This window comes from Cinclus cinclus, chromosome 33, assembly GCF_963662255.1.
Source record: "Cinclus cinclus chromosome 33, bCinCin1.1, whole genome shotgun sequence".
Classification (NCBI taxonomy): domain Eukaryota; kingdom Metazoa; phylum Chordata; class Aves; order Passeriformes; family Cinclidae; genus Cinclus; species Cinclus cinclus.
This window is the reverse complement of record NC_085078.1, coordinates 1772534-1842746: the sequence shown is the minus strand read 5'-3', so window position 1 is coordinate 1842746 and position 70213 is coordinate 1772534. Positions and strand designations below refer to the sequence as shown.

The 70213-nt window shown below is 50.5% G+C and overlaps 3 protein-coding genes across 3 annotated transcripts in view; 1 reads left to right on the top strand and 2 right to left on the bottom strand.

Annotated features, from left to right (window-relative positions):
• The window catches only part of LOC134055587 (serine/threonine-protein kinase pim-2-like), a 12520-nt gene extending 9828 nt beyond the window's left edge, over positions 1–2692 (bottom strand). The window contains exon 1 of the mRNA XM_062511992.1: positions 2579–2692. Within this exon, the coding sequence (XP_062367976.1) occupies positions 2579–2692 (114 nt within the window). The remainder of the gene's footprint in view (positions 1–2578) is intronic.
• A 15185-nt stretch (positions 2693–17877) lies between these two features.
• LOC134055586 (tyrosine-protein phosphatase non-receptor type 23-like) lies at positions 17878–36662 on the top strand. The gene is made up of 10 exons (XM_062511991.1): positions 17878–18394; positions 21316–21397; positions 32413–32724; positions 32887–33229; positions 33346–33396; positions 33570–33936; positions 34580–34759; positions 35020–35117; positions 36139–36272; positions 36608–36662. Exons 1-10 carry the CDS (start codon positions 17878–17880, stop codon positions 36660–36662), a joined length of 2139 nt encoding a protein of 712 aa, XP_062367975.1.
• A 9508-nt stretch (positions 36663–46170) lies between these two features.
• LOC134055585 (serine/threonine-protein kinase pim-1-like) lies at positions 46171–52468 on the bottom strand. The gene is made up of 9 exons (XM_062511990.1): positions 52401–52468; positions 50119–50364; positions 49602–49944; positions 49433–49483; positions 48893–49259; positions 48070–48249; positions 47712–47809; positions 46561–46694; positions 46171–46225 (listed from the first exon to the last, which is right to left on the bottom strand). The coding sequence occupies exons 1-9, from the start codon at positions 52466–52468 to the stop codon at positions 46171–46173; spliced, it is 1542 nt and encodes a 513-aa protein (XP_062367974.1).
• Between the last annotated feature and the right edge of the window lie 17745 nt (positions 52469–70213).

Sequence of the window (70213 nt, the reverse complement as noted above, 5' to 3'; positions counted from 1 at the left end):
CTGTATCCAGGCTCAGCTGTGGGTGCGGTTTGTTGCTGCCTCAATTATCAGAGAAGGCGAGGAAGGCACTTTTCCTACTGAAATTCGGCAAAGAATTTGGGATAGTGCCACTGACTTTGAAGGAGAATTCCAATCCTGGTGGAACTTGGTACATTTTAGCTATGACCCCAGCACAAACACAGCCAGAGCCTTTGTGCTGATGATACATAATGCTTCAGTGCATTCCATATTCGCCATCATTGCATTCGGGCTGAATCGTGATGGAGCTATTCTCTATCCTTTTAAGCATAGAGAATGGGCCCGTCAAATTGGTGAGAAGTGGGAAACTGTGAATTTGGAAACTTGTACTGTCCGGGAACAACAAGGGTTTATCTGTGAAAGTAACGCAATTAGAGCTCAAGATATTTGTTTGGACACAGAGCCAAATGTTTGTAACTTTGAAATACTTCCAAGCGAGATTCCTGAAACGGTGCTGATTTATATAGGCAATGGTTGTGTATGCTTAAGAACTGCTGGCAACCTGTTATCATAGAAAATTTGGTAGTGCATACTAAAAATCATTCGAATGTTTGCATTTGTAACTTTACTAGAATTGTAGGATGTGATTTCCTTATGTAGTCCCAGTTACGTCTTGCCACCTTTTGCAGTCCAATTACACATGAATCCACCATTTATTGCCTACTCCCGTTGGAATGAACCTCGCTCTGGTAAAGCAATTGCTGCTTCCCCAGGATTTAATTGAAATTTTGGAAAGGATTAAGAAAAACAGACCAAAACTCTGATAACTCTTCATCACCATGTAAAGGAACTACATCATGTTTTGGAAAGAGTAAAGAAAGATGCTGAACTCAAGTGGTGGGATACCCTCTTTGGGTGGTCACCTACTGTCACAGGTGTCCTGAACAAATTGTGTCATCCCATCACTGTCCTTTTGATTTTGGTTTTGATTGGTTTTGCTTATATCAGCAATCCTGTACAACATGAATTGGAGAATGATGAAGCAGTTAACACACTTGACATCCATAATGAATATACACAAGTCAGTCACTGATGACGTCCCCAAGGTTATTGATGCAAGATGAAAAACACATGAGTATTTAAAATGTTATATTGACGACTTGTGTTTTCAAACTCCAATTACCTAGAAATTATTTTATTTTATTAATTATCTACTTAAAATACTTCTTAATTATTTTAAATTGTGTTGAAATGATGTACTGGTATTGACTTGTTTTTTAATTATCTTACTTGTGTTTTGTACTGAAATTGCTTATTCATTATTTTAAATTGTGTTCAATTTACTTATTAATTATTTTACTTGTGTTTTAAATTGAAATTACTTAAATTAGTGTTTCAAATTGAAATTACTGATTAATAATTTTACTTGTGTTTTAAATTGAAAATACTTACTTAAATTGAAATTACTTTGAAAGATTGAACTTGTTCTTTCCCTTTCCCTTTCCCTTTCCCTTTCCCTTTCCCTTTCCTACTTTTTTCTTTGGCTGACTTTCTGTCCCCGTTTTTCGGAATATGCTACCAACCTGGATGAGTCCTGAAGACTTCGCTGTCGGAGTTGGCGGGAGAAATGCAGCACTCAGTGTGAATGATCAGCAAGTCACAATTTATTGCATGCTCTTAGTTACATTTACATCATCAATAATTAAGCTCATACATAGTGCAAAAGCAAGCTCATCACTGGCTACCGCAGCAAAGGTCAGTCCCACCCAGTTCCTCATTCTTGTGATCCTTTAGCTGCGGAGGTTCTGCATACTATCTTAACGGAAGTATCCTGTTATTGCAAACGTGGTTCCATATCTATTGCTCAAGGAAAAGCTGTCCTTCAAAATACCCACTGTGTCAGTATTTTCCCAAAGCCCTGTCAGCTAGTTCTCGCATGGGAATATGGCCTTTCTCTCTAAGCCATTCTTCTACACTTCGCAACTGAAGACACCGCAGCAACAACACTACAAAGGAGCTCTCTCGACAAAGATTGTGAGTCACGGGGTGGCGTAAGAGACGGTCCAAAGGTTCCCTCATTTTCCTCATGACCGTCGCAAGAAGATGCCCGTGTACCCCACGTGCTCCTGACCTGGTCGGCTTTGAGCAGGAGCTCTGACCCGGCCGAGGTAGACGCGTGGCAGGTGGCTGTCACAGGTGCACTGTGCCGTGCTGTGCTGTGCCGTCATAAGTGCCGGCCCAGACATGTGGGTGCCTGCTTCTCTGGAGACACAGTGGTCCGTAAAAATCCCTACCTCATGGCCAGAAGCCATTCGCTTTGAGGAAAGACTTTAAGAAGGTGACTCCTTGAAGAAGCCCCTTGAGATCTCCCCACAGAGGGAAGACCCGTCCATTGGCAGAAGGCCCCGAGCACACCCGTCTATGACCACAAGGATGGTGTCTCATCCCTAGGTAGCTATTTCCCTTCCCCTCTTTTCCCCTCTTTCTCTCTATCTCTTGACTTTGTTTCCTTAAAAACTCTGCCATCTATAGCACATAACTGTGTGCTTAGCACCAAATAAAAGTGCTCTGCTGTGAGTATTCTGAAGCATACTGTTGTCCCCTGCTGTGTCTTTTGTACCTCGAGATCAAAACGAACCATCATGATCCCCGCCTGTACTGGCAGATCGTGACAAGCTCCCAGCTTGTCATCGTCTGTACCAGAGATACTCTGAGTTGTACTTAGAGAATGCATCGTCCGTGAAATGTTCCAGCTTTAGGAGATGACTCCAGGAGCTGCAGCTGCATTGTCCTGCAGCCAGAGGCTTCCTGTGTCAAAGGCTGGGAGTGATTCCGCCCCAGTCACCTCTGAGCATCTTCCCAGCCCTGACAGATTGAAGCTCTCTGTGCCCCTGTGCTGTAGCCGGGGTGGCCGCAGGCAGTGCCCCAGCCCTGCTGGGCTGCACACAGGAGCTGCTCCTCAGTAGAAATGTCATTTTGTAGATCTTCTTGATTGGCAGGATCACCCTCTGAGCCAGGAGCCCAGCCCAGCCCAGCTCAGCAGCACAGACACAGCTGAATGACTTTAATGACCCTCTCAGGGCTTTGATGTTGTTTATATCAGACTCAGTCCCTGAGAGTGTGCTCAAAAATCTTGTCAAGAACTCAAAGTGATATTTAAAGTCCAAAGATTCTAGAAGCTGTAATGGGTGCCACTGAGGGACACATCGGAGAAAGTGTCCCCAGGTTCCAGTTAGAGCAGAACACTGGTGGAAGCGATGACAGGTGCAGACAAACAAGGGAAAGGTGTCTCTGATGCTGAGCAAACCTCAGCACAGCAAGGCTCACTTGTCCCCTGCTGGCCAAGGGCCCAGGGCCAGCAGCCATGGCCAAAGTGCTTCAGGAGGTGGCTCTGGCAGGGCCTTTCAGCTGCTGCCCATCCCTGTGCCCTCTGCAGCCCAGGCTGTCCTACGGTGTCCATGCCCTGTGCCTCTGTCCCTGCAGGCTGTCGTCAACCCCCGGCTGCCCCACCTCGCTGGCCCCTTCCTTTGCTGCCAGCTTTGCGTCCTGCCTGCCTCTGCCTGGGCTCACAAAGCCTGGGGCTCGATACCTAGAAGGCCCTACTGGATTGCTCTGTAAGAATCCTAAGTGTCAAGTGCCCAGGGAGCAGGGTTTACATGCCATGGCGGGCACCACAGAGCCCTTTTCTCCCCCATGTGCTGAGGGTGTGGCACTTGCCATTTCCAAGATCCCTGCGGTTGCCAAAGGGGCCTTTTTGGCTCCGCTGAGAAGAGTCCTAACTGTGAGCCTGTCTTTCACCTGCTTTTCCTGCAAATGTACTCAAGGAATCCACTTTTTTTTGAACTCTCGGGTCCTGTGTGTGTGCAGGTGTACCAACTGAAGGATGGAACAGGTCTGTTGGGGAGGTGATCTCCTTCTCCAGTGGCTTTTGGTTTTGTTTTGGTTGTTGGATTTGTTTGTTTGTATGGATTGGTTTGGTTTGGGGGGATTCTTTTGTTGGACTTTTTTGTGTTCTTGTTTTAATCAACTCCTCCTGGCAGCTCTGGGCAGGGCTCTGGAACCGTGTCTGACACTTGTCTGTGGCACAGTGAAGGCGGCCAAGGGGACCTTCGCTGAGCTGCGTGCAGAGGAATCCACATCAGCCCAGGCTGGGGGTGCTCAGTGGCCAGTCGGTTCTGTTGACTGGAACCTTTCCATGGAGCATGTCCAGGGATGGAATGTTGGGGCTGCCATGGCTGTGCTGTCACAGACAGGGGAACGCTGGGGCTGCCCCAGCTGCGATGTGCCAGAGAGGGGAAAGCTGGGGCTGCCCTGCTCCTGGCCAGCAGGATCCAGCACGGTGATTCTTGCCCTGTACTCAGCACTGTTTGGGCAGCACCTCGAGTGCTGTCTCCAGTTCTGGGCGCCCCGATTTAGGAAGGACGAGGAGGAGCTGAAGTATTTCCCGAGAAGGGCAACAAGGCTGGTGAGGGGTCTGGAACACAAGTCCTGTGAGGAGCGGCTGAGGGATCAGGGGTTATTTATCCTGGAGAAGAGGAGGCTCAGGTGAGACAAGGTGGTGTCAGGGCACAGGTGGGATTTGAGGATCGCTTAGGTCTTTTCCATCCTTGCTGCTTTTGTGATTCTCTGAAACCAGCCCTGGAGCAGTTGCAGGATGAGCGCTGGGCCCCCTCTTCAGAAGCTCCAGCAGCCCAGGTCCCTCAGCTTCTCCACACAGTCCCCAGAGCCCATCCTGTCAGTCCTGCAGAGCCTCTCCAGCCCCTCCTCAGTGCCCAGAACAGGGAGCCCCACAGCCAGACACACCAGCCCAGATGTGCCCCCCTGGCCTGTGGTGCCCCTGGCAAGGGAGCAGCACGAGGCACTGCAGGACCCTGCAGACAATTCCTGTGGCACCACTGCAGTTTGGGCGTGGCTGCCAGGCAGCTCTCCCTGTGAGCAATGATGTCTGCAGTGGGACAGGAAACTCACAACTCCCGTGAACAAACTTTCAGAGGCCACGACAAACCTGAGTGGTTTCCCTCCCGTCCCCCAGACCTTGCTGGCCCCAGGGGCTGATGGCGTTTGTGCTCACTGAGGTCCATCTCCCCACACCAGCACCATGCTCTGCCAGCACTGATCTTCCCTCAGCTCTGCACACAGACATTGCTGCGGCAGCTCCAGAGAAGGGAACAAAAGGGGCATCTCTAGAGAAAACTTTCCGGGCAGATCCTGTTATAAATGAGAAACAAAAAGTCTTGATATTTAGCAGAATTTAGGTTGCTTTATTTGATATAGACGGAGTCAGCAGCGCTGGGGAACGTGAGGGGTCAGCGCCCACTCCACGCTCCGTTGAACCTTGGTTTGCAGCTCCTTTCTAGAGTATGGTTTTCCTTGTAGTAATCAATAATTCTTAATTTCTTTTGTTGTCATAATTCTGCCAGGTAAGCAGTGGTGGTTAAAAAAACATCCGTGGGACCGCTGTGTGAAATCTCCGGACAATTTGTCAAGTAACCACCTGGTTTTGGTAGATAAAGAACAGCAGAAGTGGGAAGTCTGGTCTTAGCAGATAGGTTGCAGTTGATTACGCAAAGGCGGGAGATCTGATTTTGCAAAATCTTTCAGGCTCTGGGAAAACCTCATTTTGCAAACTGGTATCAAATACAATTTACTTAGGAAGCAAAATATTCATAACAGGGGGATTTAAACAGAATGGTTTTAAAAATGTATTTCCCTTTATCGAGTTCCATGTCTTGTCTAAGTATTCTGGTTTATACAAACTCCAAAACTTTTGCGATTAACACGAATCATTTATCAATTATCACAATTTCCCCACTTCTCTTTTTTTATCCCATTAATTCCTGTTTGGGCTTTAAATTTTGTCAGTACTTCTTGTACTAGATTTAATTCATTTACTGCCATTAATTTCGTTGCCATCTCAGGGTCTCTTGGTATTGTAGCAATTTGCATTCCTTGAACCACTGATTGCATGTGTCAAATGAAACATGGAACAAGACAAGGCATGAACAGTAGTTCTAATAATGCACATGTTAACATAAAACCTAATTTCTTCCACCAAGTTCCCCCAACAGGTTACTTCACCAATTATCATTAAGCATAGAGTTCCAGGTTTGTACAGGTACAGGGGCTATTTGTTTTAATTTTTTTTTTCTGCAATTATAGTAATTATTTCACCGTTATAAATACCATTTTTAAGCAGCATTCATAATTATTAAACTTGCCACACACTCCTTCTTCAGCTAATAGATAGTCCAGGGCTAGTCGACTTTGATATACTGCTGCTCTAGTTTGAGTAAGTTGCTTAGCTATTCCTTTCGTTGCTTGGGCTTAATCCCTCCCCCCTCTGTGGCCATTGTTCAGTTTTTTGCATTTCTCCACAGATCCAGCAGGGGGGTTCAGTTCAGTTCAGCAGTAATTTCTTTCGTTAATTCTGCTAAGAAATTCTTTTCCGAGGTGGGTAAGTCCCGTTTGCTGCTTTGTTGTTTCAATTTCTCGTGCAAGTTAAAACTTTTCTTATGGTTTGTTCTTGTTTCCTTGAGCGTTTTAATTGTGTTCTTTATTCATTCCTCCTTGCAGTGATTTTGCACTCCTCCCTGATCTGAATATCCCCACAGACCTTCTTTTGTGAAGCAGGGGTACGCTTCTCCTACTGGGCAACTTTGGTATGCCAATAGAGCCCACCATTTTTTCCAAATTGGTGGCTACCCAGTAACTTTTTCCTATAACAGTGCACGTTTCTAAGTTGTGCTTATTATAGCAGGCTGAACTGATATGAGTGTGGAGGGCAAGGGTGGATTCTGTGCGTCCGCCGTACCCGATTGTCTGGTAACACTTGGAACAAGCATCAGCACTATTTCCTTTCATCATAAGGAGCAATAGGATGACTCCCAGGACTGTTCTCATCCCTCTGCCTCCCTCAAGGCCTACGGGGTTGCTGCCAGTAGCGGAGGTTTGTTTAATCTTCTTGGCAGCACGGACTATGTCCTGGGGTCTCGCCCTTTGTCTTTCTCTTTTGGTATAATTTCTTAATTTTGTCCCAGCTTTTGGTTTTAACATTCCGGTACGAGGTACAGCAGTAACAGCACGGTATACTCAACCCTTTCCAGCACTTTCTTGCCAGTACCTCCGCTTTGGCTTTCTTTTTTTTTTTCCTTTTCCCCTTGTTCTATTCTCAAATAACTCCCACCATTTATGATCATCAGTTTTGATTTCTCCTCTTGCTGATAGAGTATTAAGTACCTTAACAGTTTCCTTATATTAATTTCTTCTACACTGGATACATAATGCGAGTGGGAGACACCCACCACAGGAATGACCCCGCCACAACTCAGTACAATATGGACACCGTTTTTTGATGAACGGGCTGCAGTCACACCCAGGTTTAGGACAGGTGACTTTCAGTCCTGACTGGGAGACCTTCGAGACGAGTTGATCCGGTATCAACATCCAGTCCTGTGAATTGGCACTTCGAGGTCTCTGAGCTCGGGTGTCGCTGTCCAGCCTACAGTAGGAGGGGTTATGGGACCTTTGACTCTACTCACATGTGTTCACTCCTTTTTGGCTGTCTGTACAGCTGTTTCAGTGGTTAACAGAACTAAATATGGTCCTTCCCATTTTGGATCCAGACTTTCTTCTTTCCACACTTTAATTAACACATGTTGTCCTGGCTTAATCTTACGTATGGCAAATCCTAGACGGATGGTTTGAGCTAAAATTTCCTTCCACTTAATTCTTGCAAGTTTTTGTTGATGGTTATTATGTAACTTTGAAGAGAAGTGTCCTGAACTAAGATCAGATCAAGGTGTACTCCTTTAGGGTAAGACATACCATACAGCATTTCCTGTGGTGAAATTGAAGTTGTTTTCCAAGTTGGCATTCTTTGTATATTAGACAGGGCTAGTGGGAGGCACTTTGTCCATGGCATTTCAGTCTTAATTCTTAATTTTAACAGCTGTTGTTGTAATGTTTGACTGATCCTTTCAACTGTCCCAGAACTCTGAGGGTGCCAGGGTGTATAGTACTCCCAGCTGATGCCTAGGGCCGAGGTCAGGAACTTAAGCACCTTTGATGTAAAGTGCATGCCTGGTCGGAGTCTATTGCTGGGACCAGGACATGCTTTGGTATTATGTGTTCTATGAATATTTTGGCTACCACTTGTAATGTGGCTCTAGCTGCAGGGTGTGCCTCTAGCCAGTGGGTTAATTGGTTTACTATTACTAGTAAATATTTCCACCTTCCTACCACCTTTCCTGTGTTCAAGGGAACATTAACAAATCCAATTAATTCAGTCTCTTGTCCTGCTAATGGCACTTGCCCCAGGGGGTAAAGGGGAGCCTTTGTGTCATTATCTCTGTCCTCTCTGCTGATACCATCTCTCCTGGTATTTCTTTGACTCCAGGGAGTCCTTTGAGCTATAGGAGGAGAGGGAGCAGAGACCCTGGTTGGAGGGGGGGGGGAGGCATGGGGAAGGGGGGTCTCCTGTATTTTCTGTATTATACAGAGGTGGGAGATTATCAAGTGTTCCCAGGTAACTTTTTTTTATCCTCATCCGTTTTTTCCTTTAAAGTATATACTGAGAATGGTTTATGCTGCTCTGTCCACAGAGCAGCACAGTCACACTCCTCTCTGTAAAATGGTTCTTTACAAGCAACATATGTGTTTAATGCTCTACAAATCCAACCCTTAAACGATCCCAACATGGGCCAGTACAGATTATCTCTGCGGATCATTTCTTTGGTCCACTTTACCATACTATATTGAATCAATTTTTCTTTGCTTTTTACTTTGTATAATTCCCTTGTGTCTCAAGGTCTTACTATTACTCCCAAAGGGCTGGCTGGTGGTATTTCAGGCAACCTGCTGGGCTTATTTTATTTCTTTGTTTTTCTTTTTACTTTTATGTTTTTGATTATAAGAACTTTGACCCCTTTGTGGCTCGTCTGGACTTGAACCCTTACTCTTTCTGAGGCTGCCGCAGGGCAGGAGCACCTTTAGCCTGTCAGGACTCCTCCCTGCTCCCTCCCCAGCAGCTCCCAGGCCAAAGCCTGGCTTGGCCCAGCCCCTAGCCCTGGCCACAAGCCTAGCCCTGGACAGATTCCATCCAACCTGTGGCACACATCCAACCCCCTTGCCCATCATCTCTCCAGCTTCCTGCATGGGCCACCTGCCCCTGCAAGGGCCCAGGCACCTCTGGGGTCCAAGAGGGGTGGTCAGGGAGCCGAAGGAAGCTGGATCACCTGTGGAGAACACCCCCACTCCAACCCAATCCATCCTCCAACAGCCTCCAGAGTCACATTCCCCCATCTTTGGTTTCCCTTCTCTCCAAGGGCTTTTTCTTCAAGATATCCCAGAGCTGACCCCAGCTACTCACCCAGCCTGTCAGTGCAGAATCATCACTCTTCCCCCTCCTGTCCCATGGAGAAACAGGAGATGGACTGACCCCTCTTCTGGTGACAACAAGACTCCAGAATCTCAGAAAACTGGGGCATGCTAGGACAACGGTGTCATAAACCTAGGAAATAGCCAGGTGATTTGGGTCTCTAGGCACTAGAGACACTGGGCAGAACTGGGAAATGATGATCACCCGCAGACAAGGCTGAAGGCTGGGGAATGGCTCAGGTGTGGCACTTCACACATCCACACCACCCCATTATTTCCCTTTCCCTGCATGCCCCAAACTGGTCCCATCTTCAGCCCCAGGGTGGAGTCCAGGTGGGAATATCCCCTGCCCTGGGGCAGACCCTCATCCTGTCACACCTGCAGCCATTGTGCCCTCCCAGAGCACTGGGTCCTGCTATGCACAGGTGCCACACACAGGAGGTTCCAGGGACCCCATGTCCAACCAGGCTCCCATTGCAGCACTGTCCCTCACTGGGACTTGCCCACAGCTCCCCAGGGCCCTTGTCCCCACTCAGTGTCTCTGCAATACCCTGGCCCTGGGCCCAGGCCAGCAATGGCCCAGAGCAGGATGTGCCCATCCTGAGGGATATGGGGCAGTTGGTGTTTGTCCCCAGGCAGCCACTGGGATCAAACTGGGAAAACTGAGGTGCCCATTCAGGGGGAGGGATGTTGGTCCCCTGCCAGCATCTCTGATAAGCCCTGTTCATCCAGGGCCTGAGGAACCAGGAAGACATTCAAATATCTTGGGCTTTCACAAAGCAAAAATCCATCAAGAAATGGTTCCTGAGAGCTGCCCATGCCACTGATTCTTGTTTGACATTCTGTGGCATTAACACAGGTTTGTTGTTTCCTGTGAGGTGCCTTGATGATCTGAAAGGGTCATGGGGTGTCCCCGCAGCCTTTTCTTTTCCAGGCTGAACACTGCCAGCTCTCTCTGCCTGTCTCTGTCACAGAGGTGCTCCAGCTCTCCAAGTGTCTTGGTGTCCTCCCCTGGAACAGTTTCATGAGGTCTGAGTCTTTCCTGTGCTGAGAACCCTCTTGCAAATTGCTTATACTGAAGTCACTGTCGGTAGGAGAGGGGAAACTCATTTGTCCTGAAAGGCTGGCCCAAGTGTAGGAAAATACAACTGTAGGGACAGTTTCTGGAGGGCTGAGACCCAGCCCCCAGGGATGAAGGGACATTCCCACGGGGTTCCCTGGAAATGGGGGTCACTGCACCCACACTGGAAACCTCTGTGTGTGTCCAGGTCACTGTCCCCAGACTGTTGGCACATGGTCAGTGGCCATCCAATGCCATCCCCCTGACTGGCACTGATCTCCAAGGAAGCCTGGACCTCTCCCTAGCCAAAGTTCCCGGTTAGCACCCTGCAGACACTTCCCGAGTTCCTCTCCAAGGTGATGTCTGCACAGCAATGACACCACAGCACTTGTCCATCTGGCCAAGAATCCCCAACAGGGACACTCTGCTCTCTCCTCCATGGGCACAGAGCAGCAACATTCCAGAGGAAAATCTTCCCCCGTGGCTACTGTGGCTCCTTGGACAAGTTCCAGAGCAAACAGTCAAGGCAGTGGCCTGAAATGTTTTCCCATCTGGGCACACGTCTTCCCACCACACATATCTGATGGATCCACAGGGTCCCTGTGGAAAGAGAGAAGCAGAAGCCTTCGCTAATGCTCTGAAATGTCAAAGAGGAATCACAGACAGGGACAGCTTTCAGGAACAACTTCACTGTGGATTTTCCTTCCAGGAAGCCCGAGATTGCCACTTTCTTCCTGGTGCTTCAGGCCCTGAGTAAACAGGGCTTATCAGAGATGCTGGCATGGGAGCAACATCCCTCCTCGTCACAGGGCATCTCTGTTTGCGCAATTAGCTTCCAGTGGCTGCTCGAGGAGAAATGCCCACTTCCCCTTGTCTGTTAGGATGGGCACATCCTACTCAGAGCCAGTGCTGGCCTGGGCCAAGGGCCAGGGCATTGAAGTCACACTGTGGGGTCAAGAGCCTTGTGGAGCTGTGGCCAAGTCCCAGGCAGGGACAGCGCTGGAGTGGGAGGAACCCAAGATGGTCTCTGGGAGGTGAGTGGGGTGCTGGGATTAGAGGGCATCCCCTCAGGGAACTGGGGAGCAGTTTGGTCCCCCCATCCCATGCTGGCACCAGGGACATCACAGCATTCACTGATGTCTCCTGGTCCTTCTGGAGATTGATTTCGAAAACTTTGAGATCCTGAAGACACCTCTGGTGGGTACCATGAAATCTGCCAGTGTCAGACCGTCCCCTTACATGGCCACTACACCCCAGATTATCCCAGTCTGTCCCAGCACAGCCCAGTGCACCCCTACTGGCGTCCTAGACAACACCCCAGGCCCATGGATCTTTCTCAGGGAACCCCTTGCCCAGAGGGCCCCACTGCATTTCCATCCCTGCCACTCCAGTACCTCCCAGGATGACCCAGCATGCAGCCCCTGCCCCAGCTGTGCCTCTTGGCCAGGACCCCAGTGCTTCTGGGCAGGAGCACAGCAGCTCCTGCACCCCATTGCTCCCATAGGCCCCTTCTCCAAGGATCTCCCTGCTTTCCTCTTTCCTCCCAGTCCAGCCCAGTGCCCCCAGTGTGTCTCTAATGCTGCCTTTTTCTCCAGCCCTGTGTGCCTGAAATGCTGGCAGGCCTTCTGCAGCAGAAGCACCAGGCTTCCTCTCTGGATGCCTAGGTGAGCAGAGCCTGCAGGGAGAGGGGTGGGAACAAGGCCCCTCTCATACCCCGGAGGGCACCAGAGCGTTCTGGGGTTTGTCTTTGAGGATTACGAGTAATGGGGACACTGGTGTCCTGATCCCCTCTAGTGGCATGAGGAGATGATCATCCCTTGAAGAACACCCTGACCCCTTTAAGCCCTGGGCCATTTCCCCTGAATAATCAATGCACCCTTTCAGCAAAATTCCACTCTGTGGAGCACAAAACACTTCAAGACAGTCCATTGAGGTAAAAATAGGACAAAGAAAGAGTAAAAGGGTTCAAGTCCAGACGACCCACAAAGGGGTCAAAGTTCTTATAATCACAAACATAAAAGTAAAAAGAAAAACAAAGAAATAAAATAAGCCCAGCAGGTTGCCAGAAATACCACCAGCCAGCCCTTTGGGAGTAATAGTAAGACCTTGAGACACAAGGGAATTATACAAAGTAAAAAGCAAAGAAAAATTGATTCAATATAGTATGGTAAAGTGGACCAAAGAAATGATCCGCAGAGATAATCTGTACTGGCCCATGTTGGGATCGTTTAAGGGTTGGATTTGTAGAGCATTAAACACATATGTTGCTTGTAAAGAACCATTTTACAGAGAGGAGTGTGACTGTGCTGCTCTGTGGACAGAACAGCATAAACCATTCTCGGTATATACTTTAAAGGAAAAAAGGGATGAGGATAAAAAAAAGTTACCTGGGAACACTTGATAATCTCCCACCTCTGTATAATACAGAAAATACAGGAGACCCCCCTTCCCCATGCCTCCCCCCCCCCTCCAACCAGGGTCTCTGCTCCCTCTCCTCCTATAGCTCAAAGGACTCCCTGGAGTCAAAGAAATACCAGGAGAGATGGTATCAGCAGAGAGGACAGAGATAATGACACAAAGGCTCCCCTTTACCCCCTGGGGCAAGTGCCATTAGCAGGACAAGAGACTGAATTAATTGGATTTGTTAATGTTCCCTTGAACACAGGAAAGGTGGTAGGAAGGTGGAAATATTTACTAGTAATAGTAAACCAATTAACCCACTGGCTAGAGGCACACCCTGCAGCTAGAGCCACATTACAAGTGGTAGCCAAAATATTCATAGAACACATAATACCAAAGCATGTCCTGGTCCCAGCAATAGACTCCGACCAGGCATGCACTTTACATCAAAGGTGCTTAAGTTCCTGACCTCGGCCCTAGGCATCAGCTGGGAGTACTATACACCCTGGCACCCTCAGAGTTCTGGGACAGTTGAAAGGATCAGTCAAACATTTCAACAACAGCTGTTAAAATTAAGAATTAAGACTGAAATGCCATGGACAAAGTGCCTCCCACTAGCCCTGTCTAATATACAAAGAATGCCAACTTGGAAAACAACTTCAATTTCACCACAGGAAATGCTGTATGGTATGTCTTACCCTAAAGGAGTACACCTTGATCTGATCTTAGTTCAGGACACTTCTCTTCAAAGTTACATAATAACCATCAACAAAAACTTGCAAGAATTAAGTGGAAGGAAATTTTAGCTCAAACCATCCGTCTAGGATTTGCCATACGTAAGATTAAGCCAGGACAACATGTGTTAATTAAAGTGTGGAAAGAAGAAAGTCTGGATCCAAAATGGGAAGGACCATATTTAGTTCTGTTAACCACTGAAACAGCTGTACAGACAGCCAAAAAGGAGTGAACACATGTGAGTAGAGTCAAAGGTCCCATAACCCCTCCTACTGTAGGCTGGACAGCGACACCCGAGCTCAGAGACCTCGAAGTGCCAATTCACAGGACTGGATGTTGATACCGGATCAACTCGTCTCGAAGGTCTCCCAGTCAGGACTGAAAGTCACCTGTCCTAAACCTGGGTGTGACTGCAGCCCGTTCATCAAAAAACGGTGTCCATATTGTACTGAGTTGTGGCGGGGTCATTCCTGTGGTGGGTGTCTCCCACTCGCATTATGTATCCAGTGTAGAAGAAATTAATATAAGGAAACTGTTAAGGTACTTAATACTCTATCAGCAAGAGGAGAAATCAAAACTGATGATCATAAATGGTGGGAGTTATTTGAGAATAGAACAAGGGGAAAAGGAAAAAAAAAAAGAAAGCCAAAGCGGAGGTACTGGCAAGAAAGTGCTGGAAAGGGTTGAGTATACCGTGCTGTTACTGCTGTACCTCGTACCGGAATGTTAAAACCAAAAGCTGGGACAAAATTAAGAAATTATACCAAAAGAGAAAGACAAAGGGCGAGACCCCAGGACATAGTCCGTGCTGCCAAGAAGATTAAACAAACCTCCGCTACTGGCAGCAACCCCGTAGGCCTTGAGGGAGGCAGAGGGATGAGAACAGTCCTGGGAGTCATCCTATTGCTCCTTATGATGAAAGGAAATAGTGCTGATGCTTGTTCCAAGTGTTACCAGACAATCGGGTACGGCGGACGCACAGAATCCACCCTTGCCCTCCACACTCATATCAGTTCAGCCTGCTATAATAAGCACAACTTAGAAACGTGCACTGTTATAGGAAAAAGTTACTGGGTAGCCACCAATTTGGAAAAAATGGTGGGCTCTATTGGCATACCAAAGTTGCCCAGTAGGAGAAGCGTACCCCTGCTTCACAAAAGAAGGTCTGTGGGGATATTCAGATCAGGGAGGAGTGCAAAATCACTGCAAGGAGGAATGAATAAAGAACACAATTAAAACGCTCAAGGAAACAAGAACAAACCATAAGAAAAGTTTTAACTTGCACGAGAAATTGAAACAACAAAGCAGCAAATGGGACTTACCCACCTCGGAAAAGAATTTCTTAGCAGAATTAACGAAAGAAATTACTGCTGAACTGAACTGAACCCCCCTGCTGGATCTGTGGAGAAATGCAAAAAACTGAACAATGGCCACAGAGGGGGGAGGGATTAAGCCCAAGCAACGAAAGGAATAGCTAAGCAACTTACTCAAACTAGAGCAGCAGTATATCAAAATTGACTAGCCCTGGACTATCTATTAGCTGAAGAAGGAGTGTGTGGCAAGTTTAATAATTATGAATGCTGCTTAAAAATGGTATTTATAACGGTGAAATAATTACTATAATTGCAGAAAAAAAAAATTAAAACAAATAGCCCCTGTACCTGTAGAAACCTGGAACTCTATGCTTAATGATAATTGGTGAAGTAACCTGTTGGGGGAACTTGGTGGAAGAAATTAGGTTTTATGTTAACATGTGCATTATTAGAACTACTGTTCATGCCTTGTCTTGTTCCATGTTTCATTTGACACATGCAATCAGTGGTTCAAGGAATGCAAATTGCTACAATACCAAGAGACCCTGAGATGGCAACGAAATTAATGGCAGTAAATGAATTAAATCTAGTACAAGAAGTACTGACAAAATTTAAAGCCCAAACAGGAATTAATGGGATAAAAAAAGAGAAGTGGGGAAATTGTGATAATTGATAAATGATTCGTGTTAATCGCAAAAGTTTTGGAGTTTGTATAAACCAGAATACTTAGACAAGACATGGAACTCGATAAAGGGAAATACATTTTTAAAACCATTCTGTTTAAATCCCCCTGTTATGAATATTGTGCTTCCTAAGTAAATTGTATTTGATACCAGTTTGCAAAATGAGGTTTTCCCAGAGCCTGAAAGATTTTGCAAAATCAGATCTCCTGCCTTTGCGTAATCAACTGCAACCTATCTGCTAAGACCAGACTTCCCACTTCTGCTGTTCTTTATCTACCAAAACCAGGTGGTTACTTGACAAATTGTCCGGAGATTTCACACAGCGGTCCCACGGATGTTTTTTTAACCACCACTGCTTACCTGGCAGAATTATGACAACAAAAGAAATTAAGAATTATTGATTACTACAAGGAAAACCATACTCTAGAAAGGAGCTGCAAACCAAGGTTCAACGGAGCGTGGAGTGGGCGCTGACCCCTCACGTTCCCCAGCGCTGCTTGCTCCGTCTATATCAAATAAAGCAACCTAAATTCTGCTAAATATCAAGACTTTTTGTTTCTCATTTATAACAGGATCTGCCCGGAAAGTTTTCTCTAGAGATGCCCCTTTTGTTCCCTTCTCTGGAGCTGCAGCAGCAATGTCTGTGTGCAGAGCTGAGGGAAGATCAGTGCTGGCAGAGCATGGTGCTGGTGTGGGGAGATGGACCTCAGTGAGCACAAACGCCATCAGCCCCTGGGGCCAGCAAGGTCTGGGGGACGGGAGGGAAACCACTCAGGTTTGTCGTGGCCTCTGAAAGTTTGTTCACGGGAGTTGTGAGTTTCCTGTCCCACTGCAGACATCATTGCTCACAGGGAGAGCTGCCTGGCAGCCACGCCCAAACTGCAGTGGTGCCACAGGAATTGTCTGCAGGGTCCTGCAGTGCCTCGTGCTGCTCCCTTGCCAGGGGCACCACAGGCCAGGGGGGCACATCTGGGCTGGTGTGTCTGGCTGTGGGGCTCCCTGTTCTGGGCACTGAGGAGGGGCTGGAGAGGCTCTGCAGGACTGACAGGATGGGCTCTGGGGACTGTGTGGAGAAGCTGAGGGACCTGGGCTGCTGGAGCTTCTGAAGAGGGGGCCCAGCGCTCATCCTGCAACTGCTCCAGGGCTGGTTTCAGAGAATCACAAAAGCAGCAAGGATGGAAAAGACCTAAGCGATCCTCAAATCCCACCTGTGCCCTGACACCACCTTGTCTCACCTGAGCCTCCTCTTCTCCAGGATAAATAACCCCTGATCCCTCAGCCGCTCCTCACAGGACTTGTGTTCCACACCCCTCACCAGCCTTGTTGCCCTTCTCGCGAAATACTTCAGCTCCTCCTCGTCCTTCCTAAATCGGGGTGCCCAGAACTGGAGACAGCACTCGAGGTGCTGCCCAAACAGTGCTGAGTGTAATGAGAAATTAACCTTTATGTTCACTGTTAATCAAAGGAATAAAATGTAAATAAATATGTAACTGCAGATCTGCGTGTACAGATCTACGTGTATAGTCCATTCACGTCACTAACAAAGAACCACAGGGAACAAATACTGCCATAACAATTAACCATAACTTATCTTAAGAACATTGTAGCCCAGGGTCAAGGGAAGAACATAGAAAAGACCGAAGAAGATTTTCATAGGTCTTCCTCACCGACCATCAGGAGGAAGGGCTGTGTGCATGCGCAGAAGACACCGGAAGAATGACTCGACAAAGACTGTGAGCATGCGCAGAAGAAACCGGAAGAGCGACTCGACGGAAACTACGGATGCTTAAAAGGGGGGGTCATAACCACACGCGGCGCGGCAGTTGGTGGAGCGGTGATTCCCCTGTCGCCCAGCGCTGCAGCTTTGCTTCCTTAGCTTTAATAATAAACTAGATAACTAATTGGCCTATATAGCCTGTTGTGCTCATTTATGACAATTTGGTGCCGTGACTCGGATCGGTGATAAGTGGTGATTCTCCGTTCGCGGGGGGGGCGCCCCACCAGTCTGGTGGCCCCCGGGGCTGGGGAAGTTGCCCTAATCCCGACCGACGAACTCAGAGGAAGAGAAGGAAGCAAAGAGGATTTGAGGGCCCAGGTACCCCTTAAAAGTCTTGTGCACGAGGTCCGGACGAAGACGCAGGACGCGTAAGTATTTCGGAAACCGTCTGGGCGGGGTTGGGATCCCGGAGTGTGGCAAATTGTGTGTATGAGTGAGAGGGGAACTGGCAGCCAGATTCCCCAAGTGAGTGCGGACCCTTAGTGGTGCGGTTCCCATAGACCCGCGAGGGCTTGGGCCACGAACCTGGGGAAGCGAGTGTTTTACATAAAGTGTGATTGAAGGCACTCCGGAAGTATGGGGCAGGGGAAGAGTAAGATTCCTGCAGAAGTAAAGCTTCCTCCCGTGCCTAGAGATAGTCCTTTAGGATTTTTACTGGACAATTGGGAACATTTTCCTGATACGGGAGGGAAGGACAAAGCTAAGATGATACATTACTGTGTAGAAGTTTGGGGTGGAAAAGAAATCTCTAAAAATGTGTTTTGGCCTGTATTTGGGTCATCAGAAGATTGGATTAAGCAAAAATTGAATATTTGGGTAAATACTAAAAAGCCAACCTCCGATGAGGAGCGGGAGTATGCGAAGGTCTGGGTGGGTCGCCCCGAGATATTTATTTTTAAACTCACAGAGAAGTCGCAAGATAATAAGAAGAAAAAGAAAGAGAACAAGCTGGAGGAAACCCTCATTGCCCCTCCTCCGTATATACCACCTCCATTGCCTCCCGAGGTCCCGGGGGCAGCGATAGGTCCTAACGCACCCCTAGAGGAAGATTCAGACTCAGATCATTCAGGTTATGCAGGACCAATCACTCGAAGTAAGACCCGGACACAGGGAGAAAACAACAGCTTAGATGGACAGTATTGCCCCAAGGGTTTACGGAATCCCCAAATCTGTTTGGACAGGCACTAGAGCAAATTTTAGCAGACTATCAGACAAATCCCGAAGTAACTCTAGTACAATATGTTGATGACTTGTTGCTAGCAGGAAAAGCAGAAGAAAAAGTGCGAAGAGAAAGCATAAAGCTCCTAAATTTCTTGGGACTCAAGGGTCTGAAAGTCTCAAGAGCTAAGCTACAATTTGTAGAGGAAGAAGTAAAATATTTAGGACATTATCTAAAGAGAGGTGAAAAGAAAATAGACCCAGAGAGGATTCAGGCTATATTATCACTGCCTATACCTAAAAACAAAAGGCAGATTCGACAAATTTTAGGTCTTACTGGGTATTGTAGACAATGGATCGAAAATTATAGTAATAAAGCTAGATTTCTATATCAAAAACTAACCCAAGAGGGGTTGATGAAGTGGACTCAAGAAGACACTGATAAGTTCAAAGAATTAAAAGAGAGTTTAGTACATGCTCCAGTCTTAAGTCTTCCAGACTTAAAAAGACCATTCTTTTTGTTTGTGAATATAGAAGAAGGAGTTGCGTTTGGAGTACTTGCCCAGGACTGGGCAGGAAAGAAGAAACCTGTAGCTTATCTATCAAAAATTTTAGACCCTGTAAGTAGAGGCTGGCCCACATGCTTACAGATATTAGCCGGATGTGCCTTATTGGTAGAAGAAGCTAGAAAAATCACTTTTAATAGCAATCTAAAGGTATTATCTCCTCACAATATTCGAAGCGTAATGCAACAAAAAGCAGATAAATGGATATCGGATACTAGGCTCCTAAAGTATGAAGGAATCTTATTAGAAGCACCAAGTTTTACCCTGGAGACCACCACTTTACAAAACCCAGCTGCCTTCCTGTATGGGGAAGTAGAACAGGGACCCCTGATTCATGACTGCTTAGCCACCATAGAGGAACAAACAAAAATTAGGCCCGATTTAGAGGAAGAAGAATTAGACACAGGAGAAAAATTGTTCGTAGATGGATCCTCCCGGGTGGTGAGAGGAGAAAGAAAATCTGGATACGCTATTATAGGGGGAACAGATCTACGAGTAATAGAATCAGGAGCCTTAGACAAGTCATGGTCAGCCCAAGCGTGTGAATTATACGCTATACTCCGAGCCTTGACTCTCTTAAAGGGAAAAGAAGGAACCATATATACAGACTCCAAATATGGGTTCGGAGTAATACATACCTTTGGGAAATTATGGGAAGAAAGGGGACTAATAAATTCACAGGGAAAAGGCCTAGTTCACCAAAAACTTATAACAGAAGTGTTGCAGGCCTTAAGGGGACCAAAAAGAATAGCAGTGGTACACCTAAAAGGACACCAAGCAGGAATAAACTTTAAAAGCAGGGGAAACAATGCTGCTGACCAAGAAGCAAAACGGGCCGCAGTGAGAGAGATGGTTTTACAAGAGAAACCACAATCTAGGGGGGCACCGGAAGAAGATATAGAACTGATATTTACTAGTGAAGAAAAAGAAAGGTTAAGGAAAATGGGGATAAAAGAAAATAATGGAAAGTGGGTAACTGAAGATGGACGAGAAGTATTGCCCAAAGCAGTAGCCCAGAGAGTGCTTTATAAATTACACCAGAGCACACATTGGGGGGCTCAGGGGCTAGCTGATCATTTTGCCACAAAATATATAAGTATTGGACTACACGATATGGCCAAATACATTACTAAAAACTGCCCCACCTGCTTACGAGTCAATCGTAGTAATTTAAGAAAATTACCTCAAGGAGGGCGACCATTGGCTAAAAGACCATTCGCAAATTTGCAAATAGACTTTACAGAACTCCCCAAAGTGGGGCGAACTAGGTATCTTTTGGTGATAGTAGATCACCTTACCCACTACGTGGAGGCATTCCCAACTAGCAGGGAAACAGCCCGGACAGTAGTGAAAATCCTGCTCGAGGAAATAGTGCCCAGGTACGGAGTACCTGAAACTATTGACTCAGATAAAGGTCCGCACTTTACATCAAAAATAACACAAGAACTAGCGGAAGCACTTGGAATAAAATGGGAGAAGCATACTCCTTACCACCCACAAAGCTCAGGAAGGGTAGAAAGGATGAATGGAGAAATAAAAAAACAATTGACCAAATTGGTATTAGAAACCAAATTATCATGGGTAAAGTGCGTTCCACTAGCCTTGCTCAATATTCGGACCCAGCCAAGGGCAGATGTGGGAATATCCCCGTTTGAAATGCTATACGGAATGCCATACAACCTAGAAAAAGTACAAACCAACCCCAATATTAGTGATTTACATCTTAATAAATACCTGGCCGTATTAATGAAGTTCAAAAAGCAATTATGGGAAAAGGGAATGTGGGCTCAGAGACCACCTTTAGATCTTGTATTACATCAGGTACAACCCGGAGATTGGGTTCTAATCCGAAGCTGGAAAGAAAACCCGCTGACTCCAAAGTGGGAAGGACCGTATCTCGTACTGCTTACTACGGATACTGCCGTACGAACAACAGAAAAAGGATGGACCCACGCCAGTCGAATAAAAGGACCAGTAGATCCCTCTAAATTCTCTGAAGAACATAACACTCACTGGAAAGCAGAACCGACTAGTGATTTAAAGCTTGTCTTAAAAAGAAGTACAACTTGATAAATGGACACAAGAGACATTTAGGTGGGGAATAACTGAACATTGCAAAAAGAGTTAATTGAAACCTCAAAACTTGCTCAGCAGCCATATTATAAACCTATTAGATTAGAATGTAATAGACAATTGTATAATGGAAATAGTTATGCAAAGCATAATACCATTAGAGTAAGGGGTAGTCGGTTAGACTGCCAGTGTTATCCATTTGCATGCTTTGTTGCAGGATCTGCAAAGAACTGTGGTGAGTCCACTGCCAGTGGGGGAGGGCTCCTAGAAGTGTATGTCAACCCTGCTGGGAAAACAGCGTGAGTCGACTGCTTTAACCCTACACCAAAAATTAATCCTAATCTACATTGCTATCACCCTAACAAACCTCCAGGACCGTTTAACACAGATATTGTGTTGGTAAAGTGTCGTAAGCAAGTAAAGCAAGTTAGGTGTAACATTCCACCGCTGAAGAAAACAAAAACCCAAAATTAGCATTCCAAAAGGAAGTGGAAGAGAAAAGTAAACCCTGCCCCTGAAAAATATCCTTGCTGCCGTGAAGATGGTACTCCTCGCAGCTAGTGGCAACCTGGTTGGCGAGCGAGGCAGAGGGATAGAATGTGGGGAAAAGGGACCTCGCATAAAAATAACAGCAAAAAGGCTTACGACTCTCAAATACCAGAGGCACGAGGGTAATAGCAATGGCCCATCGGGAGTTAAAAAGGTTAATTGTACTCGCCAACCTGGCATTAGACTCCACCCAGTTCTATTCCTAATCACAATATTAAAATTTGTAAAAAGTGAACAAGAAAGCCACGAACCCTTCAAGTGGTCATTGATAAGGTGGGAAGACCAACGGACTATTAGAGAAAATATTACCATCGGCCCGCCCATATTTCGAACGCCCCTAGGATTCTTAGGGCCAAATTGGTACCCAAATCGAAGTGCCCCCTTTTATATGTGCCCAGCCTCGAATCCTGGAAAGGGGTATTGTAATCGCCCTGGAGAATATTATTGTGCCTATTGGGGTTGTGAAACTATTACAGGGGGAGCCTGGAATCCACCAAACCCAGACAGGTACTTGAAAATTAAGTGGGGTCCCTCAGGGTGTACTAAGCCAACACGATATAACTTCATTGATACAGCTGGAGGAAATCCTACCAGAACAGTTTGTAAATTTCTAGAATTGCATATACAGGATCCGCAAGATCCTGGATGGTTAGTAGGAAAAACCTGGGGAGTTAGATTGAATGTAGCTGGAAAAGACCCCGGAACCCTAGTCTTAATAAAAAAAGAACCCGTACCACATGACCCAGAACCAGTGGGACCTAACCCAGTAATAAGAAATAGAAAAAAGAAAAATAATACCGACCTGTTGATTCCTAAGGAAAATAAAATACAAATTAGCGATGACAACAAAAGTGTGCTCATTTATGACACTGAGTACAGGGCAAGAATCACCGTGCTGGATCCTGCTGGCCAGGAGCAGGGCAGCCCCAGCTTTCCCCTCTCTGGCACATCGCAGCTGGGGCAGCCCCAGCGTTCCCCTGTCTGTGACAGCACAGCCATGGCAGCCCCAACATTCCATCCCTGGACATGCTCCATGGAAAGGTTCCAGTCAACAGAACCGACTGGCCACTGAGCACCCCCAGCCTGGGCTGATGTGGATTCCTCTGCACGCAGCTCAGCGAAGGTCCCCTTGGCCGCCTTCACTGTGCCACAGACAAGTGTCAGACACGGTTCCAGAGCCCTGCCAAGAGCTGCCAGGAGGAGTTGATTAAAACAAGAACACAAAAAAGTCCAACAAAAGAATCCCCCCAAACCAAACCAATCCATACAAACAAACAAATCCAACAACCAAAACAAAACCAAAAGCCACTAGAGAAGGAGATCACCTCCCCAACAGACCTGTTCCATCCTTCAGTTGGTACACCTGCACACACACAGGACTCGAGAGTTCAAAAAAAAGTGGATACCTTGAGTACATTTGCAGGAAAAGCAGGTGAAAGACGGGCTCACAGTTAGGACTCTTCTCAGCGGAGCCAAAAAGGCCCCTTTGGCAACCGCAGGGATCTTGGAAATGGCAAGTGCCACACCCTCAGCACATGGGGGAGAAAAGGGCTCTGTGGTGCCCGCCATGGCATGTAAACCCTGCTCCCTGGGCACTTGACACTTAGGATTCTTACAGAGCAATCCAGTAGGGCCTTCTAGGTATCGAGCCCCAGGCTTTGTGAGCCCAGGCAGAGGCAGGCAGGACGCAAAGCTGGCAGCAAAGGAAGGGGCCAGCGAGGTGGGGCAGCCGGGGGTTGACGACAGCCTGCAGGGACAGAGGCACAGGGCATGGACACCGTAGGACAGCCTGGGCTGCAGAGGGCACAGGGATGGGCAGCAGCTGAAAGGCCCTGCCAGAGCCACCTCCTGAAGCACTTTGGCCATGGCTGCTGGCCCTGGGCCCTTGGCCAGCAGGGGACAAGTGAGCCTTGCTGTGCTGAGGTTTGCTCAGCATCAGAGACACCTTTCCCTTGTTTGTCTGCACCTGTCATCGCTTCCACCAGTGTTCTGCTCTAACTGGAACCTGGGGACACTTTCTCCGATGTGTCCCTCAGTGGCACCCATTACAGCTTCTAGAATCTTTGGACTTTAAATATCACTTTGAGTTCTTGACAAGATTTTTGAGCACGCTCTCAGGGACTGAGTCTGATATAAACAACATCAAAGCCCTGAGAGGGTCATTAAAGTCATTCAGCTGTGTCTGTGCTGCTGAGCTGGGCTGGGCTGGGCTCCTGGCTCAGAGGGTGATCCTGCCAATCAAGAAGATCTACAAAATGACATTTCTACTGAGGAGCAGCTCCTGTGTGCAGCCCAGCAGGGCTGGGGCACTGCCTGCGGCCACCCTGGCTACAGCACAGGGGCACAGAGAGCTTCAATCTGTCAGGGCTGGGAAGATGCTCAGAGGTGACTGGGGCGGAATCACTCCCAGCCTTTGACACAGGAAGCCTCTGGCTGCAGGACAATGCAGCTGCAGCTCCTGGAGTCATCTCCTAAAGCTGGAACATTTCACGGACAATGCATTCTCTAAGTACAACTCAGAGTATCTCTGGTACAGAGGATGACAAGCTGGGAGCTTGTCACGATCTGCCAGTACAGGCGGGGATCATGATGGTTCGTTTTGATCTCGAGGTACAAAAGACACAGCAGGGGACAACAGTATGCTTCAGAATACTCACAGCAGAGCACTTTTATTTGGTGCTAAGCACACAGTTATGTGCTATAGATGGCAGAGTTTTTAAGGAAACAAAGTCAAGAGATAGAGAGAAAGAGGGGAAAAGAGGGGAAGGGAAATAGCTACCTAGGGATGAGACACCATCCTTGTGGTCATAGACGGGTGTGCTCGGGGCCTTCTGCCAATGGACGGGTCTTCCCTCTGTGGGGAGATCTCAAGGGGCTTCTTCAAGGAGTCACCTTCTTAAAGTCTTTCCTCAAAGCGAATGGCTTCTGGCCATGAGGTAGGGATTTTTACGGACCACTGTGTGTCCAGAGAAGCAGGCACCCACATGTCTGGGCCGGCACTTATGACGGCACAGCACAGCACGGCACAGTGCACCTGTGACAGCCACCTGCCACGCGTCTACCTCGGCCGGGTCAGAGCTCCTGCTCAAAGCCGACCAGGTCAGGAGCACGTGGGGTACACGGGCATCTTCTTGCGACGGTCATGAGGAAAATGAGGGAACCTTTGGACCGTCTCTTACACCACCCCGTGACTCACAATCTTTGTCGAGAGAGCTCCTTTGTAGTGTTGTTGCTGCGGTGTCTTCAGTTGCGAAGTGTAGAAGAATGGCTTAGAGAGAAAGGCCATATTCCCATGCGAGAACTAGCTGACAGGGCTTTGGGAAAATACTGACACAGTGGGTATTTTGAAGGACAGCTTTTCCTTGAGCAATAGATATGGTACCACTTTTGCAATAACAGGATACTTCCGTTAAGATAGTATGCAGAACCTCCGCAGCTAAAGGATCACAAGAATGAGGAACTGGGTGGGACTGACCTTTGCTGCGGTAGCCAGTGATGAGCTTGCTTTTGCACTATGTATGAGCTTAATTATTGATGATATAAATGTAACTAAGAGCATGCAATAAATTGTGACTTGCTGATCATTCACACTGAGTGCTGCATTTCTCCCGCCAACTCCGACAGCAAAGTCTTCAGGACTCATCCAGGTTAGTAGCATATTCCGAAAAACAGGGACAGAAAGTCAGCCAAAGAAAAAAGTAGGAAAGGGAAAGGGAAAGGGAAAGGGAAAGGGAAAGGGAAAGGGAAAGAACAAGTTCAATCTTTCAAAGTAATTTCAATTTAAGTAAGTATTTTCAATTTAAAACACAAGTAAAATCATTAATCAGTTATTTCAATTTGAAACACTAATTTAAGTAATTTCAATTTAAAACACAAGTAAAATAATTAATAAGTAAATTGAACACAATTTAAAATAATGAATAAGCAATTTCAGTACAAAACACAAGTAAGATAATTAAAAAACAAGTCCATACCAGTACATCATTTCAGCACAATTTAAAATAATTAAGAAGTATTTTAAGTAGATAATTAATAAAATAAAATAATTTCTAGGTAATTGGAGTTTGAAAACACAAGTTGTCAATATAACACCTTATTTTAAATACTCATGTGTTTTTCATCTTGCATCAATAACCTTGGGGACGTCATCAGTGACTGACTTGTGTATATTCATTATGGATGTCAAGTGTGTTAACTGCTTCATCATTCTCCAATTCATGTTGTACAGGATTGCTGATATAAGCAAAACCAATCAAAACCAAAATCAAAAGGACAGTGATGGGATGACACAATTTGTTCAGGACACCTGTGGCAGTAGGTGACCACCCAAAGAGGGTATCCCACCACTTGAGTTCAGCATCTTTCTTTACTCTTTCCAAAACATGATGTAGTTCCTTTACATGGTGATGAAGAGTTATCAGAGTTTTGGTCTGTTTTTCTTAATCCTTTCCAAAATTTCAATTAAATCCTGGGGAAGCAGCAATTGCTTTACCAGAGCGAGGTTCATTCCAACGGGAGTAGGCAATAAATGGTGGATTCATGTGTAATTGGACTGCAAAAGGTGGCAAGACGTAACTGGGACTACATAAGGAAATCACATCCTACAATTCTAGTAAAGTTACAAATGCAAACATTCGAATGATTTTTAGTATGCACTACCAAATTTTCTATGATAACAGGTTGCCAGCAGTTCTTAAGCATACACAACCATTGCCTATATAAATCAGCACCGTTTCAGGAATCTCGCTTGGACGTATTTCAAAGTTACAAACATTTGGCTCTGTGTCCAAACAAATATCTTGAGCTCTAATTGCGTTACTTTCACAGATAAACCCTTGTTGTTCCCGGACAGTACAAGTTTCCAAAGTCACAGTTTCCCACTTCTCACCAATTTGACGGGCCCATTCTCTATGCTTAAAAGGATAGAGAATAGCTCCATCACGATTCAGCCCGAATGCAATGATGGCGAATATGGAATGCACTGAAGCATTATGTATCATCAGCACAAAGGCTCTGGCTGTGTTTGTGCTGGGGTCATAGCTAAAATGTACCAAGTTCCACCAGGATTGGAATTCTCCTTCAAAGTCAGTGGCACTATCCCAAATTCTTTGCCGAATTTCAGTAGGAAAAGTGCCTTCCTCGCCTTCTCTGATAATTGAGGCAGCAACAAACCGCACCCACAGCTGAGCCTGGATACAGCTGAGACCTAAAGAGATGTTATTTTGTGCAGCACCGAGTTCATCAGTTATCGGTTTGCGGTCATTTGCATTTACCTTTTCCCCATTTGCCAAAATGTTTGATAGGAACCATTGTTGGGTTCCCAAAGCTGTCAAAGATGACTGCAGTGGTTGCTGTAATTTGGTGACATCTCCAGATGTAGTAGCCAATTTATTCCTCAGTACTTCTGAATCAATGCTACTGAAAATTCCCAATCCTGCTCCCACAACGCCCATTATGTCTCTTGTCATTCGTTTGTTAAAAGGGTTCAGGATAAGCGGTGGTGGAGTAGCAGGTGTCACAATAGTAACATCAAATTCCCCCCAGTATTTTGTATTGTTTTTACCACACATGATTTTATGGGAAAACTGTACAGCAATGAAATGGAGCCAACAATTCTGATTTTAAATTTTACAAAGTACAACACGGCCGTGAGGTCTTGTGCCATAACTGTGTACAAGTTTGATGAGGGATTCAGCAATGAATTTATGTGTTATTGTAACCATGAAGCTTTGTCATTTCAATCTTGTTGGTTTAGTTCAAGTAAAATTATACCAACAGTCAGTAAGTATCAGCAGTGTTATCATGGGTTATCTGGTTCTTCATGTCCCTCGGTGCTCTTCTGTGAAAAGTAAACGCAACAGAGTCTGCCATGAAGAGGCAGGAAATTAAAATGATGAAACTATCTAGCATGTGTGAAGCTACCCACCGCATGGCAAAATTCTCTTACCTTGCGATAGTTCAAATTTCTTGCCACCTCTCTCTTTTGCCATACTGGAATTCGGTTAACTTCCCAATCATTTTGCTGCCAAAAAGGAAGCCACTCTGTACATCCCTGAAACACAGCATAAGAGTCAGTGTAGATGCAAACAAGAGAGGTATTGTGTACCTCACACTGGAAAACACTCCAGGCAGCCATCAGTTCCCCAACGTGAGCACTGCCTTCTCCCTCAGTAATGATTCATTCATCAGAAGTGTGGAGGGCTACTGCTCTGTGTTTCCACACCTTTCCCTCTGGTTTGGCAGAAGCATCAGTGAACCAAGAATTTGCTGATTGTTCAGAGGAGAAAGGAGGGGCTACTTTAATTGCCGAGGCAGCTTTGTCTTGGCTGCTCCCCAAGCTCTCAGTTTCTTGTATAGCCCAATGTTTTATAGCAACTTCTGTTATTGAGAAGATGTTACAATAATGTTCAATCTGGGCATACCACTTCCTAGCTGAGGATCTATGGGCCACCGCGTCAGGCAGGGGAGCCCCAGTAGTGACCACTACGATCACTTTGAAAGGACCTCTTAATGTAATTGGTTGTTGCCCTACAATTTTCTCCACTTCTATGAGAGCTAAGCTAACCGCAAACAGTCATTTAACCCAGATAGCGTATCTTTATTCAGCATCTTGAAAGCCACGGAAATACAAACAAATAACAGGCCTTGTAGGACCATCAGGGCCTTGTTGCCATATGTGAACTGACAACCCCGAGATGGGGAATCCCCACTCTACCTGGAAAGGGTCTGTGGGGTGAACAGGGCCCAGGGCTTGATGAGCTGAATTATTGAAAAGTCTGGAATGTGCTTTCTCCAGAACACTAATAATGTCCACATTTTATGGCTCTTGGCAGGACAACGCGAAGGTGAACCTGGTGTCTGCTGAGAAGGGGTTGTATAGGGAGAAAAGGGAATGGGGCCCCCAGAGTGGGTGGAACCATTTTTGGTACATTGCTCTGCTTCTTTCAGTGGGTCCAGAAGTTCTAAAGTTTTAGTGTGTTCCTCTCTTAGAGCACTTTCTAACAACTGTTTCTCATTTTGCAACAAAGAGCACTCATTTTTTCAACAAGGATACTTGTTCCTTTCTTCATTTAGTTGTTCTGGCAAAATTTGAACTCATTTTTGTAGAGAATTTATAATTGTAGTCTCCTCATTTGTTTGCTTGAAGTGATTTTCTAGAGCTGCCCTAAGACAGGCTCCCAAAACAGAACAGAGTACAGTTTTATTTTTGTACAGTTTGAATTTTGACTCCCTTTGCAGAGAACATATTCCATCAATCACATTTTCTAAATTATACCAATTATTTGGTGCCCACTCTTCTCCTCCCTGAGAGGGTCTGGCACTATATATAGCTAATAGAGCAAAAAATGCAGCTTTATTTGTTGCACTGCAATTTTCACTCATTTTATGAAGGGGCAAGTAAAAACCACTGCAGGGAGGTATATCACTTAAGTTACACACACACGCGCACACACACACACACACACACACACACACACACACACAACTTTTCTCTGTGTTCCCTTTCACTTCCCTGTGTGGGTGAAGAGACCGAAGCTGCTTGGGAGGCACTAGCTTCAGTACAAATCTCTGGTTGTCTCTTTGCTACACCAAGCAGTCAAAAAAAACACAATAAAAACCAACAAAAACAGTCCCGTCTTCCACACCAAGAGATCCTAGAGTGAAATTCTACAGACAGAGCCCTCAAACAAGTGTGGGGGTGCTCTCCACCTAGGCCTGTGCAGTTTGCAGGAAATCTGAACTTGCCCCCCTTGCTCTCTGGACAAGCTCACTCCTTTTGAGGTGACCAGCTAGGTGCGGCTGGAGCAAGATGTCCTTCCCCTATTACAGACTACACACAACCTTGCAGCCCTTCTGTCTGTCATAATCCAGTCCGTGATGCCAATTTAATGTCACGATCCGCCAATCCAGGCGGGGATCGTGATGCTTTGTTTTGATCTTGAGGTGCAAGACACAGAGCAGGGGGACAGCAGTATGCTTCAATATAGCACTTTATTTGATGCTAACAATTCAGTTGTGCGACAGAGGGGAGAGTTTAAGGAAACAAAAGGGGAAAAGAGGGGAAGGGAAATAGCTACCAAGGGATGGGACGGAGTCCTCGTGGTCTTCGGCCAATAGACGTGTCTTCCTTACGTGGGGAGATCTCAAGAGGCTTCTCCAAAGAGTCACCGTTTTACAGTCTTTTCTCAAAGTGAGCGATGTCTGGCCAAGAGGTGGGGAGATTTATGGACCGTTGTGTGCTCAGAGAAGCAGGTGCCAATCTGGCTGGGCTAGTGTGGCCTCGAAGAGCAGTGCACCATGACGGCACAGCACAGCACAGCTGCAAACAGTTATTTGGTAAACCTCTACCTCGGCCAGGCCAGAACTGTTCAAAGGCAACCAGGCCAGAAAACTCCTGTCTGGAGCGAGTGGGGTTCACCGGGGTCTTCTTGTGATGGTCGTGAGGCAAATGAGGGAAACTTCGGACCGTCTCTTCCAGATGACAGGAGATGAATTCCCAAAAGTGGCTTTAACGGCCATTTATGGGGTTGGGAGCATTTTGGAGTCTGGGGATGCTTTTGGGGTGTGCCAAATGGGTGCTGCGGGGGCACTTAGAGATCCTGGGAGGTCTGGGGGACACATACGTGACATGTGGTGGGTGGACACTGGGGTTCTGTGAAGCCCAGGGCATGACGGGCGTTGTTGTCCCAGCTCCAACGGGGCTCAACTGGGCCGTGGGGCATGACGGGAGCCACAGGCAAAAACAGAAAAGATGGCGCCAGCACCAGGCACCGCCCCCAAAGTGCCAAGACCCAGCACTGATTGGTTGTGTGCAGTGATGGGCGGGAGTCTTGGCAAATGGGAGGCACCAGAGGCAGGAGCCCACTCCATCCCCAGTACAGCCCCGTACAAACCCAGTGCCCCTCCAGGTCATCCCACTACACCCCAGTCCCACCCAATACACCTGGCTTAGTTCCCAGTCCATTCCAGTTCCTCCCCGTATTATCCACAGTAGGCGTCAGTGTCCCCCAGCCATCCCCACAGTGCGCCCTGTGTCCCTAGTTTGTCCCAGTACTTCCAAGTATCAATCCCAGTATGTCCCAGTAGTTTTCAGTGCAACCCCACAGTCCATCCCAGTCCACCCAGATTCCCCCTCAGCATTCCCCATGTTCCCACGTTGACCCACTCCTCCCCAGTATCACTCCCAGTATGTCCCAGCGTTTCCCACAGTGCTCCCAGTGTTCCCCAGTATGTCCCAGTTCTCCCAAATGTTTCCAAGGAAACCTGAACTTCTCACGGTTGCCGTGGCACACAAACCCAGCCGTGGGATCAGTGCAGTGTCCATGGCCCTGTACAGCCCCTGGCAGTGGCCCAGTGCAGGATGCGATGATGATCCACCCGCAGAGCTGGCCCAGGGCAGCTCTGCAGTGCTTTTGGTGGCACCTTGGGCAGGCACACTCCTGAGGACTATGTCTGTTTGCAGTGGAGAAAATTAGGAGTTTTAGATTGTTTAAAAAAATTAAAAAGGGAAAACATTTCTTTCCTGAGCGCAGCCAGTTCTCCAAGCAAAGCAGGTCCAGATGAGGGAGGACAGACGGGATGGGGCTGGGCAAAGTGGAGCAAGGTTGTCCACACTGGGTCAGACCTCAAGGCACAGCTTCTCTGAGCAGGCCAGACCTGCCGAGGAGAGACCCTGGATCAATATCAACCACACAATGCTCTAATCACCTCTGCTCTAAAATCAGCAGTAATAAAATCCACCCTTTAAAACTCCAATGGATATTTCTCCATAACTGCAGCAGAAAACCTTCCTCATGGACTGCACCAGACCAGAGGGAAATCAAGGCAGAGCCGTGGTTTGTCAGGACTTGCTTGATCCCAGTGAGCCCCGTGGTGCATTTGGTGCTGAGTCCTTGAACCTCAGGGCCTAGGAGGAGATTGCACAAACCCTTTGAGGAGTCCAATTCAGAAGAACCTTTCAGCTGCTGCCCATGCCTGTGCCTTGGGCTGGCCCAGACTCCTTCTGGGGGATGTGTTGCACCTCAGCCCTGCTCTGGGAGAGAAATTCCTTCTCCTTGTTTCCAGTCTGGGCCTCCACAGCTGCCCTTGGTATTAATTGTTTCTTTCTCTGGATATTCTCTGTCAAAAGAGCCATCATCTCTGAAACTGCCCATCAATCCCTCCCAGGGCTCTCCTCTGCTGTCCTCAGTCTCCAGCCCACTGAGCACAGAACTCCTTTCTCCACTCCTTTGACCACTATCAAATGGTCATGTGCTTGAGGCCATGGGCACCTGGACAAGAAGGACAGTTCTTTTCCATAGAAAGGAACGTAGGGAGCCCCAGTGTTTCAAAGGCAGGGAAGAGTCGGCCCTCAGGAAGCCAAGGTAACCTACATAGTCCTGGCAGCTTTTGTCTGGGAGCTATCCTTGTATATATCCAGAATTTCAGAGGCAGTATCCCAATCTTGGCCGTCAAGGACTGTGCTTGAAAGATGTTTTATTCTCCATGGAAAGAAAAGGCTCAGGGGCTGCCCCCGGGGTGCGCGGGGCTTGGCACAGGGCTGAGAAGGCAACGGAAAAACGGAAAAACGGAAAAACGGCCATGGGGACAAACGGCCCCAGGGCTTCAGTTGCAGTTGCAGCAGCAGCAGCAGCAGCGGCAGCGGCAGCAGCAGCAGCAGCAGCGAATCAAGCGACTTTGTCGACCCTCTGGATCTCCTCTCCCTCTCCCGCAGTCCCACAGCCTCTCTCAGTCTCCGTTTCCCGGTGTCTCCCTCCTCTCCCAGTCTCCCTCTCCCCGTTCCGAGCCGGCTCATGCCCCCAGCCCGCCCTCGGCCCCGAGCGGGGCTTCCCCGTCCCCGTCCCCGTCCCCGTCCCCGACCCCGTCCCCGGCCGTCCTGCCGCGGTCTCTCCTCCGCCCGGCTCTGGCTGTACTGGCAGTGGCGCTGCTGGGCGGGGATCAGTGCCTGGTGCGGCATCGCCTCCCTTTGGCTCCGCCTGTCCCGGCCCCGGCCCCGGCCCCGGCCCCGGCCCCGGCCCCGGCCCCGGCCCCGGCCCCGGCCCCGGCCCCGGCCCCGGCCCCGGCCCCGGCCCCGGCCCCGGCCCCGGCCCCGGCCCCGGCCCCGGCCCCGGCCCCGGCCCCGGCCCCGGCCGCAACGTGGGCTCCGACCTCGGCCTCAACGCGGGGTCCGGCCCCGACCCCGGGCCCGGCCGCAGCCTCAGCCCCAACGTGGATCCTGGTCCCGGTCCCGGTCCCGGCGCCGGCTGCTCCCGGAGCCCGCAGAGCGCACACAGGGCGCGGCCGCTCCCGCCGCCTCCGTTGGGGCTTCCCCGGCCCGAGCTCCGCCGCTCGGCAGCGCGGCCGCTGGCCCCGAGCCGCCGCTGTCGCGTTCCAAAGAGCGAACGCCAGGGGCTGCCCGGCCCGGGACGGCTGAGGGGCGCTCGGGGCCCGTGTCTGGCCCCGGGCCGAGCGCTGACAGCCACGTCTCGCCGGCAGGGAAGGTGGAGCACGGCATTAAGGAGCGCTACCAGCTCGGTTCGCTGCTGGGGCGCGGCGGCTTCGGCAGCGTCTGGGCGGCGACGCGGCTCTCGGACGGCGCCCCGGTGAGTGGAGGGGCCGGCGGCGGGCGGAGGAGGAGGAGGCTGAGGAGGGGTCGGGGAGGGATGGGGCTCGGCAGGGCGGGCGGCGAGCTAAGCCCTCTGCTCCCCTTGGCTTGCAGGTGGCCATCAAAAGGGTGCCACGGAACCGAGTCCGACACTGGGGTGAGCTGGTGAGTGAGCGGGGGTCAGCGGGAGAAGCCGGGGCGTGCTGGGTGGGCATGAGCCGAGGCCCAGCAGGGTGGACAGCGCGTGTGGGGCCAGCAGAGCATCCCGGGCTGGGTGAGGGCTTCCCGAGCCTTGGCACGGCATCAGCCCCGCTGACGGCATCGTGGTCCTCCTGCAGCCCGACGGCACCAGCGCACCAATGGAGATCGTGCTCCTGGACAAGGTGTCCACTGGCTTCCCTGGTGTTGTCCAGCTGCTGGAGTGGCTTGAGCTCCCCAGCGAGATCCTGATGGTGCTGGAGCGCCCGGAGCGGTGTCAGGACCTCCGTCATTTCATTCGGGCACGGGGGTTCCTGTCCGAGGAGGTGGCGCGGCAGCTGTTCCGCCAGGTGCTGGAGGCCGTGCAGCACTGCACCAGCTGCGGAGTCCTGCACAGGGATGTCAAACCGGAGAACATCCTCGTTGACCTGGCCAGCGGGCAGGCAAAACTGATTGATTTTGGCTGTGGCACCTACCTGCAGGACACAGCCTACACTCACTTTGCAGGTGAGCCCACACAGCGCCGTCTTCCCGCTCCCAGCATCTCCTGGCCCAACATCTCAGGGCCCAGCCTGGCTGTGGGAGCGTGGACTCTCCTTTTTGCTGCCAGTCATGGCACTGAATCTTCAGCTGAGTTGCTTTCCACTGGGGGCGGCTGGGGGGACAGCTTCCAGCCCTGCTGGCAGCCTTTGCCAGCCACTGTGCCCAGGACTGGGGCTGGGGCAGCCAGCCTGACAAAAACACCCATGGGTGGGGGTAGTAGGGGAGCAGGGGAGGGGCAGAACCTGCGCACCCGCTGTTTTGGTGTGCAGGTGAGAAAGGGCTTGCACTACTGTGCTCACCTTGTTTGCCTTGGCCTCATAATTGTTTTTTGGGGCAATGCAGGCAGGGAGGATGGAGACATGGATTTCCCCACCACTGAGTGGGTTTTTCCTTGTCATGCTCAGGCCTTGCTAGGGCTTCTGCTGCCCTCTTGCAGCACCAGTGGCTTCTTTTCCAAGCCCAAGTTTGTACACACGTCCCAGGTGCTGGCCAGAGGCAAGGGGTCACACCATGTGCCATTGGTGCAGCCCTAGCATGGCCAAGGATTCTGGGGCCAGGCTCTGGGAGCAGCAGCATTCCCCTGATGAACTCCATCTCTGTCCCATAGGAACACGGTCCTACAGCCCCCCGGAATGGACCCGCTTTGGCTGGTACTATGGCAAGCCAGCTACCATCTGGTCCCTGGGCATCCTGCTGCACCAGATGGTCTGTGGGAAGCACCCTTTCAGGAGGGGCCGGAACATCAGCTGGAACCATCAGCTCTCACTGCCACAACGGCTCTCTCAAGGTGAATCCTCATCTCTGGGCACGGGGGGAATGGGAGGCAGTGCTGGGAGACAGCAGTGGGCTCGTGAGCATCCCGCTCTGGCAGCTGCTGAGCACGTGGCACAGGTCCTGCTCTCCTGCTCTCCTCCAAAACAAAGAACTGATGGGAGGCTTTAGGCCCAGCTCTGAGCACACGCAGCATGGCTTGGGCATGGGAATAATGGGGCAAAGCAGACTGCAGCCTCCTCCAAGTGACCGGTGGTTTCTGCTTTCTCTCTCCAGACTGCCAAGATCTGATCAAAAGGTGTTTATCCATGCTCGACATAGAAAGGCCCTCATTAGAAGACCTGCTTTGTGACCCTTGGATGCAGCAAATTCACCTGACGTAGAAGAAGGGAGAGAGCCACAGGCGCACTTTGATGCAGGGCTCTGGTAAGTTCCAGCTCCACACAGGCCTTGGCAATCAGAAGCAAAGAAGCCCAGACTGTTTTGTCCTGCCTGTGCCACTGCACCCAGGTCATCAGATGGGAACACCCAGCCCTTGGGCTGGAGCTGAGCTGCTCTCTGCCCAGCACTGGTGGCCACCATCTGAGCTGGTTTGGCTTGTCCTGGTTCACTGACAGCTGGGGCCCTGGGCAGAACACTGAGAGCCTGGTCTCCCCCCCAGGGAAGGAGAAGGAGGCCCTGGAGAAGCTGTAGCAGGTGGGGCTGCTGCTGCTGGGGACAGCGAGGATGACATCAAGGATGACAACCTCTTCCTCCACCTGGCCACTGGCAAGCTGAAGATGACAGACTTGGATTCTGGCACCTTCTTCAAAGCCAGGCTCCACACAGCAAATTTACAGATGAGTCCAGACCCAGGGGGATGCTCCCAGATTTGGGCATTGCACAGCCTGCCCAGGAAACAAAGGTTCCCCCTTTGCTGGGGAGGATAAAATTGATTCTTCTGTCGTCTGCCAAGCTGCCTTTTGGCAGGACTGGGGGATGGGCTGGGGTGGGTACGAAATGGGAGTTGGCTCCTGGCCCTGCCAACAGCCCCCAGCACCCACCGTGCCCCAGCTGGGGCTGGGGCAGCCAGCTTGACACAAACAAAGCCCCGTGGTGGGAGCAGAGGTGGGGCTCCAGAATTGTGCTTGGCTGCTTTGCTTTGCAGGCAAGGAAGGGCTTGGGCTGCTCCACTGCCCTTGCTTGCTTTGGGATCACCATAAATAACTTTTGCGGCAGCGCAGGGGGAAAGGGAGAAAGCATGGGCTTCTCTCAGCCATGGGTGGCTTTTTCCCTGGCATGTAGGGTTGGGCCTTCCTCAAGCCCTTGATAGAGATAAGATTTTTTACCATTTCTCTTTTCCCCCCCTTTGCACTGTAAGCTATTTTCATTAATTTGTTGTTTGTTTCTCTAAAGGAAGTGTTCCAGGTGGGGTCCAGTGTGGATCAGGAGGTGCTTGGGACCAGCTGCGGTGTGGACGGGCCGTGCGCTTGGAGAAGGCTGAGGACATCGTTTGGGACCAGCTTTTCTGCCAGCAGCGATGGCATGAGGTGAGTCCCCGTCTTCTTTGCATGGTGGGATAAGAGCTTTTGGGAAATGGCAGCAAACACCGGAGCATCCTGCTGTGGCAGCTGCTGAGGAGGAGGATGTGCCATGGCTGGCTGCAGGCTGGGCACATGTCCTGCCCTCCTGCTCTGCTGCCCAATGAGGGGCAGCAATGATGGGCAGCTTTGGGCACTGCTCTGGGCATGGCCAGCGTGGCCTGGGCACCGTGGGAGCTGGGACAAGGGTGAGCCTTCAGGAGCCTTCAGCTGACGGGCAATTTCTGGTTTCTCTCCTTGCAGCCGGGCCCTGTGGATGCTGAGGCTGCTCTGGGCTCTGCCAGGGCTCTGCTGCAGCTCAGCACCGGGCCCGAATCAGCCAAAGGAGAAATGGTGTGACCTGCAGCAGAGACGTGCTTGAGCATTTTGGCAACGCAGCTCAAGTTTGCAGAGTGTACACCTCCAAGGGAAAACAAAGTAAACCTGTTCAATACCTTCTGAAATGAAATCCATCTGGAACGACCCCAAATGACATTTTCAGCTTGCACAAGCTGTAGCTCAGCCCTCCTCTGAACAGTTCTCTCCCCCACCTGCCTTTTACTTCACAACTGCTCCCTCCTTTCCCCCACTGAGTTCCCAGCCCATCACAGTGTCCATCACGTTGTTGCCTTCCTTGATGCCCCTCACCACGAGGAACACTGATCCCCAGGCTTAGGATCTCATGCTGTCACTGGCTGAAGAGCAGCAATGTCTCAGAGGTCCAGTGAGATTTTAGTGTCATTCAGAGCTGCTCTCCAGCCCTCAGTTCTCCTCACTGCTGAGTTCCCACTCCCTTTTCCTCGTCCTTCCAGCAGGATGAACTCTGTGAATCCCCCTGAGCTTCCCCACTCTTCCCAGCCCACCCATGCACCTCAGTTAGGCTGAAGCTGAAGCTTCTTTGTCTCCTCTGGCACAGCAGTGCAGTCCCCTGTGCAGGGAGCCCCAGCCCCAGAGCACAGCACACAGCAGTGCAGTGCTGGGCTGGACCAGCTCCCCTCCACCCCTGCCTTGGCTGTCTGTGGCAACTGAATGCTCCCTGTTTGGAGCTGTCATTGCAGGACGGCCCCAGGGCAGAGCCCAGCCGGGCTCCCACTGCATCCCCTGAAGCTTGGGGCAGACACTGGGCCCTGGGCTGAGGTTCGTGGGGAGCACCCAGAGCTGTGGCTTGCAGTCAGTGTTTGCAAGCCTTGTGTTCTCATCTCCTGCAGCCTGTGGGGAAAACAACCTGTGCTGCCAGGCCAGCACTGCCCCTCTGGGCAGGGACAAGGCTGAAGGGCTTTCCCATTTCAGAGCAGCCAGCATTGAGCCTTGGCAGGGCCTGGCAGGGCTGGAGCCAGGTTTGTCTCCCGTCCAGGACTCACTGCTCACCCACCCCCACTGTGCTCACTTACCCATGGACAGAAGGGTCTGTCTATGCCAGGGGCTCTGGGATGTCTCTGTACCCATGGACTGAAGGGTCTCTCTGTGCCAGGGTTTCCATGATGTCTTTGTACCCACGGGTGTAGAATGAACACAGAGACTGAAAAGTGTCAGTCACGTTGCTTTCACACTCCTTCTTTTCTGTACAAGACACATCCATGTACTCCACCATGTATGGCTATATTAAAAGGGTTGGAAAGGATAGAGATTTCCCACCGAGCTCTAACTTTGGCATAACTCACCTTGGAAGCCAGTGGCCGGGGGATTTTTTTCACAACTCTGTGAGTAGGTGTCCAGGAGCTGAAGGGAGCAGCATTTAGAAGCAATTTCATGCCGGATTTCTATGCAGGAAATGGAGTTGACAACCATCTGCATCTCTGCAGCTGTGCTGGGACTCTCTTCCCTCCACCTCTGCTCACAGGCACTGCCCCTGCAGGGACAGAAAAGGGTGAGGAAGACCTGTCTTGGTCACACAGGGCAGAGCAGGACGCTTTATTGTACCTCAATGCACAGTGATCATGCCTCTTTACTGTCTGCTTAACACAAACACAGTACCTGCTGATGTAGCAATACTGTGACTAAAGGCATCCCTCTATGGAAAATATTATCAAAAGTTAAGAAAAGTAGAACACACCAAATAGAGTAACAAAAAAGACACTTGGCACAAAGCAGTCTGGGCAGTCTGTAATGAGTTCCATTCTTAAGTTTATACAGACAACAAACAGGCGCTTTATTAATAGTTTCTGGAAAGCACAGAGTTGTTATATTCCTCAGGGCATCCTCAAGCTCAGGCTGTAGAGAAGGGGGGGGACAGTTTTGGAGGCACCACCAAGTAGAGAACCGACAGTGCCAGACCCAGGGATGGGCACCAGGGTGGCACAGGTGACCTTTAGGTTTTGCAGGGCCCAGGCACAGAGCCAGGGCTGAGGTCACACTCTGTGGGCTGAGGCAGAGCCCCAGCCAGAAATCCCCCCCTGACCCAGCAGCTCTGCAGTGGTGGCCACCAGGCCAGCTTGCCAAGGGAGGCTTGTGGCCATGCCCTGCAGGGAGCTGCTGCTGCCAATGTGCCTTTGGTGTCTCGGGCTCTCCCTGGCACAGGTCCCACCACGGCACTCTGCTCTCGTGCCCAAGCACAAAAAATTCTGTTTAAACAGAAATATGATTAAGAAAATGTTCTTCTTCCACATCCAGACCACGCTCCTGAGGAGCCTCCAACCTTTGCTCAGCCTGGCCACACACTCACCCACTGAAATTGCCCACAGCTGGGCTTCACTCCATTTCCAAAACACCAAACTTCTTGGGGGAGAGCTGAGAGGAATCATGTAAATGTGGGGGACCTCATCGTGGAGCTACCAGTCCCCAGCCTGACTTGCTTGGCTTTAGGATTGGTCTTTTTGTGTCACTGGGTGCAGGGAACGCACAGGGGCAGCAGAGGACAGCCAGACCCTTCCTTGTCCACTGGACATGTGAAAATCCTTATCCCCACTCCTGTCTCTGCAGGCACTGCTGACCTAGTCATCCACAGAGGCAGTCAGGCATTTCTGTCACACAACACCCACCAGCTTTTCAGCCATACAGGGCTGGGGACTAAAAGGACTTATTAGAGATGCACTGAGGGCTGCTGGGCTGGAGTGGGAGGCAGGAGAAAAGAAGAGGGTCCGTGAGAAGACCTACGGGGAGCAATGGGGTGCAGGAGCTGCTGTGCTCCTGCCCAGAAGCACTGGGGTCCTGGCCAAGAGGCACAGCTGGGGCAGGGGCTGCATTCTAGGTCATCCAGGGTGGTCCTGGGGTGACAGGGATCAGAAGGCAACAGGGGCCCTGGAGAAAAGGGTTCCCTGGGAAAATTCCATGGGGCAGGGGTGTTGTCTAGGGTATCAGTAGGGGTGCACTGGGCTGTGCTAGGACAGACTGGGATTGCCTGGAGTATGGTGACCATGTGCAGATAGGGTCTGAAGCCGGCAGAATTCATGATGCCCACAAGCAGGGTTTTCAAGATCTCAGCATTCTCTTAATCGGTCTCCAGAAGCACCAGGAGACCTTGCAGGTCCCTGGGATGTCCCTAGTGCCAGCAAGGGACGAGAGGACCAAAACTGCCCCGCAATTCCTAGAGAGGATGCCCTCCAATCCCCACACCCCACTCACCTCCCAGAGATCATTTTCCATCCCTTGCAGAAGTGCCTGGAAAGGGTAACAAAGGTTTGATGTGGACTGGGCCTTGTGGGACTGTGGGGAACACAGGTGCAGGGATCAGGGTGGAGGGGGAGACAATGGGATGGGAATTGAGGGCCTCCAAGGATGATCAAAGACACTGAAGTGGGGTGACCTGAAGAGCCCAAAGGACTGGGCTGAGGGTAGGGAAGGGGCCCTGTTGGATGCTGGGGAGAGGAAAGGAATTCCAAAGGAATTCCACTGTAAGGACACAGGATTGCAAGGAAGTGGCTTGATGGAGACAGAAAAAACAGCATGGATGAGGGGAAAACCAACAGGACTGGAAGATGGTTTGGGAGTAGGCAAGGAGTCCAGGAATGGCATCAGGAGAGCCCTGCGTGGCCAGGGAGAAAGGCAAAGCAGTGAGGGGGAAAAGGGAGGAAATGGAATTGGGAATGATCAGTGGGAGGGCATTAGAGCAATACAACAAAGAGGAAAACGTGGTGAGGAGATGTCTGAGAGGGCCAAAAGGATGGGATGGGAGGCTACAGGGCAAGATCATGATATCAGGCCTCACCTTGGCCTGTAGTGAGGGACACAACAGGATAGAGAAGAGCAGGGTCACACTGAGCACCGTCACCTTCATCTTCCTCTTGCACTTGGCAGCGCTCCCTGAGGCTGCACCAGGGCAGGAGCACCTTCATCCCTGCCGGGGCTCCTCCCTGCCCCCTCCCCAACAGCCCCCAGGCTAAAGCCTAGCTTGGTACTGACCCCAGCACTGGCTGGGAGCCCAGCACTGGCACAGACTCCATCCCACCTGCTGCACAGATCCAGCCCCTCCCCTGGCATCTCTCCAACTTCCTGCATGGGGCAATGGCCCTGCAAGGGCCTGAGTGCCTCTGGGGGCCAAAGGGTTGGGAATGGAGCCAATGGCAAGCGTATCCCTACTCCAACACAATCCATCCTTCAACAGTGCCCCAGAGCCAGGTCCCTGCATCTCCCAGTGCTCCTCCCCTCCTGGAGATTTCCCTGCAGGACACTCTAGAGCTGACCCCAGCCCCAAATATGGCATGTGGGAGGGGAGAACATGGGGTCATGGGCAATAGGATCAGCCACATAGCTGGGATCTTCAGGCAATGGGGAATGGTGATCACCTGCAGATAAGGCTGAGGCTTCAGGGATTGCTCAGTTGTAGCACTTCCCACGTCCACAGCATCCCATTTCCCAACCCTGCAGGCTCCAAACTGGTGCAGTCTCCAGCTCCAGAGCAGAGTCCAGAGGGGAATATCTCCCACCCTGCCCCTCACTCTGTCACACCTGCAGCCCCTTTGCCCTCTCAGAGCACCTGGTCCCTCTCTGCACAGCTGCCCCACACACCGAGTCCCAGGGACCCCATCCTCAACAGGGCTCCAACACCACCACTGGCCCAGGCTGGGAGCTGACCACCACTCCCCAAGGGCCCCGTCCCCACAGAGGGTCTCTGCAATGCCCTGGCCAGTGGAACACCAGGACAGTATAAATCCAGACACACACATACACGCGCACACACGGCTATAGGTTTGTCTGAAGGGTTTTGTTGATTATTCAAGAGAAATGTCGCTGGGCTCAAGAGAAAACAGGGGAGTCATTCAGGGATGATCATCTCCTGATGCCTCCGGAGCAGGCTGGACATGGATGTCACCAACTCTTGCAATCCTAAAGCACGGACACCAGAGGGTGACACAGGACACAACATGACAAGAGATGGACCCTGTCCTCACCCCTCTCCCTGGAAGCACTGCTGACCTACCCATGGAAAGCAAGAGCCAGGCGCTTCTGCCTCAAGGGACCCACCAGCTTTTCAGCACAGGGAGCTGGGGACAGAAACGACTTATTAGAGACACACTGGAGGCACTGGGCTGAACTGAGAAAAAAAGGGGAAAGTGAGGGGATCCTGGGGGAAGGGGCCTGTGGGAGCAATGGGGTGCAGGAGCTGCTGCTCTCCTGCTCAGAAGCAGTGGGGTCCTGGCCAAGAGGCACAGCTGGGGCAGGGGCTGCATGCTGGGTCATCCAGGGGATGCTGGGGTGACAGGGATGGGAAGGCAACGGGGAGTCCTGGTCAAGGGGGTTTCCTAGCAAAACTCAAAAGGTGCAGGGGTGTTGTCTGGGGTGTCAGTAGGGGTGCACCGGGCTGTGCTTCCAGCACAGGGATGACCTAGAGTACGGTGGCCATGCAAGGGGAGGGTCTGACACTGGCAGAACTCGTGGTACTCACCAGCGGCGTCTTCAGGATCACAACATTGTCTAAATCCATCTGCAGAGAGATCAGGAGACCTCACTTGTCACTGGGATGCCCTCGGTACCAGCAAGAGATGGGGGGACTAAACTGTCCCCCAGCTCCCTGAGGGGATGCCCTCCAATCCCACCCCCCACTCACCTCCTGGAGATCATTTTCAGTTCCTTGCAGGAGTGTCTGGGAAAGGAGGACAAACCATGGTTCTGGACTGGAACATGTGGGGCTGTGGGACAACAAGGGTGCAGGGACCAAAGGGGGGTTGCGTGGGGGGCAGGCAAAGGGATTGGAATTCAGGGCCTCCAAGGAGGTTGTGGTGAGGCAGCAGGGACCCAAAGGCACCGAGCTGGAGTGAACTGGGGAGGCCAAGGGACTGGGCTGGGGATATGGAAGGGGCCCTGTTTGGGATGCAGGGGAGAAGAAAGGAATTCCAGTGTAGGGACATGGGAGTGAAACAGAGGGGATTGGAGTGGGCAGAAGAAGTAGGACAGATGAGGAGAAGACGAGACTGGGACAGGGTTTGTGAGTGGCAGGTGAATTCACAAATGATGCCAGGAGACACCACTGCAGTGGCCAGAGAGAAAAGCAAAGGATTGAAGTGAAAAAAGGAAAGGAACTGGGAATGATCAGTGCGAGGCCATTCATAGACCCTGGGTGGGATAAAGAGGAGATCCCAGGGCGATTTTGCAAGAAACCAAAGATGGGAAGCTACAAAGGACAGCATGTGGGGACACCATGACATCGGGGCCTCACCTTGGCCTGTGTCAGGGGGCACAGCAGGATGGAGAAGAGCAGGGCCACACTGAGCACACACTGAGCCACCTTCATCTTCCTCTAGCACTGGCAGCACGGGTGGAGGATGCACCAAGTGAGGAGCACATTTATCCCTCACAGGACTCCTCCCTGTGCCCTCCCTGACAAGACCCAAGGCCAAAGCCTGGCTTGGCACAGCCCCCAGTCCTGGCAACAAGCCCAGCCCTGGCACAGAGTACATCCCACCTGCAATATGGATCCAGCCCCCTTTCCCAGCATCTCTCCAGCTTCCTGTATGGGGCAGCCGCCCCTGGAAGGGCCCAGGTACCTGGGGGAAGGGAGCTGGAGACAGGTGAATCCCCACTCCAACACCATCCATCTTCCACCAGACCCCCAGAGCGCTGGGGGATTGGGATCACCTGAAGATGAGGCTGAGGCTTGGAGAATTACACAGGTGTGGCACATCCCACATCCGTACCACCCCATTTTCCAGCGCTGCAGGTCCCAGCTGGTCCAGTCTCCAGCCCCAGAGCACATTCCAGAGGGGAATATCTCCTGTCCTGACCCTCAGCCTGTCACACTTGTGGCCACTGTGCCATCCCAGAGTACCTGGCTCCCACTCTGCACAGCTGCTCTACATGGGGCTTGCCAGGAACCCCATCCCCAACAAGGTTCTCACTCCAGCACTGTCCCTGTCTGGGACTTGCCCACAGGTCCCCAAGGCCCTTGTCCCCCCACAGTGTCTCTGCAATGCCCTGGCCCTGGGCCCAGCTCAGTGCTCACCCCGAGCAGGATGTGCCCATCCTGAGGGTTATCGGGGAGTGGGTGTTTGTCCCCAGGCAGCCACTGGGATCAAACTGGGCAAGCAGGTTTCAGCATTTTTAAACCAAAAGCATCATGGTCCCACTCTTCATTTTCCACTGGGAGCTTTGCTAACAGAGGCTTCTAGGAGATGTTTGAGCCCATTCCAGGCAGAGCCTCCTACTCCAGAAAGAACTGCGTTTCCTGGGCCATGGCCAGAGCAGATCCTGCTGCAGGAAAAGCCTCGAGCCAACCCCAACACAGGAAAGGGCTCGGGCACAAGAGCAGAGTGCCGGGGTGGGACCTGTGCCAGGGAGAGCCCGAGACACCAAAGGCACCTTGGCAGCAGCAGCTCCCTGCAGGGCATGGCCACAAGCCTCCCTTGGCAAGCTGGCCTGGTGGCCACACTGGAGAGCTGCTGGGTCGGGGGGGATTTCTGGCTGGGGATCTGCCTCAGCCCACAGAGTGTGACCTCAGCCCTGGCTCTGGCACAGCCCCTGTGCCTGGGCCCTGCAAAACCTAAAGGTCACCTGTGCCACCCTGGTGCCCATCCCTGGGTCTGGCACTGTCGGTTCTCTACTTGGTGGTGCCTCCAAAACTGCACCCCCCTTCTCTACAGCCTGAGCTTGAGGATGCCCTGAGAAATATAACAACTCTGTGCTTTCCAGAAACTATTAATAAAGTGCCTGTTTGTTGTCTGTATAAACTTAAGAATGGAACTCATTACAGACTGCCCAGACTGCTTTGTGCCATGTGTCTTTTTTGTTACTCTATTTGGTGTGTTCTACTATTCATTTCTTATCTTTTGATAATATTTTCCATAGAGGGATGCCTTTAGTCACAGTATTGCTACATCAGCAGGTACTGTGCTTGTGTTAAGCAGACAGTAAAGAGGCATGATCACTGTGCATTGAGGTACAATGAAGCGTCCTGCTCTGCCCTGTGTGACCAAGACAGGTCTTCCTCACCCTTTTCTGTCCCTGCAGGGGCAGTGCCTGTGAGCAGAGGTGGAGGGAAGAGAGTCCCAGCACAGCTGCAGAGATGCAGATGGTTGTCAACTCCACTTCCTGCATAGAAATCCGGCATGAAATTGCTTCTAAATGCTGCTCCCTTCAGCTCCTGGACACCTACTCACAGAGTTGTGAAAAAAATCCCCCGGCCACTGGCTTCCAAGGTGAGTTATGCCAAAGTTAGAGCTCGGTGGGAAATCTCTATCCTTTCCAACCCTTTTAATATAGCCATACATGGTGGAGTACATGGATGTGTCTTGTACAGAAAAGAAGGAGTGTGAAAGCAACGTGACTGACACTTTTCAGTCTCTGTGTTCATTCTACACCCGTGGGTACAAAGACATCATGGAAACCCTGGCACAGAGAGACCCTTCAGTCCATGGGTACAGAGACATCCCAGAGCCCCTGGCATAGACAGACCCTTCTGTCCATGGGTAAGTGAGCACAGTGGGGGTGGGTGAGCAGTGAGTCCTGGACGGGAGACAAACCTGGCTCCAGCCCTGCCAGGCCCTGCCAAGGCTCAATGCTGGCTGCTCTGAAATGGGAAAGCCCTTCAGCCTTGTCCCTGCCCAGAGGGGCAGTGCTGGCCTGGCAGCACAGGTTGTTTTCCCCACAGGCTGCAGGAGATGAGAACACAAGGCTTGCAAACACTGACTGCAAGCCACAGCTCTGGGTGCTCCCCACGAACCTCAGCCCAGGGCCCAGTGTCTGCCCCAAGCTTCAGGGGATGCAGTGGGAGCCCGGCTGGGCTCTGCCCTGGGGCCGTCCTGCAATGACAGCTCCAAACAGGGAGCATTCAGTTGCCACAGACAGCCAAGGCAGGGGTGGAGGGGAGCTGGTCCAGCCCAGCACTGCACTGCTGTGTGCTGTGCTCTGGGGCTGGGGCTCCCTGCACAGGGAACTGCACTGCTGTGCCAGAGGAGACAAAGAAGCTTCAGCTTCAGCCTAACTGAGGTGGATGGGTGGGCTGGGAAGAGTGGGGAAGCTCAGGGGGATTCACAGAGTTCATCCTGCTGGAAGGACGAGGAAAAGGGAGTGGGAACTCAGCAGTGAGGAGAACTGAGGGCTGGAGAGCAGCTCTGAATGACACTAAAATCTCACTGGACCTCTGAGACATTGCTGCTCTTCAGCCAGTGACAGCATGAGATCCTAAGCCTGGGGATCAGTGTTCCTCGTGGTGAGGGGCATCAAGGAAGGCAACAACGTGATGGACACTGTGATGGGCTGGGAACTCAGTGGGGGAAAGGAGGGAGCAGTTGTGAAGTAAAAGGCAGGTGGGGGAGAGAACTGTTCAGAGGAGGGCTGAGCTACAGCTTGTGCAAGCTGAAAATGTCATTTGGGGTCGTTCCAGATTGATTTCATTTCAGAAGGTATTGAACAAGTTTACTTTGTTTTCCCTTGGAGGTGTACACTCTGCAAACTTGAGCTGCGTTGCCAAAATGCTCAAGCAAGTCTCTGCTGCAGGTCACACCATTTCTCCTTTGGCTGATTCGGGCCCGGTGCTGAGCTGCAGCAGAGCCCTGGCAGAGCCCAGAGCAGCCTCAGCATCCACAGGGCCCGGCTGCAAGGAGAGAAACCAGAAATTGCCTGTCAGCTGAAGGCTCCTGAAGGCTCACCCTTGTCCCAGCTCCCACGGTGCCCAGGCCACGCTGGCCATGCCCAGAGCAGTGCCCAAAGCTGCCCATCATTGCTGCCCCTCATTGGGCAGCAGAGCAGGAGGGCAGGACATGTGCCCAGCCTGCAGCCAGCCATGGCACATCCTCCTCCTCAGCAGCTGCCACAGCAGGATGCTCCGGTGTTTGCTGCCATTTCCCAAAAGCTCTTATCCCACCATGCAAAGAAGACGGGGACTCACCTCATGCCATCGCTGCGGGCAGAAAAGCTGGTCCCAAACGATGTCCTCAGCCTTCTCCAAGCGCACGGCCCGTCCACACCGCAGCTGGTCCCAAGCACCTCCTGATCCACACTGGACCCCACCTGGAACACTTCCTTTAGAGAAACAAACAACAAAATAATGAAAATAGGTTACAGTGCAAAGGGGGGGAAAAGAGAAATGGTAAAAAATCTTATCTCTATCAAGGGCTTGAGGAAGGCCCAACCCTACATGCCAGGGAAAAAGCCACCCATGGCTGAGAGAAGCCCGTGCTTTCTCCCTTTCCCCCTGCGCTGCCGCAAAAGTTATGGTGATCCCAAAGCAAGCAAGGGCAGTGGAGCAGCCCAAGCCCTTCCTTGCCTGCAAAGCAAAGCAGCCAAGCACAATTCTGGAGCCCCACCTCTGCTCCCACCACGGGGCTTTGTTTGTGTCAAGCTGGCTGCCCCAGCCCCAGCTGGGGCACGGTGGGTGCTGGGGGCTGTTGGCAGGGCCAGGAGCCAACTCCCATTTCGTACCCACCCCAGCCCATCCCCCAGTCCTGCCAAAAGGCAGCTTGGCAGACGACAGAAGAATCAATTTTATCCTCCCCAGCAAAGGGGGAACCTTTGTTTCCTGGGCAGGCTGTGCAATGCCCAAATCTGGGAGCATCCCCCTGGGTCTGGACTCATCTGTAAATTTGCTGTGTGGAGCCTGGCTTTGAAGAAGGTGCCAGAATCCAAGTCTGTCATCTTCAGCTTGCCAGTGGCCAGGTGGAGGAAGAGGTTGTCATCCTTGATGTCATCCTCGCTGTCCCCAGCAGCAGCAGCCCCACCTGCTACAGCTTCTCCAGGGCCTCCTTCTCCTTCCCTGGGGGGGAGACCAGGCTCTCAGTGTTCTGCCCAGGGCCCCAGCTGTCAGTGAACCAGGACAAGCCAAACCAGCTCAGATGGTGGCCACCAGTGCTGGGCAGAGAGCAGCTCAGCTCCAGCCCAAGGGCTGGGTGTTCCCATCTGATGACCTGGGTGCAGTGGCACAGGCAGGACAAAACAGTCTGGGCTTCTTTGCTTCTGATTGCCAAGGCCTGTGTGGAGCTGGAACTTACCAGAGCCCTGCATCAAAGTGCGCCTGTGGCTCTCTCCCTTCTTCTACGTCAGGTGAATTTGCTGCATCCAAGGGTCACAAAGCAGGTCTTCTAATGAGGGCCTTTCTATGTCGAGCATGGATAAACACCTTTTGATCAGATCTTGGCAGTCTGGAGAGAGAAAGCAGAAACCACCGGTCACTTGGAGGAGGCTGCAGTCTGCTTTGCCCCATTATTCCCATGCCCAAGCCATGCTGCGTGTGCTCAGAGCTGGGCCTAAAGCCTCCCATCAGTTCTTTGTTTTGGAGGAGAGCAGGAGAGCAGGACCTGTGCCACGTGCTCAGCAGCTGCCAGAGCGGGATGCTCACGAGCCCACTGCTGTCTCCCAGCACTGCCTCCCATTCCCCCCGTGCCCAGAGATGAGGATTCACCTTGAGAGAGCCGTTGTGGCAGTGAGAGCTGATGGTTCCAGCTGATGTTCCGGCCCCTCCTGAAAGGGTGCTTCCCACAGACCATCTGGTGCAGCAGGATGCCCAGGGACCAGATGGTAGCTGGCTTGCCATAGTACCAGCCAAAGCGGGTCCATTCCGGGGGGCTGTAGGACCGTGTTCCTATGGGACAGAGATGGAGTTCATCAGGGGAATGCTGCTGCTCCCAGAGCCTGGCCCCAGAATCCTTGGCCATGCTAGGGCTGCACCAATGGCACATGGTGTGACCCCTTGCCTCTGGCCAGCACCTGGGACGTGTGTACAAACTTGGGCTTGGAAAAGGAGCCACTGGTGCTGCAAGAGGGCAGCAGAAGCCCTAGCAAGGCCTGAGCATGACAAGGAAAAACCCACTCAGTGGTGGGGAAATCCATGTCTCCATCCTCCCTGCCTGCATTGCCCCAAAAAACAATTATGAGGCCAAGGCAAACAAGGTGAGCACAGTAGTGCAAGCCCTTTCTCACCTGCACACCAAAACAGCGGGTGCGCAGGTTCTGCCCCTCCCCTGCTCCCCTACTACCCCCACCCATGGGTGTTTTTGTCAGGCTGGCTGCCCCAGCCCCAGTCCTGGGCACAGCGGCTGGCAAAGGCTGCCAGCAGGGCTGGAAGCTGTCCCCCCAGCCGCCCCCAGTGGAAAGCAACTCAGCTGAAGACTCAGTGCCATGACTGGCAGCAAAAAGGAGAGTCCACACTCCCACAGCCAGGCTGGGCCCTGAGCTGTTGGGCCAGGAGATGCTGGGAGCGGGAAGACGGCGCTGTGTGGGCTCACCTGCAAAGTGAGTGTAGGCTGTGTCCTGCAGGTAGGTGCCACAGCCAAAATCAATCAGTTTTGCCTGCCCGCTGGCCAGGTCAACGAGGATGTTCTCTGGTTTGACGTCCCTGTGCAGGACTCCGCAGCTGGTGCAGTGCTGCACGGCCTCCAGCACCTGGCGGAACAGCTGCCGCGCCACCTCCTCGGACAGGAACCCCCGTGCCCGAATGAAATGACGGAGGTCCTGACACCGCTCCGGGCGCTCCAGCACCATCAGGATCTCGCTGGGGAGCTCAAGCCACTCCAGCAGCTGGACAACACCAGGGAAGCCAGTGGACACCTTGTCCAGGAGCACGATCTCCATTGGTGCTCTGGTGCTGTCGGGCTGCAGGAGGACCACGATGCCGTCAGCGGGGCTGATGCCGTGCCAGGGCTCGGGAAGCCCTCACCCAGCCCGGGATGCTCTGCTGGCCCCACACGCGCTGTCCACCCTGCTGGGCCTCGGCTCATGCCCACCCCGCACGCCCCGGCTTCTCCCGCTGACCCCCGCTCACTCACCAGCTCACCCCAGTGTCGGACGCGGTTCCGTGGCACCCTTTTGATGGCCACCTGCAAGCCAAGGGGAGCAGAGGGCTTAGCTCGCCGCCCGCCCTGCCGAGCCACATCCTCCTCCTCCTCCTCCTGCTCTTCCCCTCCTCCTCCGCCCGCCGCCGGCCCCTCCACTCACCGGGGCGCCGTCCGAGAGCCGCGTCGCCGCCCAGACGCTGCCGAAGCCGCCGCGCCCCAGCAGCGAACCGAGCTGGTAGCGCTCCTTAATGCCGTGCTCCACCTTCCCTGCCGGCGAGACGCGGCTGTCAGCGCTCGGCCCGGGGCCAGACACGGGCCCCGAGCGCCCCTCAGCCGTCCCGGGCCGGGCAGCCCCTGGCGTTCGCTCTTTGGAACGCGACAGCGGCGGCTCGGGGCCAGCGGCCGCGCTGCCGAGCGGCGGAGCTCGGGCCGGGGAAGCCCCAACGGAGGCGGCGGGAGCGGCCGCGCCCTGTGTGCGCTCTGCGGGCTCCGGGAGCAGCCGGCGCCGGGACCGGGACCGGGACCAGGATCCACGTTGGGGCTGGGGCTGCGGCCGGGCCCGGGGTCGGGGCCGGACCCCGCGTTGAGGCCGAGGTCGGAGCCCACGTTGCGGCCGGGGCCGGGGCCGGGGCCGGGGCCGGGGCCGGGGCCGGGGCCGGGGCCGGGGCCGGGGCCGGGGCCGGGGCCGGGGCCGGGGCCGGGGCCGGGGCCGGGGCCGGGGCAGGCGGAGCCAAAGGGAGGCGATGCCGCACCAGGCACTGATCCCCGCCCAGCAGCGCCACTGCCAGTACAGCCAGAGCCGGGCGGAGGAGAGACCGCGGCAGGACGGCCGGGGACGGGGACGGGGACGGGGAGGGGGAAGCCCCGCCCGGGGCCGAGGGCGGGCTGGGGGCATGAGCCGGCTCGGAACGGGGAGAGGGAGACTGGGAGAGGAGGGAGACACCGGGAAACGGAGACTGAGAGAGGCTGTGGGACTGCGGGAGAGGGAGAGGAGATCCAGAGGGTCGACAAAGTCGCTTGATTCGCTGCTGCTGCTGCTGCTGCTGCTGCCGCTGCTGCCGCTGCTGCCGCTGCTGCTGCTGCTGCAACTGCAACTGAAGCCCTGGGGCCGTTTGTCCCCATGGCCGTTTTTCCGTTTTTCCGTTGCCTTCTCAGCCCTGTGCCAAGCCCCGCGCACCCCGGGGGCAGCCCCTGAGCCTTTTCTTTCCATGGAGAATAAAACATCTTTCAAGCACAGGCATTGGCGGCCAAGATTGGGATACTGCCTCTGAAATTCTGGATATATACAAGGATAGCTCCCAGACAAAAGCTGCCAGGACTATGTAGGTTACCTTGGCTTCCTGAGGGCCGACTCTTCCCTGCCTTTGAAACACTGGGGCTCCCTACGTTCCTTTCTATGGAAAAGAACTGTCCTTCTTGTCCAGGTGCCCATGGCCTCAAGCACATGACCATTTGATAGTGGTCAAAGGAGTGGAGAAAGGAGTTCTGTGCTCAGTGGGCTGGAGACTGAGGACAGCAGAGGAGAGCCCTGGGAGGGATTGATGGGCAGTTTCAGAGATGATGGCTCTTTTGACAGAGAATATCCAGAGAAAGAAACAATTAATACCAAGGGCAGCTGTGGAGGCCCAGACTGGAAACAAGGAGAAGGAATTTCTCTCCCAGAGCAGGGCTGAGGTGCAACACATCCCCCAGAAGGAGTCTGGGCCAGCCCAAGGCACAGGCATGGGCAGCAGCTGAAAGGTTCTTCTGAATTGGACTCCTCAAAGGGTTTGTGCAATCTCCTCCTAGGCCCTGAGGTTCAAGGACTCAGCACCAAATGCACCACGGGGCTCACTGGGATCAAGCAAGTCCTGACAAACCACGGCTCTGCCTTGATTTCCCTCTGGTCTGGTGCAGTCCATGAGGAAGGTTTTCTGCTGCAGTTATGGAGAAATATCCATTGGAGTTTTAAAGGGTGGATTTTATTACTGCTGATTTTAGAGCAGAGGTGATTAGAGCATTGTGTGGTTGATATTGATCCAGGGTCTCTCCTCGGCAGGTCTGGCCTGCTCAGAGAAGCTGTGCCTTGAGGTCTGACCCAGTGTGGACAACCTTGCTCCACTTTGCCCAGCCCCATCCCGTCTGTCCTCCCTCATCTGGAACCTGCTTTGCTTGGAGAACTGGCTGCGCTCAGGAAAGAAATGTTTTCCCTTTTTAATTTTTTTAAACAATCTAAAACTCCTAATTTTCTCCACTGCAAACAGACATAGTCCTCAGGAGTGTGCCTGCCCAAGGTGCCACCAAAAGCACTGCAGAGCTGCCCTGGGCCAGCTCTGCGGGTGGATCATCATCGCATCCTGCACTGGGCCACTGCCAGGGGCTGTACAGGGCCATGGACACTGCACTGATCCCACGGCTGGGTTTGTGTGCCACGGCAACCGTGAGAAGTTCAGGTTTCCTTGGAAACATTTGGGAGAACTGGGACATACTGGGGAACACTGGGAGCACTGTGGGAAACGCTGGGACATACTGGGAGTGATACTGGGGAGGAGTGGGTCAACGTGGGAACATGGGGAATGCTGAGGGGGAATCTGGGTGGACTGGGATGGACTGTGGGGTTGCACTGAAAACTACTGGGACATACTGGGATTGATACTTGGAAGTACTGGGACAAACTAGGGACACAGGGCGCACTGTGGGGATGGCTGGGGGACACTGACGCCTACTGTGGATAATACGGGGAGGAACTGGAATGGACTGGGAACTAAGCCAGGTGTATTGGGTGGGACTGGGGTGTACTGGGATGACCTGGAGGGGCACTGGGTTTGTACGGGGCTGTACTGGGGATGGAGTGGGCTCCTGCCTCTGGTGCCTCCCATTTGCCAAGACTCCCGCCCATCACTGCACACAACCAATCAGTGCTGGGTCTTGGCACTTTGGGGGCGGTGCCTGGTGTCGGCGCCATCTTTTCTGTTTTTGCCTGTGGCTCCCGTCATGCCCCACGGCCCAGTTGAGCCCCGTTGGAGCTGGGACAACAACGCCCGTCATGCCCTGGGCTTCACAGAACCCCAGTGTCCACCCACCACATGTCACGTATGTGTCCCCCAGACCTCCCAGGATCTCTAAGTGCCCCCGCAGCACCCAATTGGCACACCCCAAAAGCATCCCCAGACTCCAAAGTGCTCCCAACCCCATAGATGGCCGTTACAGCCACTTCTGGGAATTCATCTCCTGTCATCTGGAAGAGACGGTCCGAAGTTTCCCTCATTTGCCTCACGACCATCACAAGAAGACCCCGGTGAACCCCACTCGCTCCAGACAGGAGTTTTCTGGCCTGGTTGCCTTTGAACAGTTCTGGCCTGGCCAAGGTAGAGGTTTACCAAATAACTGTTTGCAGCTGTGCTGTGCTGTGCCGTCATGGTGCACTGCTCTTCGAGGCCACACTAGCCCAGCCAGATTGGCACCTGCTTCTCTGAGCACACAACGGTCCATAAATCTCCCCACCTCTTGGCCAGACATCGCTCACTTTGAGAAAAGACTGTAAAACGGTGACTCTTTGGAGAAGCCTCTTGAGATCTCCCCACGTAAGGAAGACACGTCTATTGGCCGAAGACCACGAGGACTCCGTCCCATCCCTTGGTAGCTATTTCCCTTCCCCTCTTTTCCCCTTTTGTTTCCTTAAACTCTCCTCTCTGTCGCACAACTGAATTGTTAGCATCAAATAAAGTGCTATATTGAAGCATACTGCTGTCCCCCTGCTCCGTGTCTTGCACCTCAAGATCAAAACAAAGCATCACGATCCCCGCCTGGATTGGCGGATCGTGACATTAAATTGGCATCACGGACTGGATTATGACAGACAGAAGGGCTGCAAGGTTGTGTGTAGTCTGTAATAGGGGAAGGACATCTTGCTCCAGCCGCACCTAGCTGGTCACCTCAAAAGGAGTGAGCTTGTCCAGAAAGCAAGGGGGGCAAGTTCAGATTTCCTGCAAACTGCACAGGCCTAGGTGGAGAGCACCCCCACACTTGTTTGAGGGCTCTGTCTGTAGAATTTCACTCTAGGATCTCTTGGTGTGGAAGACAGGACTCTTTTGTTGGTTTTTATTGTGGTTTTTTTGACTGCTTGGTGTACCAAAGAGACAACCAGAGATTTGTACTGAAGCTAGTGCCTCCCAAGCAGCTTCGGTCTCTTCACCCACACAGGGAAGTGAAAGGGAACACAGAGAAAAGTTGTGTGTGTGTGTGTGTGTGCGCGTGTGTGTAACTTAAGTGATATACCTCCCTGCAGTGGTTTTTACGTGCCCCTTCATAAAATGAGTGAAAATTGCAGTGCAACAAATAAAGCTGCATTTTTTGCTCTATTAGCTACATATAGTGCCAGACCCTCTCAGGGAGGAGAAGAGTGGGCACCAAATAATTGGTATAATTTAGAAAATGTGATTGATGGAATATGTTCTCTGCAAAGGGAGTCAAAATTCAAACTGTACAAAAATAAAACTGTACTCTGTTCTGTTTTGGGAGCCTGTCTTAGGGCAGCTCTAGAAAATCACTTCAAGCAAACAAATGAGGAGACTACAATTATAAATTCTCTACAAAAATGAGTTCAAATTTTGCCAGAACAACTAAATGAAGAAAGGAACAAGTATCTTTGTTGAAAACATGAGTGCTCTTTGTTGCAAAATGAGAAACAGTTGTTAGAAAGTGCTCTAAGAGAGGAACACACTAAAACTTTAGAACATCTGGACTCACTGAAAGAAGCAGAGCAATGTGCCAAAAATGGTTCCACCGACTCTGGGCCCCATTCCCTTTTCTCCCTATACAACCCCTTCTCAGCAGACACCAGGTTCACCTTCGCGTTGTCCTGCCAACAGCCATAAAATGTGGACATTATTAGTGTTCTGGAGAAAACACATTCCAGACTTTTCAATAATTGCCAGGCCTCTTTATGACTTGCTGAGGGAAGGGGTGAAATGGGATTGGACTCTTTCTCAGGAGGAAGCACTGCAAGTGCTGATTTTTGAAGCAACAGCTCATCAAGCCCTGGGCCCTGTTCACCCCACAGACCCTTTCCAGGTAGAGTGGGGATTCCCCATCTCGGGGTTGTCAGTTCACATATGGCAACAAGGCCCTGATGGTCCTACAAGGCCTGTTATTTGTTTGTAGTTCCGTGGCTTTCAAGATGCTGAATAAAGATACGCTATCTGGGTTAAATGACTGTTTGCGGTTAGCTTAGCTCTCATAGAAGTGGAGAAAATTGTAGGGCAACGACCAATTACATTAAGAGGTCCTTTCAAAGTGATCGTAGTGGTCACTACTGGGGCTCCCCTGCCTGACGCGGTGGCCCATAGATCCTCAGCTAGGAAGTGGTATGCCCAGATTGAACATTATTGTAACATCTTCTCAATAACAGAAGTTGCTATAAAACATTGGGCTATACAAGAAACTGAGAGCTTGGGGAGCAGCCAAGACAAAGCTGCCTCGGCAATTAAAGTAGCCCCTCCTTTCTCCTCTGAACAATCAGCAAATTCTTGGTTCACTGATGCTTCTGCCAAACCAGAGGGAAAGGTGTGGAAACACAGAGCAGTAGCCCTCCACACTTCTGATGAATGAATCATTACTGAGGGAGAAGGCAGTGCTCACGTTGGGGAACTGATGGCTGCCTGGAGTGTTTTCCAGTGTGAGGTACACAATACCTCTCTTGTTTGCATCTACACTGACTCTTATGCTGTGTTTCAGGGATGTACAGAGTGGCTTCCTTTTTGGCAGCAAAATGATTGGGAAGTTAACCGAATTCCAGTATGGCAAAAGAGAGAGGTGGCAAGAAATTTGAACTATCGCAAGGTAAGAGAATTTTGCCATGCGGTGGGTAGCTTCACACATGCTAGATAGTTTCATCATTTTAATTTCCTGCCTCTTCATGGCAGACTCTGTTGCGTTTACTTTTCACAGAAGAGCACCGAGGGACATGAAGAACCAGATAACCCATGATAACACTGCTGATACTTCCTGACTGTTGGTATAATTTTACTTGAACTAAACCAACAAGATTGAAATGACAAAGCTTCATGGTTACAATAACACATAAATTCATTGCTGAATCCCTCATCAAACTTGTACACAGTTATGGCACAAGACCTCACGGCCGTGTTGTACTTTGTAAAATTTAAAATCAGAATTGTTGGCTCCATTTAATTGCTGTACAGTTTTCCCATAAAATCATGTGTGGTAAAAACAATACAAAATACTGGGGGGAATTTGATGTGACTATTGTGACACCTGCTACTCCACCACCGCTTATCCTGAACCCTTTTAACAAACGAATGACAAGAGACATAATGGGCGTTGTGGGAGCAGGATTGGGAATTTTCAGTAGCATTGATTCAGAAGTACTGAGGAATAAATTGGCTACTACGTCTGGAGATGTCACCAAATTACAGCAACCACTGCAGTCATCTTTGACAGCTTTGGGAACCCAACAATGGTTCCTATCAAACATTTTGGCAAATTGGGAAAAGGTAAATGCAAATGACCGCAAACCGATAACTGATGAACTCGGTGCTGCACAAAATAACATCTCTTTAGGTCTCAGCTGTATCCAGGCTCACCTGTGGGTGCGGTTTGTTGCTGCCTCAATTATCAGAGAAGGCGAGGAAGGCACTTTTCCTACTGAAATTCGGCAAAGAATTTGGGATAGTGCCACTGACTTTGAAGGAGAATTCCAATCCTGGTGGAACTTGGTACATTTTAGCTATGACCCCAGCACAAACACAGCCAGAGCCTTTGTGCTGATGATACATAATGCTTCAGTGCATTCCATATTCGCCATCATTGCATTCGGGCTGAATCGTGATGGAGCTATTCTCTATCCTTTTAAGCATAGAGAATGGGCCCGTCAAATTGGTGAGAAGTGGGAAACTGTGAATTTGGAAACTTGTACTGTCCGGGAACAACAAGGGTTTATCTGTGAAAGTAACGCGATTAGAGCTCAAGATATTTGTTTGGACACAGAGCCAAATGTTTGTAACTTTGAAATACGTCCAAACGAGATTCCTGAAACGGTGCTGATTTATATAGGCAATGGTTGTGTATGCTTAAGAACTGCTGGCAACCTGTTATCATAGAAAATTTGGTAGTGCATACTAAAAATCATTCGAATGTTTGCATTTGTAACTTTACTAGAATTGTAGGATGTGATTTCCTTATGTAGTCCCAGTTACGTCTTGCCACCTTTTGCAGTCCAATTACACATGAATCCACCATTTATTGCCTACTCCCGTTGGAATGAACCTCGCTCTGGTAAAGCAATTGCTGCTTCCCCAGGATTTAATTGAAATTTTGGAAAGGATTAAGAAAAACAGACCAAAACTCTGATAACTCTTCATCACCATGTAAAGGAACTACATCATGTTTTGGAAAGAGTAAAGAAAGATGCTGAACTCAAGTGGTGGGATACCCTCTTTGGGTGGTCACCTACTGCCACAGGTGTCCTGAACAAATTGTGTCATCCCATCACTGTCCTTTTGATTTTGGTTTTGATTGGTTTTGCTTATATCAGCAATCCTGTACAACATGAATTGGAGAATGATGAAGCAGTTAACACACTTGACATCCATAATGAATATACACAAGTCAGTCACTGATGACGTCCCCAAGGTTATTGATGCAAGATGAAAAACACATGAGTATTTAAAATGTTATATTGAGGACTTGTGTTTTCAAACTCCAATTACCTAGAAATTATTTTATTTTATTAATTATCTACTTAAAATACTTCTTAATTATTTTAAATTGTGTTGAAATGATGTACTGGTATTGACTTGTTTTTTAATTATCTTACTTGTGTTTTGTACTGAAATTGCTTATTCATTATTTTAAATTGTGTTCAACTTACTTATTAATTATTTTACTTGTGTTTTCAATTGAAATTACTTAAATTAGTGTTTCAAATTGAAATTACTGATTAATAATTTTACTTGTGTTTTAAATTGAAAATACTTACTTAAATTGAAATTACTTTGAAAGATTGAACTTGTTCTTTCCCTTTCCCTTTCCCTTTCCCTTTCCCTTTCCCTTTCCCTTTCCTACTTTTTTCTTTGGCTGACTTTCTGTCCCTGTTTTTCGGAATATGCTACCAACCTGGATGAGTCCTGAAGACTTCGCTGTCGGAGTTGGCGGGAGAAATGCAGCACTCAGTGTGAATGATCAGCAAGTCACAATTTATTGCATGCTCTTAGTTACATTTATATCATCAATAATTAAGCTCATACATAGTGCAAAAGCAAGCTCATCACTGGCTACCGCAGCAAAGGTCAGTCCCACCCAGTTCCTCATTCTTGTGATCCTTTAGCTGTGGAGGTTCTGCATACTATCTTAACGGAAGTATCCTGTTATTGCAAACGTGGTTCCATATCTATTGCTCAAGGAAAAGCTGTCCTTCAAAATACCCACTGTGTCAGTATTTTCCCAAAGCCCTGTCAGCTAGTTCTCGCATGGGAATATGGCCTTTCTCTCTAAGCCATTCTTCTACACTTCGCAACTGAAGACACCGCAGCAACAACACTACAAAGGAGCTCTCTCGACAAAGATTGTGAGTCACGGGGTGGTGTAAGAGACGGTCCAAAGTTTCCCTCATTTTCCTCATGACCGTCGCAAGAAGATGCCCGTGTACCCCACGTGCTCCTGACCTGGTCGGCTTTGAGCAGGAGCTCTGACCCGGCCGAGGTAGACGCGTGGCAGGTGGCTGTCACAGGTGCACTGTGCCGTGCTGTGCTGTGCCGTCATAAGTGCCGGCCCAGACATGTGGGTGCCTGCTTCTCTGGACACACAGTGGTCCGTAAAAATCCCTACCTCATGGCCAGAAGCCATTCGCTTTGAGGAAAGACTTTAAGAAGGTGACTCCTTGAAGAAGCCCCTTGAGATCTCCCCACAGAGGGAAGACCCGTCCATTGGCAGAAGGCCCTGAGCACACCCGTCTATGACCACAAGGATGGTGTCTCATCCCTTGGTAGCTATTTCCCTTCCCCTCTTTTCCCCTCTTTCTCTCTATCTCTTGACTTTGTTTCCTTAAAAACTCTGCCATCTATAGCACATAACTGTGTGCTTAGCACCAAATAAAAGTGCTCTGCTGTGAGTATTCTGAAGCATACTGTTGTCCCCTGCTGTGTCTTTTGTACCTCGAGATCAAAACGAACCATCATGATCCCCGCCTGTACTGGCAGATCGTGACAAGCTCCCAGCTTGTCATCCTCTGTACCAGAGATACCCTGAGTTGTACTTAGAGAATGCATCGTCCGTGAAATGTTCCAGCTTTAGGAGATGACTCCAGGAGCTGCAGCTGCATTGTCCTGCAGCCAGAGGCTTCCTGTGTCAAAGGCTGGGAGTGATTCCGCCCCAGTCACCTCTGAGCATCTTCCCAGCCCTGACAGATTGAAGCTCTCTGTGCCCCTGTGCTGTAGCCGGGGTGGCCGCAGGCAGTGCCCCAGCCCTGCTGGGCTGCACACAGGAGCTGCTCCTCAGTAGAAAAGTCATTTTGTAGATCTTCTTGATTGGCAGGATCACCCTCTGAGCCAGGAGCCCAGCCCAGCCCAGCTCAGCAGCACAGACACAGCTGAATGACTTTAATGACCCTCTCAGGGCTTTGATGTTGTTTATATCAGACTCAGTCCCTGAGAGTGTGCTCAAAAATCTTGTCAAGAACTCAAAGTGATATTTAAAGTCCAAAGATTCTAGAAGCTGTAATGGGTGCCACTGAGGGACACATCGGAGAAAGTGTCCCCAGGTTCCAGTTAGAGCAGAACACTGGTGGAAGCGATGACAGGTGCAGACAAACAAGGGAAAGGTGTCTCTGATGCTGAGCAAACCTCAGCACAGCAAGGCTCACTTGTCCCCTGCTGGCCGAGGGCCCAGGCCCAGCAGCCATGGCCAAAGTGCTTCAGGAGGTGGCTCTGGCAGGGCCTTTCAGCTGCTGCCCATCCCTGTGCCCTCTGCAGCCCAGGCTGTCCTACGGTGTCCATGCCCTGTGCCTCTGTCCCTGCAGGCTGTCGTCAACCCCCGGCTGCCCCACCTCGCTGGCCCCTTCCTTTGCTGCCAGCTTTGCGTCCTGCCTGCCTCTGCCTGGGCTCACAAAGCCTGGGGCTCGATACCTAGAAGGCCCTACTGGATTGCTCTGTAAGAATCCTAAGTGTCAAGTGCCCAGGGAGCAGGGTTTACATGCCATGGCGGGCACCACAGAGCCCTTTTCTCCCCCATGTGCTGAGGGTGTGGCACTTGCCATTTCCAAGATCCCTGCGGTTGCCAAAGGGGCCTTTTTGGCTCCGCTGAGAAGAGTCCTAACTGTGAGCCTGTCTTTCACCTGCTTTTCCTGCAAATGTACTCAAGGAATCCACTTTTTTTTGAACTCTCGGGTCCTGTGTGTGTGCAGGTGTACCAACTGAAGGATGGAACAGGTCTGTTAGGGAGGTGATCTCCTTCTCTAGTGGCTTTTGGTTTTGTTTTGGTTGTTGGATTTGTTTGTTTGTATGGATTGGTTTGGTTTTGGGGGATTCTTTTGTTGGACTTTTTTGTGTTCTTGTTTTAATCAACTCCTCCTGGCAGCTCTGGGCAGGGCTCTGGAACCGTGTCTGACACTTGTCTGTGGCACAGTGAAGGCGGCCAAGGGGACCTTCGCTGAGCTGCGTGCAGAGGAATCCACATCAGCCCAGGCTGGGGGTGCTCAGTGGCCAGTCGGTTCTGTTGACTGGAACCTTTCCATGGAGCATGTCCAGGGATGGAATGTTGGGGCTGCCATGGCTGTGCTGTCACAGGCAGGGGAATGCTGGGGCTGCCCCAGCTGCGATGTGCCAGAGAGGGGAAAGCTGGGGCTGCCCTGCTCCTGGCCAGCAGGATCCAGCACGGTGATTCTTGCCCTGTACTCAGCACTGTTTGGGCAGCACCTCGAGTGCTGTCTCCAGTTCTGGGCGCCCCGATTTAGGAAGGACGAGGAGGAGCTGAAGTATTTCCCGAGAAGGGCAACAAGGCTGGTGAGGGGTCTGGAACACAAGTCCTGTGAGGAGCGGCTGAGGGATCAGGGGTTATTTATCCTGGAGAAGAGGAGGCTCAGGTGAGACAAGGTGGTGTCAGGGCACAGGTGGGATTTGAGGATCGCTTAGGTCTTTTCCATCCTTGCTGCTTTTGTGATTCTCTGAAACCAGCCCTGGAGCAGTTGCAGGATGAGCGCTGGGCCCCCTCTTCAGAAGCTCCAGCAGCCCAGGTCCCTCAGCTTCTCCACACAGTCCCCAGAGCCCATCCTGTCAGTCCTGCAGAGCCTCTCCAGCCCCTCCTCAGTGCCCAGAACAGGGAGCCCCACAGCCAGACACACCAGTCCAGATGTGCCCCCCTGGCCTGTGGTGCCCCTGGCAAGGGAGCAGCACGAGGCACTGCAGGACCCTGCAGACAATTCCTGTGGCACCACTGCAGTTTGGGCGTGGCTGCCAGGCAGCTCTCCCTGTGAGCAATGATGTCTGCAGTGGGACAGGAAACTCACAACTCCCTTGAACAAACTTTCAGAGGCCACGACAAACCTGAGTGGTTTCCCTCCCGTCCCCCAGACCTTGCTGGCCCCAGGGGCTGATGGCGTTTGTGCTCACTGAGGTCCATCTCCCCACACCAGCACCATGCTCTGCCAGCACTGATCTTCCCTCAGCTCTGCACACAGACATTGCTGCTGCAGCTCCAGAGAAGGGAACAAAAGGGGCATCTCTAGTGAAAACTTTCCGGGCAGATCCTGTTATAAATGAGAAACAAAAAGTCTTGATATTTAGCAGAATTTAGGTTGCTTTATTTGATATAGACGGAGCAAGCAGCGCTGGGGAACGTGAGGGGTCAGCGCCCACTCCACGCTCCGTTGAACCTTGGTTTGCAGCTCCTTTCTAGAGTATGGTTTTCCTTGTAGTAATCAATAATTCTTAATTTCTTTTGTTGTCATAATTCTGCCAGGTAAGCAGTGGTGGTTAAAAAAACATCCGTGGGACCGCTGTGTGAAATCTCCGGACAATTTGTCAAGTAACCACCTGGTTTTGGTAGATAAAGAACAGCAGAAGTGGGAAGTCTGGTCTTAGCAGATAGGTTGCAATTGATTACGCAAAGGCGGGAGATCTGATTTTGCAAAATCTTTCAGGCTCTGGGAAAACCTCATTTTGCAAACTGGTATCAAATACAATTTACTTAGGAAGCAAAATATTCATAACGGGGGAATTTAAACAGAATGGTTTTAAAAATGTATTCCCCTTTATCGAGTTCCATGTCTTGTCTAAGTATTCTGGTTTATACAAACTCCAAAACTTTTACGATTAACACGAATCATTTATCAATTATCACAATTTCCCCACTTCTCTTTTTTATCCCATTAATTCCTGTTTGGGCTTTAAATTTTGTCAGTACTTCTTGTACTAGATTTAATTCATTTACTGCCATTAATTTCGTTGCCATCTCAGGGTCTCTTGGTATTGTAGCAATTTGCATTCCTTGAAACACTGATTGCATGTGTCAAATGAAATATGGAACAAGACAAGGCATGAACAGTAGTTCTAATAATGCACATGTTAACATAAAACCTAATTTCTTCCACCAAGTTCCCCCAACAGGTTACTTCACCAATTATCATTAAGCATAGAGTTCCAGGTTTGTACAGGTACAGGGGCTATTTGTTTTAATTTTTTTTTTCTGCAATTATAGTAATTATTTCACCGTTATAAATACCATTTTTAAGCAGCATTCATAATTATTAAACTTGCCACACACTCCTTCTTCAGCTAATAGATAGTGCAGGGCTAGTCGACTTTGATATACTGCTGCTCTAGTTTGAGTAAGTTGCTTAGCTATTCCTTTCGTTGCTTGGGCTTAATCCCTCCCCCCTCTGTGGCCATTGTTCAGTTTTTTGCATTTCTCCACAGATCCAGCAGGGGGGTTCAGTTCAGTTCAGCAGTAATTTCTTTCGTTAATTCTGCTAAGAAATTCTTTTCCGAGGTGGGTAAGTCCCGTTTGCTGCTTTGTTGTTTCAATTTCTCGTGCAAGTTAAAACTTTTCTTATGGTTTGTTCTTGTTTCCTTGAGCGTTTTAATTGTGTTCTTTATTCATTCCTCCTTGCAGTGATTTTGCACTCCTCCCTGATCTGAATATCCCCACATACCTTCTTTTGTGAAGCAGGGGTACGCTTCTCCTACTGGGCAACTTTGGTATGCCAATAGAGCCCACCATTTTTTCCAAATTGGTGGCTACCCAGTAACTTTTTCCTATAACAGTGCACGTTTCTAAGTTGTGCTTATTATAGCAGGCTGAACTGATATGAGTGTGGAGGGCAAGGGTGTATTCTGTGCGTCCGCCGTACCCGATTGTCTGGTAACACTTGGAACAAGCATCAGCACTATTTCCTTTCATCATAAGGAGCAATAGGATGACTCCCAGGACTGTTCTCATCCCTCTGCCTCCCTCAAGGCCTACGGGGTTGCTGCCAGTAGCGGAGGTTTGTTTAATCTTCTTGGCAGCACGGACTATGTCCTGGGGTCTCGCCCTTTGTCTTTCTCTTTTGGTATAATTTCTTAATTTTGTCCCAGCTTTTGGTTTTAACATTCCGGTACGAGGTACAGCAGTAACAGCACGGTATACTCAACCCTTTCCAGCACTTTCTTCCCAGTACCTCCGCTTTGGCTTTTTTTTTTTTTTCCTTTTCCCCTTGTTCTAGTCTCAAATAACTCCCACCATTTATGATCATCAGTTTTGATTTCTCCTTGTGCTGATAGAGTATTAAGTACCTTAACAGTTTCCTTATATTAATTTCTTCTACACTGGATACATAATGCGAGTGGGAGACACCCACCACAGGAATGACCCCGCCACAACTCAGTACAATATGGACACCGTTTTTTGATGAACGGGCTGCAGTCACACCCAGGTTTAGGACAGGTGACTTTCAGTCCTGACTGGGAGACCTTCGAGACGAGTTGATCCGGTATCAACATCCAGTCCTGTGAATTGGCACTTCGAGGTCTCTGAGCTCGGGTGTCGCTGTCCAGCCTACAGTAGGAGGGGTTATGGGACCTTTGACTCTACTCACATGTGTTCACTCCTTTTTGGCTGTCTGTACAGCTGTTTCAGTGGTTAACAGAACTAAATATGGTCCTTCCCATTTTGGATCCAGACTTTCTTCTTTCCACACTTTAATTAACACATGTTGTCCTGGCTTAATCTTACGTATGGCAAATCCTAGACGGATGGTTTGAGCTAAAATTTCCTTCCACTTAATTCTTGCAAGTTTTTGTTGATGGTTATTATGTAACTTTGAAGAGAAGTGTCCTGAACTAAGATCAGATCAAGGTGTACTCCTTTAGGGTAAGACATACCATACAGCATTTCCTGTGGTGAAATTGAAGTTGTTTTCCAAGTTGGCATTCTTTGTATATTAGACAGGGCTAGTGGGAGGCACTTTGTCCATGGCATTTCAGTCTTAATTCTTAATTTTAACAGCTGTTGTTGTAATGTTTGACTGATCCTTTCAACTGTCCCAGAACTCTGAGGGTGCCAGGGTGTATAGTACTCCCAGCTGATGCCTAGGGCCGAGGTCAGGAACTTAAGCACCTTTGATGTAAAGTGCATGCCTGGTCGGAGTCTATTGCTGGGACCAGGACATGCTTTGGTATTATGTGTTCTATGAATATTTTGGCTACCACTTGTAATGTGGCTCTAGCTGCAGGGTGTGCCTCTAGCCAGTGGGTTAATTGGTTTACTATTACTAGTAAATATTTCCACCTTCCTACCACCTTTCCTGTGTTCAAGGGAACATTAACAAATCCAATTAATTCAGTCTCTTGTCCTGCTAATGGCACTTGCCCCAGGGGGTAAAGGGGAGCCTTTGTGTCATTATCTCTGTCCTCTCTGCTGATACCATCTCTCCTGGTATTTCTTTGACTCCAGGGAGTCCTTTGAGCTATAGGAGGAGAGGGAGCAGAGACCCTGGTTGGAGGGGGGGGGGGGGGGGGGGTTAAATGGTGGGGGGTCTCCTGTATTTTCTGTATTATACAGAGGTGGGAGATTATCAAGTGTTCCCAGGTAACTTTTTTTTATCCTCATCCCTTTTTTCCTTTAAAGTATATACCGAGAATGGTTTATGCTGTTCTGTCCACAGAGCAGCACAGTCACACTCCTCTCTGTAAAATGGTTCTTTACAAGCAACATATGTGTTTAATGCTCTACAAATCCAACCCTTAAACGATCCCAACATGGGCCAGTACAGATTATCTCTGCGGATCATTTCTTTGGTCCACTTTACCATACTATATTGAATCAATTTTTCTTTGCTTTTTACTTTGTATAATTCCCTTGTGTCTCAAGGTCTTACTATTACTCCCAAAGGGCTGGCTGGTGGTATTTCTGGCAACCTGCTGGGCTTATTTTATTTCTTTGTTTTTCTTTTTACTTTTATGTTTGTGATTATAAGAACTTTGACCCCTTTGTGGGTCGTCTGGACTTGAACCCTTTTACTCTTTCTTTGTCCTATTTTTACCTCAATGGACTGTCTTGAAGTGTTTTGTGCTCCACAGAGTGGAATTTTGCTGAAAGGGTGCATTGATTATTCAGGGGAAATGGCCCAGGGCTTAAAGGGGTCAGGGTGTTCTTCAAGGGATGATCATCTCCTCATGCCACTAGAGGGGATCAGGACACCAGTGTCCCCATTACTCGTAATCCTCAAAGACAAACCCCAGAACGCTCTGGTGCCCTCCGGGGTATGAGAGGGGCCTTGTTCCCACCCCTCTCCCTGCAGGCTCTGCTCACCTAGGCATCCAGAGAGGAAGCCTGGTGCTTCTGCTGCAGAAGGCCTGCCAGCATTTCAGCCACACAGGGCTGGAGAAAAAGGCAGCATTAGAGACACACTGGGGGCACTGGGCTGGACTGGGAGGAAAGAGGAAAGCAGGGAGATCCTTGGAGAAGGGGCCTATGGGAGCAATGGGGTGCAGGAGCTGCTGTGCTCCTGCCCAGAAGCACTGGGGTCCTGGCCAAGAGGCACAGCTGGGGCAGGGGCTGCATGCTGGGTCATCCTGGGAGGTACTGGAGTGGCAGGGATGGAAATGCAGTGGGGCCCTCTGGGCAAGGGGTTCCCTGAGAAAGATCCATGGGCCTGGGGTGTTGTCTAGGACGCCAGTAGGGGTGCACTGGGCTGTGCTGGGACAGACTGGGATAATCTGGGGTGTAGTGGCCATGTAAGGGGACGGTCTGACACTGGCAGATTTCATGGTACCCACCAGAGGTGTCTTCAGGATCTCAAAGTTTTCGAAATCAATCTCCAGAAGGACCAGGAGACATCAGTGAATGCTGTGATGTCCCTGGTGCCAGCATGGGATGGGGGGACCAAACTGCTCCCCAGTTCCCTGAGGGGATGCCCTCTAATCCCAGCACCCCACTCACCTCCCAGAGACCATCTTGGGTTCCTCCCACTCCAGCGCTGTCCCTGCCTGGGACTTGGCCACAGCTCCACAAGGCTCTTGACCCCACAGTGTGACTTCAATGCCCTGGCCCTTGGCCCAGGCCAGCACTGGCTCTGAGTAGGATGTGCCCATCCTAACAGACAAGGGGAAGTGGGCATTTCTCCTCGAGCAGCCACTGGAAGCTAATTGCGCAAACAGAGATGCCCTGTGACGAGGAGGGATGTTGCTCCCATGCCAGCATCTCTGATAAGCCCTGTTTACTCAGGGCCTGAAGCACCAGGAAGAAAGTGGCAATCTCGGGCTTCCTGGAAGGAAAATCCACAGTGAAGTTGTTCCTGAAAGCTGTCCCTGTCTGTGATTCCTCTTTGACATTTCAGAGCATTAGCGAAGGCTTCTGCTTCTCTCTTTCCACAGGGACCCTGTGGATCCATCAGATATGTGTGGTGGGAAGACATGTGCCCAGATGGGAAAACATTTCAGGCCACTGCCTTGACTGTTTGCTCTGGAACTTGTCCAAGGAGCCACAGTAGCCACGGGGGAAGATTTTCCTCTGGAATGTTGCTGCTCTGTGCCCATGGAGGAGAGAGCAGAGTGTCCCTGTTGGGGATTCTTGGCCAGATGGACAAGTGCTGTGGTGTCATTGCTGTGCAGACATCACCTTGGAGAGGAACTCGGGAAGTGTCTGCAGGGTGCTAACCGGGAACTTTGGCTAGGGAGAGGTCCAGGCTTCCTTGGAGATCAGTGCCAGTCAGGGGGATGGCATTGGATGGCCACTGACCATGTGCCAACAGTCTGGGGACAGTGACCTGGACACACACAGAGGTTTCCAGTGTGGGTGCAGTGACCCCCATTTCCAGGGAACCCCGTGGGAATGTCCCTTCATCCCTGGGGGCTGGGTCTCAGCCCTCCAGAAACTGTCCCTACAGTTGTATTTTCCTACACTTGGGCCAGCCTTTCAGGACAAATGAGTTTCCCCTCTCCTACCGACAGTGACTTCAGTATAAGCAATTTGCAAGAGGGTTCTCAGCACAGGAAAGACTCAGACCTCATGAAACTGTTCCAGGGGAGGACACCAAGACACTTGGAGAGCTGGAGCACCTCTGTGACAGAGACAGGCAGAGAGAGCTGGCAGTGTTCAGCCTGGAAAAGAAAAGGCTGCGGGGACACCCCATGACCCTTTCAGATCATCAAGGCACCTCACAGGAAACAACAAACCTGTGTTAATGCCACAGAATGTCAAACAAGAATCAGTGGCATGGGCAGCTCTCAGGAACCATTTCTTGATGGATTTTTGCTTTGTGAAAGCCCAAGATATTTGAATGTCTTCCTGGTTCCTCAGGCCCTGGATGAACAGGGCTTATCAGAGATGCTGGCAGGGGACCAACATCCCTCCCCCTGAATGGGCACCTCAGTTTTCCCAGTTTGATCCCAGTGGCTGCCTGGGGACAAACACCAACTGCCCCATATCCCTCAGGATGGGCACATCCTGCTCTGGGCCATTGCTGGCCTGGGCCCAGGGCCAGGGTATTGCAGAGACACTGAGTGGGGACAAGGGCCCTGGGGAGCTGTGGGCAAGTCCCAGTGAGGGACAGTGCTGCAATGGGAGCCTGGTTGGACATGGGGTCCCTGGAACCTCCTGTGTGTGGCACCTGTGCATAGCAGGACCCAGTGCTCTGGGAGGGCACAATGGCTGCAGGTGTGACAGGATGAGGGTCTGCCCCAGGGCAGGGGATATTCCCACCTGGACTCCACCCTGGGGCTGAAGATGGGACCAGTTTGGGGCATGCAGGGAAAGGGAAATAATGGGGTGGTGTGGATGTGTGAAGTGCCACACCTGAGCAATTCCCCGGCCTTCAGCCTTGTCTTCGGGTGATCATCATTTCCCAGTTCTGCCCAGTGTCTCTAGTGCCTAGAGACCCAAATCACCTGGCTATTTCCTAGGTTTATGACACCGTTGTCCTAGCATGCCCCAGTTTTCTGAGATTCTGGAGTCTTGTTGTCACCAGAAGAGGGGTCAGTCCATCTCCTGTTTCTCCATGGGACAGGAGGGGGAAGAGTGATGATTCTGCACTGACAGGCTGGGTGAGTAGCTGGGGTCAGCTCTGGGATATCTTGAAGAAAAAGCCCTTGGAGAGAAGGGAAACCAAAGATGGGGGAATGTGACTCTGGAGGCTGTTGGAGGATGGATTGGGTTGGAGTGGGGGTGTTCTCCACAGGTGATCCAGCTTCCTTCGGCTCCCTGACCACCCCTCTTGGACCCCAGAGGTGCCTGGGCCCTTGCAGGGGCAGGTGGCCCATGCAGGAAGCTGGAGAGATGATGGGCAAGGGGGTTGGATGTGTGCCACAGGTTGGATGGAATCTGTCCAGGGCTAGGCTTGTGGCCAGGGCTAGGGGCTGGGCCAAGCCAGGCTTTGGCCTGGGAGCTGCTGGGGAGGGAGCAGGGAGGAGTCCTGACAGGCTAAAGGTGCTCCTGCCCTGCGGCAGCCTCAGAAAGAGTAAGGGTTCAAGTCCAGACGAGCCACAAAGGGGTCAAAGTTCTTATAATCAAAAACATAAAAGTAAAAAGAAAAACAAAGAAATAAAATAAGCCCAGCAGGTTGCCAGAAATACCACCAGCCAGCCCTTTGGGTGTAATAGTAAGACCTTGAGACACAAGGGAATTATACAAAGTAAAAAGCAAAGAAAAATTGATTCAATATAGTATGGTAAAGTGGACCAAAGAAATGATCCGCAGAGATAATCTGTACTGGCCCATGTTGGGATCGTTTAAGGGTTGGATTTGTAGAGCATTAAACACATATGTTGCTTGTAAAGAACCATTTTACAGAGAGGAGTGTGACTGTGCTGCTCTGTGGACAGAACAGCATAAACCATTCTCGGTATATACTTTAAAGGAAAAAAGGGATGAGGATAAAAAAAAGTTACCTGGGAACACTTGATAATCTCCCACCTCTGTATAATACAGAAAATACAGGAGACCCCCCACCATTTAACCCCCCCCCCCCCCCCCCTCCAACCAGGGTCTCTGCTCCCTCTCCTCCTATAGCTCAAAGGACTCCCTGGAGTCAAAGAAATACCAGGAGAGATGGTATCAGCAGAGAGGACAGAGATAATGACACAAAGGCTCCCCTTTACCCCCTGGGGCAAGTGCCATTAGCAGGACAAGAGACTGAATTAATTGGATTTGTTAATGTTCCCTTGAACACAGGAAAGGTGGTAGGAAGGTGGAAATATTTACTAGTAATAGTAAACCAATTAACCCACTGGCTAGAGGCACACCCTGCAGCTAGAGCCACATTACAAGTGGTAGCCAAAATATTCATAGAACACATAATACCAAAGCATGTCCTGGTCCCAGCAATAGACTCCGACCAGGCATGCACTTTACATCAAAGGTGCTTAAGTTCCTGACCTCGGCCCTAGGCATCAGCTGGGAGTACTATACACCCTGGCACCCTCAGAGTTCTGGGACAGTTGAAAGGATCAGTCAAACATTACAACAACAGCTGTTAAAATTAAGAATTAAGACTGAAATGCCATGGACAAAGTGCCTCCCACTAGCCCTGTCTAATATACAAAGAATGCCAACTTGGAAAACAACTTCAATTTCACCACAGGAAATGCTGTATGGTATGTCTTACCCTAAAGGAGTACACCTTGATCTGATCTTAGTTCAGGACACTTCTCTTCAAAGTTACATAATAACCATCAACAAAAACTTGCAAGAATTAAGTGGAAGGAAATTTTAGCTCAAACCATCCGTCTAGGATTTGCCATACGTAAGATTAAGCCAGGACAACATGTGTTAATTAAAGTGTGGAAAGAAGAAAGTCTGGATCCAAAATGGGAAGGACCATATTTAGTTCTGTTAACCACTGAAACAGCTGTACAGACAGCCAAAAAGGAGTGAACACATGTGAGTAGAGTCAGAGGTCCCATAACCCCTCCTACTGTAGGCTGGACAGCGACACCCGAGCTCAGAGACCTCGAAGTGCGAATTCACAGGACTGGATGTTGACACCGGATCAACTCGTCTCGAAGGTCTCCCAGTCAGGACTGAAAGTCACCTGTCCTAAACCTGGGTGTGACTGCAGCCCGTTCATCAAAAAACGGTGTCCATATTGTACTGAGTTGTGGCGGGGTCATTCCTGTGGTGGGTGTCTCCCACTCGCATTATGTATCCAGTGTAGAAGAAATTAATATAAGGAAACTGTTAAGGTACTTAATACTCTATCAGCAAGAGGAGAAATCAAAATTGATGATCATAAATGGTGGGAGTTATTTGAGAATAGAACAAGGGGAAAAGGAAAAAAAAAAAGAAAGCCAAAGCGGAGGTACT

Excerpts from the sequence above, each read along its gene's own strand:
- LOC134055586 (XM_062511991.1), top strand. The coding sequence starts at position 17,878 with ATGGGGCAGGGGAAGAGTAAGATTCCTGCAGAAGTAAAGCTTCCTCCC. Across the intron at positions 18,395-21,315 it reads TGCAGGACCAATCACTCGAA|GATCTGCAAAGAACTGTGGT; the intron begins GTAAGACCCGGA and ends GCTTTGTTGCAG. Across the intron at positions 34,760-35,019 it reads GCCACAACGGCTCTCTCAAG|ACTGCCAAGATCTGATCAAA; the intron begins GTGAATCCTCAT and ends TTCTCTCTCCAG.
- LOC134055585 (XM_062511990.1), bottom strand. The coding sequence starts at position 52,468 with ATGACGGGCGTTGTTGTCCCAGCTCCAACGGGGCTCAACTGGGCCGTG. Across the intron at positions 49,260-49,432 it reads TCCGACACTGGGGTGAGCTG|CCCGACAGCACCAGAGCACC; the intron begins GTGAGTGAGCGG and ends GTCCTCCTGCAG. Across the intron at positions 47,810-48,069 it reads GCCACAACGGCTCTCTCAAG|ACTGCCAAGATCTGATCAAA; the intron begins GTGAATCCTCAT and ends TTCTCTCTCCAG.